The following is a 70492-nucleotide window of genomic DNA, read 5'->3' as shown; positions in this document are numbered from 1 at the left end:
GGACAAGAGTTTAATTTTGGCCCTTTTCAGTTCATCTTCTCAGTATCTCATTGTGTTGTGACACAAGGGTGAGGTTCACCTAGAGAGGTGGATCACTCTGCATGTTTCAATTCATGTCTACACAACAGGTCTAAAATGAACCGGCTGCATTGCATCCTGAAACTGCTCGTTTCGCCCAACAACTATTTGAGGAGCTGAGAGTAATCAGCTCAGACAGAGATGTGTCCCTAGATGTTTAAGCTGGGTGAGATAAATGCCACCCAAAGATCCTAGTTACCTGCAATAAATGTTCTGTTGGTAGGAAAATGAGCCACCTGTAACCCAACAGCTAAATGTAGTTCGTTACCCACGTGTAAGAATAATATTGGATACAAAAGTATACCATGGCTTAAAGGCCAGTAGGCAGAAGGGGAAGAAGTACTGATCATGGAAAGAAAATACTTGTTGGATAGGAGAGAAAATGCCTGCTTCAGCATGAAAGGACACTGGGTTTAATGTGTCGTTTGCCCATGTGCACCATCAGATGGTTTGCATCCAAGGCAGCGATGCTGGACATGCTCAGCCCTAGCACATGCAGCCTGCCTGGAAGTGATGGAACCGAGGAGGTAGCTGGAAATTTGCTGTTTCTCAAAGCAGCTATGTCTCAGCGATTACCAGCAGATGAGTGTTCAGATCTCCTTTTCGGGTTGGGAGCAGAGTGTAGGAAACTAGATCTTACATCATGCATCAACCACTACCTCAGTGCTCCAGAGCTGAGGTGCGTCGCTCTGTGAACCACCTGTTTTCCATTCAGGCTAAGGCTGTGTTCTTTTTGCTACCCAGAATCCTGAGCAGAGGTTTCTTCTGGTTTTAGATAGACTGGTAAGTCTGGATGGTCTTGATCTCACAGCAAAGCTGGGTGCCTGTAAGGGGGAAGGGATTGCTTTTTTGTGGATAGGACTGACTGGTGGCAGAACAAATCCATAAGGCAACGCAGTCCTCATTTTCTTTGGTGGAGCGTGCACTGGAGGTGGTTTGGAGATGCTGCAGATTTTGGAAGAACCTCACTGAGCAGGCTTACATCTTGCATCTTCATCCACTGTGGTGGGTAATGGCTGGTGGAAAAGTACCAGGTCCCTGAGTTAGCACTGCATTTGAGGAAGGTGGACTGATTTTGCTTTGAGGGCATCAGTACGGTGCTTTTGGTTTAAAAAGTCATTGCTGAATCCTAGTGACTATCCTCCGTAGCATTTTGTTTTGGGATCAGATTGTGGAACAAAGTGCCTCTGATCTGCTTCGCCTTCTTCAGCCTCACTGCAGCCCTGCCTAAAATGCAGAGCTGGCTTTAAAACCTCCTGTTGGAGACTTGCTATGGCCAGGGGCATACTGCTATCGGGCTGAATGCTGGCTGCAAACTTTCCAAAAGAGTTTTTTGTTTTTTCTTTCTTTTTTCTTCCCTGAAAATGCTGATCTGACACAAAGAAAACACTGGGAATGGGATGATTTTGACAATGCTCTGACAGAAAGCAGGCAGGTTGCCAGCGCAGCCCCCACTTGCCAGGTGGGTCTCCAAACCCTCCGTGTTTCTTGTCGGCTCACGCACACTACCCCTGGCAGTCTGCCCTGCCGAATCCCAGGCACGCGGCTCATCGCTACAGCAAATTCCCAGGGCTTCCAGATACTGCAGTGAAAGAGCCCAGCAAAGGTGAATGATCCCTGGGCTGCAATGCTAGGGTATCCATCCTCCCTGAGTCTCCCCTCTGGCTCTGGGAGAACTGGGGGTGCTTGGAAATGGTTGGCACAAAATCTTGCCTTAAAATTTTCACAGATGACTTTTAAAACTTTGCCATTTCTAAGTCGTGCTTTCTTTTGGAGTAAATATTTTTTTGATTTTATTATTATGAACAGTAACAACAATAATTATAATTATTGTTCCAGCTCTGGAGCTGAGCATGGAATTAAGCACAGATCCATCTGCTCAAACTACTGATTAACTTCTGCTAATGGGAAGGTGTCACTTGGACTGGGAATGGGTGTGACCTCTCTGATCTCTTCTCTCTGATGACCAGTGATAGGTAGGACATGGGGGAATGGCTTAAAGCTGCTTCAGGGGAAGTTCAGACTGGATATTAATAAAAAGTTCTCCATTGAGAGGGTGGTCAGGGACTGGCACAGGCTCCCCAGGGATGTGGTCACAGCACCAAGCCAGGTGGTGTTCAAGAAGCATTTGAGGAGCCACGAGCTGCACCTGATGATCCTCATGTGTCCCTTCCAGCTCCAGTTATTCTGTGTTTCCACAATCCTCTCCTCAGCAGCTCTGCTTTTTTTCTCTGGGAGGTCTCCCCAAATGGTCCCACTCCCCACACAGCCTCCTGAAGGGCTCTTGGTGGGGCACCACAAGCTGTTAATGCTGTCAAGCCCTCCCATTCCTCGTGGCCGTGAGGAAGGGCTACTCAGTAAAACAAAGTTCTCTTTTCTTTTATCAGACCTACAGCGGTCAAAGGCAGCTCCCTGCTTCCTCTGGGCTGGGGGGCACAGCTCAGCCTCAGCCAGCCCCTACGTGGGACCAGGGCACTGCTGAGGACAAGCCAAGGAGAACCCATGCAGGTGATCTGAGAGTGGTTATGGCAGCCTGGAGACACGGTGGAAGCAGCATCAACAATTTTGACTACAGGATTACACATTCCCATAGTTTAGGAAAAATCTGCAATTCAGAATTGAGCTTAGACTCCACCTTTGCAGCACCCAGGTCTGCCTAACAGGTTGTGTGAAGGAGCAGCCTGCCTTTCCCATGCTTTTTCTCAGCTGGTGATCAGGTGGCTGCAAAGCCCCAGTGTTTTCAATGGGATGCTGCTGTCAGAGCCATGCAAGAGCTGGCGCCACTGCACGTACTCACCGAGTATGGGAAACCTGCTGGTCGTCAAGGGGAACTTAGGAAACCCCAAAGACAAAAACAATGACAACAAAAGTCTGGTGTTTTTCAAGCCGGTCTGGGGTTTTTGTGTTGAGGGAGGGGTGGATCTCGGGGATTTCACAAGATGCAGCACCGAGCGTGGCCAGGGAGCATCCAGGAGCCCTTCACTGCTACAGGGCTGGGCTGACAGCTGCCTGAAAGCACTCGGTTCCCTCTTTAAAGAAAGACTTGAAAGGATCCACTATGGGAGAAGAAAAATGCAAAAGCAGTGGAGGAGCAGGCTGGAGACAGCCTGCAATTAAATGGGTAGCTCAATCAATAACCCTTTAAATGGGAGGGAAAGATCAATCTTTTATCTTTCCCTCCACGGCTTACTCCTACCCACGTATTTACTTCTTACAGCCAGGCAAATTTGGGTAAGCTGGAAGGCAAGAGGCAGGATTTGGCCCACAAAGCTTGCACTGGAGCAGGACCCTGCTGTGCTGTGCTGGTCGTGGTGGGGTCCCCACTCCATCCCAGTCTGGCCAGCACCTGGGGCTGAGCAATGGCCAGGTTGTGTGGGCAGGGAGCAGGGAGGACAGCAGGACAATAGCTGTGGTCATACCGGTATGACTCGGTAAAAACCCATACTGATAGACAACAGTCAGGCACAATGCCTGGTTTTGATCAGAATCAAGTGAAAGAGATGTCCTTCTGACTGACACCCGCGGCTGAGACGGTCGCTCTCCCATTCCCCACAGTGAGCAAGATGGGTCCAAAAGCTCCTCAGTAAGCAGATGTGGGCTCTCCTAATTAGAGATTAGCTTCAAGCCTGTCGTGTTTCCTCAGAAATGTTCCTAGCAGCATTTTGCAAAGATCCAGGACTTGCCCACAGGCAAGCAGAAAGCCTGTGAGTCTCCAGAGCCTGGCCTTCAGCAGGGACCCGTCCCCTGCCTGCTGCCATCAGAAAACTCCCAGGCACAGGGCAGCGTGCCTGCCTGTGTGCACAGCCCCCGCAGAAACGTGCAGTGCTCCAGACATGGTTTTTATTCAGAGCCATGAAAATAGTCCACCCAGGCAGACAGGCACAGCTTTGTATTGTTCGGAGCTGGTTCCACTGGGGAATTTTTGAATTCAGATTGCCCAACTCTAGCTCTGCAGGGCTGGGTGCCAAGGTATTTGGGCACAAAATGGCCAAGTGAGGTTTCATTCTTTTTCTTTCTTTTTTTTTTTTTTTTTCTTTTTTTTGTAGGCAGACAATATTTTTATGCCCCGTCATGGCTGGGCAATCAAAACAGCAATTAGGTTGCATCAGCAGATGTGCTTGCTTTTAGTGACTGTTGGTCTCAGCAGCGCACAAGCTATATTCTGTTTGGGACAAAGATCTTTTCATTTCCAAATATAACTTGGACCTTTAAAGTGCTTAGTCAACCATCTGAAAAGCTGAGCAGGGGTGGCGTTTGCTTTTAGCACTCTCAGCCCGGGAAACTGCAGATGTTTATCTTCAGCCCTCCTGTAAGGTGAGCAGAAAATGGAGGCCTTGCATCTGCTCCGTGAAGGCCGGCAGAGCGCAGCCCGTGCGATCCCTCGCAGTGAACAACAGAGCGGATTTTGTCTGCACGCCAGCACAAAGCCAGCTCAGTTTCCCAGGTCTGCAACCCCACTGAGGCCGGCACAGCCCCACAGTTTTGTTCCCCCTTCCCTGGCAAGGCCTGGCCGAAAAGCGAAGAAGCCTCTGTCCATCCACAGTGTGTCAAACAGATGAGGCAAACCATCTGCCAAGGGAGGGCCCCTGGCTCTGGGGGTGGCCGGAGAAGACGATAAGCCAAAACGTAGCACCTAGCTTTTAGATGATCAAAGCTAGGTGACACGACTCCTACTTCTTCTCTGCCTACAGTTCCCCAGACATGCAGCGCTCCCAAATGCACCGAGCAGCAGCTGAACTTGCTGGTACTCGTCACTTCGGAAAGCCAGGGCTCAGCCGTGCCTCAGACTTCAACAGGAATTTGTGCAGGTTGGAGCAAAACAAAGGGATAAAGTACAACAAAACACACAAATTTCACTCAAATTAGCCGAGATAGACGTGGTAAGTGCTGCTTTTCTGATTAGGCAGACAGCTAGGACAAGGCTTTGCCTTCAGCTGGGTCAGGTCACTGTTGGTGCAGCCACATGCCCACCCTGGCACCAAGGGAGAGCAGGAACCCAGTGCCATGGGCACCTTGGCTTACAGCATGCCACCCTCGAAAAACACGACAAGGACACAGCACAGAGAAAGCTCAGGGTCTGAAAACCACGTTGAAAAAAATGGGCCTCCATTTTGGGGCAAGCTGGACAAAGGGTGACGAGGGCAGGGGCTGCTCCTCATGAAGCTACGAGGGCCCTGAGTTACGGCTCGAGGGGTGGCTGTGGTGGCAGAGCCAGAGGTTCCCCGGGGCTTTCTCGCCAACGTGTCCCTTGTGGGCAGATTTCAGCAGATGCAATTTAAAAGATATCAAGCTCTTTCCTAACTTCATTTCTCTGTATAAATAATCACTCCGATCGACAAAGGGCTGTTCCGGGATCACAAAAGGGACGGGAATTAGTGCTCAGAGCTGGAAATGGGAGGACAGCCGGGAGGGTCTCCAGGCTGGGAGGGCTGTTTTCCACAGCAGCTGCCTCCTCTGGGACTGGGGCAGGCAGGCCGGCTGTGGGGGGCACACATCGTGCTGATGGAGGATTTCAGCTCCCTTCAGAGCTGAAAGGACAGAGGTCTGGGACTCATCGCTACTCTTCCTGTGCTGTTTCTGTATACTAAAGCCCAGCCCGGTTATCTCCATATTACCAACCTGCACAACCTCCTTTCTGAAGCAGGGCCAACAAGGCTCAGGGCATTTAAATGCCTACCAAAGTAGTCCCTGCTGCAGTGTGTCTTCTGATTTCTCCTGCTTACATCAAGTTTTCACCAGCACCAAGACATGGACACCAAACAGGACTTGGGTTATCTTCTTGCCCTAGGCAAGGGCTGGAGAGACGCTACCAATGGTGGCCTCAAGTGCCCGTATTTATTGAGCATGAGGGACTGAACCACCCCGAGCCCTGGGGAGACTCAGCGATTCCTCACATGCTGCGTGCTGCTGGGGATCAGGACTTGGCTGTGGAACAAGGGATGTCCCCAGGCCATGCTGACTGCACCACCAGGGATGGCACAGGACAACTCCGCAGTGTTAACATGGGCACTGATGCCTAGACTAGTGGGGGAGTGCACTGCTCAGGCCCGGTAAACTCTGAATACTGACATACCCGAGAGCTGAGACTCATCCTACATAACCCACGTACCTGAGCTCTGCCTCTTCCCTCTCAGGATTTCAAAGGATGAGTGCAGGAATTCCCAGCCCTGCCCCAGAGCTGCTGGTGACGCTGCACCAACACGCACTGCACTGCAGGGAACACGCCTCCTCCCTCACTGCTCACCCCCCGTGCTCCTAACACCAAAACAAGCCGAGAAATTGGGCTCAAGGAACAGCAAGGGGGCAAGGAAAGGCGGCTGACTTCGGTGCCAAACAGGGGGCAGAGGCATTTCGAAAGAGATGGCAAAAGGAGGGTGTGTGCTGCAGAGGAGGAGGCAGCTGGCTTTTGGAAAAAAAAAAAAAAAAAAAAAAAAAAAAAAAGCCTGAACTTTTAAAATTCAGTTTTAAAGTTGCTTTTTGCACATGATCATGAAAAGCAGCCACTCCATCACCCTCCTCCTTTCTGTAAAACATGCCGTCCAAGGACCTGCTTCATTCACAACAGCAGAAACTAGGACTTTTAATGCAGTGGCTGTGTTAACAGCCCAAATCTCCATAAATAACCCTCGTGAACGACCATTTTGCAGAGCTGCCATGATGTCCCGTGCAACACCCTTTGCCACAGAGCATCTCTGCTGCCAAGTGGCTTTTCGGTCCTCAGCCTGTTGCTGGGTAGAAAAGCAGGGACACGCGGGGTGCGGGATGGGGACATGGGGACAGGGGGTCTGCACCTTGCAGGGTGTCACCTACGTGGGACATGTCCTTGTGGCCCCACCAAGATGGGCAACAGCAGGAGACCTTGTCCGAAATTTCTGGTTTTATGGCTTGCCCGAACCCCTCTTCTTGAGGTGGGGATGGGGGCACAGCCCCTTCATCCCGCACAAAGAACCAAAATAATGCGTGTGGTTTCCACAAGGGCAGTGGTCATTGAAGGGGCATTTCTGGATGGGGCCAGAGGTGTGTGGGTGATGGCACAAGGCAGGGATGAGCTTGGTGGCATGTGTGGCACGTCCCCCACGTGTCCTCCCTGTGCATGTCATGGGGAGAAATTAAAGGCAAAGCTGGGGCAGGGAGCAGCCTTGGGGGCACGTTATGGGGTGCCACAGCAGGGCACGGTGTGGGGTGCCATGGGGACGCCTTTCACCGCCCGGCTCTGGCCCTGCTTGTCAGAGGAGGGAGGAGGGAATGGGCCCAGGCGCCGAAAGGTCTGTGACTCCGCTTAGGTCACGCTCATGGTGTTTTTCTGCAAAGGGATCTGCGTAAATAGAAAGAAACCATTCATCTGGGCTGGGAGGACTGGCAGCCTTCGGAGTCGCCCCGTCCGCTGATATCCAGCCACCTTCGTTTTTGATTTCTGCCCTCCTCCCCCCAGCAGCACAGCTCCCAGGGCATCGTCCCCATGAAACAGCCTTTTGTTCCCGGGTGCCCGACGTGCCTCCCCGACTCGCTGCTTCGTTTCAGGGCTGACGCCCTTGCTGCTGGTTTCACCTTCCTGGTAGCGCTTGTCTCAGACCCAGTTTCGGTATCGCTGTTGCTCATCTGCGGCTCGCTGGCCCCGTATTCACCAACCAGAAGCCCAAACCTTTGCACTTGCCCAACCTCTGCTCGCAGAGGAGTGATCAGAGCCAGGGCCACAGCGCTGAGCCACAGGAGACCTGGGCGCAGCTCTGGCATTGGGATGCACTGCTGTGATCTCACTCGCTGTGCAGCACGGTTTTGATTGCAGCCAGCCCGTCCATGCCTCTGCAGGGCTGTCTGGTTTTCCAGTTTTTCCTCCTTAATCTAAGGGAAGAGTCTCAGCACTCCAGACTCCAGGATCTCCATGGGCAAAAGGCATTAACAGAAAGGCAAAGAAAAATTAAAGATAACCATTTGGGGATTTTTCACCTCCCAGACATATTTATACAAGTGCACACAAGTCTCTCAGTGCTGCTCAGGACGCTGCTAGGTGCACGTTGCCTTTGGTTTTCATTGTGCCAAGAAGATTTCTCCTCTTCTGGTAGCAGCAACAGCTTTCAAGGATGGATGCAACCACTGAGGGAGAGGGAAAATCCAACACAGCTTTTCCCCTGCACTAACGAGAGTGGCAGCTAATTAGATGGCCAATGTCCCACCAGGCCTTTTACCTCTCCTAGGACATCTTGCCTTGGTTAATCGCTCCAGCTCGAACCGCAGGGAAGTGTTGATAGCAGAAGAAAAGGAGATCACACCAGAACCATTGCACTGCCTTTTGCGGTGAGAAGAATAAAATGTTTTTCCGTCGGTCGCTCAGATGACTTCAGATGCGCTGCCTGAGCCCTTCCCCGTGATGCCATTATCAGGAGCTCAGCAGTCACATCAGCTTTGTCCTCGATTTGAGCATTTTCCGGTTTTACTTTCTCTGCAGCTTATCGGGCGGTAGTCGCTGTTCTTGATAACTCCCGAGATAACTCCACTTTCTGACTTTTATTTTCACTCCTCGGCACCTTTCGTGAATGGATCTCACGTACTTCGGGAAGCACAAGTCTAAAAAGCCCTGAAAGGGGGGAGCAGGAGGCAGATGGGGTTTAATTCTTCAGTGTATCCTTGCCCATTGAAACCACATAGAGCTTGAAGACCTCCAAAACAAGTCCAGAGGTGGGACGGGAGGACCCAGAACCACAAACTGGGGCTGCAGCTCTGCTTTGGGGCACATAGCTGTGGCTCTGCCAGCCCCAAGACATGACTGTTCCCCTTCTCTCCCACCCGCAGCCCAGCAGGTTGGGGATGCTTTGCCAGCCCCTGCCCCTGGTGGCCCAGAACACAGCCGAGGAAATGACCTGGCAGGGTCGCCAGCCACGCACCGCACGGCCAAACAGCTCCCGTCACTTTCTTCTGCCTCCCCTCGCTTAGTAATACTGCAGGCGCCGCTCACAAACCACATCCTCCTGTTGCAGGATGACTTGCCCCCGCCGCCCGTGACACATTTGCCGATCAGATGGGTGCAGGGGAGATGTCGCTGCCCCTCGCCCGAGGTGCCAGAGCAACCTCTGCCTTTACACAGCGCTGCCCTTGCACCGCGGCAGGCTGCGGGTCCTTCTCCTGCACCATCTGACCCATCGCTTGCATGGTAGCACATCTTGGCTGCTTATCTTGAAGGGAATCTAAATCCCTTGCTTGGGAACTACGGGGGGAAATTTGCTTTTCATAAACTGGCTGGGAAGAGGCAAATTCCCTGCCCAGCAGCAGGAGCGTGCCTGTGAATAGCCCCTGTGTAAACAGGGCTGCGTATGGCTGAACGGCATCGAGCGTGCTCACCGCCAGCCATCTCCTCCAGAAATTCAATAGGCACTGATGTTTATATCCAGCCCCTATGGCTCAGCATGCGTCGGCACACCTATACATTTATTAATACCGCCATACGCTGGGTCTTACTGACCCCCACTGAGCCTTATTTCACCTAAAGGTACGCTCTTTTTCCTGAAACAAGCTAAGCCGAGGGTGAGAGATCTTTCAGCAGAACACGTAACATGCTTAAGGCTCCATTCAGCAATGTTTTCCTCATTTCACCTGATCGGAGTGATATTTAAACAGAGGGCTACGTTCTGCCCGGCGCTATGGTGGTGCTAATGATAGGAGACCGCAGTGATTGCAGTGGCGTGGCTCTCCGCGTTGTCCGACACAACAGAGAGCAGGGCTTCGGCCCAGCCTTCCCCCAGTAAGAGTCCTGGGGATGGAGCCGTGCCAGGGAAGAATCTGACCCATAGTGTTTCTGAATTGGTGGAGCCAAATAACACACAAATGTAAGTGGATCTGTAAGCCGTTTATAAGGAAATCCATGATTTCCAGCGATTTATGGAGCCCCACGAGAGGAAAGTTAAGTTTCAAGAGCAATGCAACATAACTAAAAGAAGTTATTTCCCCCTGTAAAAGGACATTTTAATAGAAAGGAGGACGAATAAAATTCTTAAAACATGACCTTGCTGTGGAAATACAACCCTTTAATGTTTTCCATCTCAGATCACTCTCCTGTGCGGCACGAAGGGCATCACCTGCTTACAAACCAGCTGCTGCTGTGATCCTGCTGTCCAGCATCTTCCTGAAGCTGTATCAATCAAAATGCTTCTGGAGCAAGAGGAGTTATCCAGGTCTGCGTGCCTGAGGTTCGGCGAGATCAGGCATAGCTGGCAGTGAGCAGAGCAAGATGCAAAGTTGTTATGTGTGTATGTGCCCAAACAGGAGCCAGGTTCCTCCGTTTCCTGATGCACGGCTGCTGAAGCTGCGGCTGCCAGGGCTCTGCCAGCAGAACAAGGGGAGCTGCTTGCACCCTCCCTTCCCCTTCCCACGGCATCACAAACGGAGCTTGTGCCCTCTGCAAAGCCGGGCTGGAATAGGGCAGAGCCTCTTCAAAGGCAAACCTGGAAGCAGGAGTTTCTACTGGAGGAGACAGGGGAGGAGAGGAGCTGGCTGGTGCTGGTGCAGGGCAGCAGCAGAAGCTGTGGCTCCTTTCCTCTCACTCTGCAGCACCAGATGGCTGAGTCCAGGCTGGTTTCTGCCTTTTTGTACACGACCGGAGGCACTGCCTGGCCTCGCAGGAGGTGGAGGTGACAAGGTGCACGGGTTTGGGGCTCGGCGCAGCCGCATCCCCCGGAGCGGTGTTTGTTTGTGGCTGGATTGCAGGATTTGGGACTTCTCCCGTCCAAGAATGCTCTCGGCATCCCGGCGGTGGTGTTCGATGAAAGGAGAAACATGCCATGGAAATGAGCCTTCAACGCGGAGCCAGCGTTGCTGGGGAAGATCCCACGTGCTAAGTGCCTTCGCTCACACGCCTAATTGCTTTTAAGCGTGGTACCTCCGGAGCAAACCCCGCTTCCACTGACACCCTGCTTCGTCAGGGTGCAACCCTCAGAAAAAATAATGCAACCGGGTAAAGACATTTCAAAATCAAAGCAAGCCAACTTTGTAACAGATGCGAGTCTTTCAGCACTTCGTCTCTTCTTTGTCCAGAAACAAAGAATAAAACTGTGTCATAACTCAGCCTGACCGTCCAACATGCTTATGTGCATATCTCGGGGGCTTCGATGGGAAATGGGCCTAAATTATGTGCCATATCCCCAAAGCTGCTGAGTTTTGTATTTGTTGTGAAAATAATGGAAGTCATAACATTGTCAGTGAATTCAGGAAGCTAATGGCACTGATCGGCTCTATCCTTAACGTGGCATCATGCCGTACCATGTGTTCCATTTGCAAAAGAGGAGCAGACAAGTTCTGTTCCTTGAGAAATTTTATTTTTTTCTCAGCAAGACAAAGACATTTGTGCAGTTTGCACTGGCCAGGCACTGAACTGAGCCAAAGCAGTGGAAGGAAACAGGCAGCAAGACCTCCATTTCCAGCTCACCACACAACCAGCAGGCATCCATCCGGGTCAGCTCCCTCTTGCGTGCCCTCTTTTTGGCTCCTTGCCTTTTGAACTCTTGGCTTCATGATAGCCTGGCTGCAAAAGGAGAGCTCGAGGTGGTTGCCACCAGCCTAAATTCTTCTTGGGGCTAAGCTGCATGCTCCAGTGCCAGGTGATGTAGTTGGGGACTGACAGAGCCCAGTCCCACAGCACCTCCGGCTCTGAGATGTCCCAGCTGTGGACCACATTCAGGGGTACAAAACAACGCACTCAAGATTAGAGATGTTTGAATCCAAAGTCAATAGTCAGCTGGCATCTTCAGGGAAGTAAAATCCTGGTGGATCTAACAGCTAGTGACACCAAATACTGGGTTTTCCAGTGTTTGCTCGAGGGATTCAGTGCCTGCTCTGACAGCCTGCACGGCATTGCCACGGCTGGGGAGGGGAAAGGCGCTTCTGTCACCAGAGCCAGTCCTGCTGCGGTCATTAAATCTGCTCAGCAGGACCACCCCAACGCTAACATGAATATTTTACACAGAATTATTTATAGTTCCCGTGAATCAGGGTGTAAGACCACTAACGAGGCTACCTTCGCCCTGCTTTTTGGATCTTTTTTCAATTAATACATTTCCGCGCTGCATCGCTCCCAAAAATTGTATGGGCCAAAATACCTCTAAGGTTAACTTGAATACTTCCAAAGCTGACTTGATGCAGAACCTATTTTTTCCAGATGATCCCTGTTTACAGTCGCACAATGTTGGCCAGTGTGGCCTCAGAAGGCTGAAGCGAAGTAAACAACGTGCTGAAATATATTTAGCGGATTATCATGCAAACCGCAGAAGAACATAAAGAGGGAGAGGAGAAGGGACTTCTTGCTTGGGTGGTGATTTAATGTTTTTTAGAGTTACGTAAGCATCAAAGACATTAGATATGAAAATGGCCTGTTAAGTCAGGGAGCTCAGCTCTCCTGGGCCAGGCCGTAATTGCTTCTTATGATAAACATGATTTGGAGTGCTTTATCTATACGGGCTTTAAAGGCTGCGAGTCAGAAGGTGTGCGCCCCCGCCCTCGAGGAAGAATTCCACAGACTATCGCATCTGACTGTCTCGGGTAATTACCCGAGCACTCATTTGGCAAATTAGCATGCGTAATTTTAAGGATGGGAAGTCATTTCGTAGTGCCGGGGCACAAACTTCATCTGCTTCCTCTAACAACGTAACACAAATCAAGCGCAAGCGATGCCAAGCGGGTGCAGTAAGCCTGATGGTAATGAACACAGGGCTGTCACTTGCTCGACGTGCTGGGAACGTGCTGCCTTTCCCGGCCTTTGAGAAACCACATCCATTTTCCTATCTGCCCGCGTTTCATATGGCTTTCCTGAATGATTCATGGACCCATCAAATGTGAGGCTTGTGACATGTGCCAATCACCCGTCTGACACTCGCACCGTGTTTTATAGCTGCAGTCAGATGGGGAGAGTGGGTTAGGCAGTTAGTGCCCTCATTTTCTGCTCCTTTTTTTTTTTTTTTTTTTTTTTTTTTCTGAACAAAATTTGAGGATCTTTTAATTTCATACGGGATTTCCAGTCCTGTAGCAATCCAGTCAGAGCTACTGCATGGCAGCTGCCCCCTCATCTCCTCTCCGTCCAAGCTGCTGGAGGTCTGCGAATTGCAAACACAGTCACTGCGAAAATAGTTCAGTTTCACAGCACTGATCTTGTCGATCCCACCAAGATGCATCAAGATTTTGCGTTAAGGTGTGGACACGATGAAAGCACTGCACATTTTTACAACAGGGTCATGTCTTAGGGGAGCACTGCGTGGATCTACTGAGCACTCCTGGAGCATCTGCATGCTCACTGTGGCCAGGCAGACGTTTCCAGGGCACAGCTGATCCCCACAGCATCTTCTGATTTACCAGCTTGGTTTTCAGCTGACGGCAGCTGGGTGTGATGCTTGCTGGAAGGCAGTGGAGATGCACCGTACAGCTCTCCGCTTTCTCCATAGGAAGGTCCGGGCAGAAATACGGCAACCGCAGCCGCAGCTGGTGTCACAACACAGTGTAGGTGCTCATTCAAAAACCCCCAAAATGCACCCAATTCCTTCAGAAGGTGGAGAAATCCCTGCTTCCTCTGGAAGCGTGTTCCTCCCCTGTGTTGTATCACTGCTTGTTTCCTAAACTTTGCAAAAGTTAGGGTCGTGGGTGTTCCATTTTAGCCTTGCATTCAGACTAGACAGCAGAAACACAACCCAGGTGCAGATTCCTTTAGAAGCTGGTGGCACGGGCAGAGGATGCTGCTGTGGGGTTGGCTTTGCTTCTGGTGGAGGAGTTTGCTCTGAGAAACTTTTCGGGAGCTCTCGAAGACAGCCCGAGCTGGGCTCAATCAATCTCCTTGAGCCGAGGGGATGTGAATCGCTAATTTCATCGCGCCCTCTTTAGCCCTCCAGTTCTGCACAACCAGGAGGTATTCCCATGGATGCAAGCAGACACCGCAGCTCGCAGCTCCCCAGCAGCTATTTTGCCAGGAGAAACCTTGAAAACAACACGCGCAATGTCATAAATCCTCTCAGAAATTTTGTCGGGCTGTAGTGTTGGGTTCCCACAACACGGTGAAATCCCCCTTCCCATAATCTTTCTGCGCAGTGCCATGTATTTAATGCATCGCCTTTCATTGAGCGGGACTGCTGGCGCGAACGCCTCAGTGCGCGTCCTGCAAACCCAAAGGGCCCACGAGAAGGGGAACTGCAGCAGTGCCACGATGTATGGGAGAGGTTAGCACCCCAAAAGGGGGTTGTGCCCTAAAAGAGGGGTTGTGCCTCAAAAGGGGTCTGTGCCACAAAAGGGATTTGTGCCTCAAAAGGGGGGTTGTGCCTCAGAAGAGTGTTTATGCCTCAAAAGGGGTCTGTGCCACAATAGGGATTTGTGCCCTAAAAGGGGTTTGTGTCCCAAAATGGGATTTGTGCCCCCAAATGGTTTTGTGTCCCAAAAGGGGGTTGTGCCCCATAAGGGGTTTGGCACCCCAGAAAGGGGCTTTGTGTCTCAAAAGGGGGTCTGCGCCACAAAAGGGGGTCTGTGTAAAGGTTTTTTTGCCCTAAAAGGGTTGTGTCCCAACAAGGGGTCGTGCCCCAAAAGGGGTTTGGCACCTCAAAAATGGGGTTGTGCCCCAAAAGGCAGGTTGTGCCCCAAAAGGGAGGTTGTGCCTCAAAAGGGATTTGTGCCTCAGAAGGGGGTTTATGCCTCAAAGAGGGGGTCTGTGCCACAATAGGGATTTGTGCCCTAAAAGGGGTTTGTGTCCCAAAAGGGGGTTGGTGCCTCAAAAAGGGGTTGGCACCCCAGAAAGGGGGTCTGTGCCACAAAAGGGGGTTGTGCCCATGAAGGGATTTGTGCTCCAAAAGGGGGTTTGTGCCTCAAAAGGGGTCTGTGCCATAAAAGGGGTGTCTGTGTAAAGGGATTTGTGCCCTAAGAGGTGTTTGTGCCCCAACAGGGGTTTGGCACCTCAAAAAGGGGTCTGTGCCCCAAAAGGGGGGTAGTGCCCTAAAAGGGGGTTTGTGTCTCAAAGTGGGTTTGTGCCTCAAAAGGAATTTGTGTCCCAAAAGGGGATTTGTGCCCCCAAATGGGTTTGTGCCCCAAAAGGGGGTTTGTGCCTGAAAAAGGGTCTTCACCCCAGCTACCCCAGCAGACGACGGCTTCTCCTGTCCCCTACTGACACCCTACAGCTCCGTGCAGCAGTGTGGAGCCGGGTAAAGCCGTCTGACCCCACAGACGGACACAGGGACAGGGACAGGGACACACGGACAGGGACAGGGACACACGGACAGGGTCCCCCCCCCCTTCACCCTCCCCCCCCCAGCCGCCCCCTCACAGCCCCAGGGAGGGGGCGGAGCCTCCCGCTCCTCATTTGCATCCCTCCCGCCCTCCCCTCCCTGATTGGCTCTCCCCGTTCCCGCCCCCACCCGGGGCCCCTCCCCTTTTCCCCAACGCTGCCCGGAGACGCGGCCTCGCCCCTCCCCTCTCCCCTTCAGGCTGCCCGGAGATGGCAACGGGCCGAATCCTCCTCCCATTGGTCGCCTCCCGGGCTGCTCTTCCCATTGGCTGACCGGCCGGGAGGAGGGCGGAGCGGCCGGCGCCGATTGGCGGAGAGCGCGGGGGGTGTGCGCGGGGGGCAGCGGCCCCGGCGGCGGGGCGCTGGGGGGCCGCGGCCGGGCGATGGGGGCGGCCGGCGGCTGCGGCTCCCGCTGCTGCTGCTGCCGCTCCTCCTGCTGCTGCTGCTGCTGCGCGCGCTGCTGCTGCTGCTCGCCCTGCGCGCGCTGCTCGCGCTGCTCCCGCTGCTGAGCGCCGCGCGTCCGCCCCCGCCCCGCCGCCCCCCGGCAGCATGAAGCGGGGCAGCGCCGCGGCCATGGCGGGCGGCGGAGCGGGGGGGGGAGCCGCCGCCGCCCCCGGGCAGTACCGGGTGTGCGGGAACTGCCGCAAGGTGCCCAGACAGGTAGGGGGATGGGGGGGGTGGGGGGTAAGGGGGGGTTGGGGGAGTTCATTAGGGTTTGGGGGAGCCCCCATAAGGATTTGGGCACTCCACTAGGGTTTGGGGGCACTCCGTTAGGGTTTGGGGGGGAGACCCCACTAGGATTTGGGGGTGGGACCCCGCTGATCTTGGGGGGTGGACCCCACTAAGGTATGGGGGGGAGCCCGTTAGGGTTTGGGGGAGATCCCTCTAGGATCTGGGGGTTGTGCCTCATTAGGATTTGGGGTTGTGCCCCATTAGGATCTGGGGGTTGTGCCTCATTAGGATGTAGGGGGAGACCCCCTTAGGTGTTGGGGAGGACCCCGCTAGGTCCTGGGGGGGAGACCCCGATAGTCCTTGTGGGACTATCCCAATAGGATTTGGGGGGAAGAGCCCATTAGGGTTTAAGGGGGGACTCCACAAAGCATGGGGGGGGCCCTGGTAGAGTTCGGGGGAGGACCCCAATAGGTTTTAAGGGAGTGACCCCACTGATCTGTATGGAATGACCCCATTATTCCTTAGGGGGGGACCCCGCTGTTCCTTATGGAATGACCCCACTAGGCTTTGAGGAGGACCCCGCTAAGCTTTGGGGCACAACCCCACCAGTCTCTAGAGTCAGACCCCACCAGGCGTTGGGGGGGGCACCCCACTAGGCATTTGGGGGCACCCCCCCTAGGTGAAGGCCTGGGGAACCCCCCCCAGGCAAGGTTTAGGGGCTCCCTGTGAATGAAGGGGCCCCCAGCTGTCTGTAGGGCTGTCAGGGCCCCCGGGGTGTAGCTGCAGGTGGGTTCTGCCCCACTCTTTACCCCACAGCCCATCCTATGGGGTCCCGGTGGCTGTAGGGGCTGGGGGGAGCTGGTTGGGGTCACCCCGCACCCAGCCCCGCTGGGAAAGTTGCTCCTCAGCACAGCCCTGAGCAGCAGATCCTGAAATCCCAGCTGAATAAAAAAAATAAATAAAAATAATAAAAAATAAAATAAAATAGGGGAAAAAAAGCCTGCCCGTGTGGCTATGAAGACCCCGCAGAGGGGACCCGCCGCATCGCCACCTCCGCTGCCCATCTGCGGGGCCGGCAGCTCGCTGCGGTGCTTTTTTGTTTGTCCAGCGCAAATGAATTAAAATTGCTGAGCTGTGCAAACGCCAGTCCCGCAGCCCGGGATGCAGGCGACGAGGCCGTCCTTTAATCCAGCCCCTGCCGATCCCATCCTGCTCCGGGATCCTTCTGCTCACCGCTCAGGGAGCCTCAAAGTCACCGAGCTCAAATATTTGCGCTCTTTGTCCAAAAACTGTTTTTCTTCCTCTGTGGGTCAGGCCAAGTGCCAATCAAAGTTGTTTTTCAAGCCTCTCTTCCCTGCAGTAGGACTGCTTTTTTTTTTTTTTTTTTAAGGGCTTGGTTTTTGGAAAGGAGGTGTGTGTCTAGAGGCAGGGGGGAGGAGAAACCTTCCGTCTCGGGCGGAGGGAGAAGAAGGAGATCTGAACAAAAAAAAAAAAAAAATCGTGTTTCTCGGATATTTTAATGGAAACAAAATCTTATTAAATGTGCATGCTTGGTATGCGCAGTTATTTTTTCCATAAACTCTTGGATCATGTTACAGCTGATACTTGGTGCTGGGCGCTGAGCTCAGCCTGCGAGGATCAGAGCAGCAGCAGCAGCGCCGGCCTCTTAACCATTTCCTTCCAGCACCCCGTCCTCGTCCTCGCTGCCTTCAGGGGAACGGGTGCCTCAAAAAAGAGAGAAGTTCTCCGGGGTTAAAGCCCCAAACAGCTTCAGACTTGACGGCCGTGCAAATTACCCGGTGCCAAACATGTCTGTGGAGAGAGCAGGGAGGGAGCGGGCTTTGTTCTGCCAAGTAATCAGGATGTTTTGTTGACAAATAAAGTGGTGCTTGGCAGCGCCTCCATATCTAAAATTAAATTTAAATTATTGAGTTGGTTTTTTTTTTTTTTTTTTTTTTGAAGCTGTTGTCTCCTCGTGCTGGGCAGGTCCTGTTGTACCGCTTTAATATCGGGGTGGGGGGGCAGGGTTAGGTTTTGCTTGCCTGCTAATAGGAAACTTTCTCAGATCAGACGTGGTTTTTAGCTATTTAAGGGGGATGGTGGTTGTATGGTAAAGCAGGGGAGCCCGGCTGGCTCTCTTGAAGGCAACTCAGTGCTGTCCTGGTTTGTCTAAGGTCGGTTTTGCTACTTCTGCTGCAAAATTGTGGAAAGAGAAGAGAAACCTTAGAGCAGCCCACGAAACCCAGCCGATCTCTCGTAGGTGTTGTGTGCGTGCGCTCGGGCATCGTCGCATCTGTTTTTCCGAGGCCGGGCAATAAACAGGAGTGTAAAGCTGCTGGCTCCATCTGCAGTCATTTAAAAGTCAGGCTAATGAAATCACTGTAAATTTTAACCTTCTGCACTTCACCGGCAAGCAAACAAGTAGAAAACGGGGCGGGGGTGGGCAGGCGGGGTGGAAGTGAGACGCGACCTGAGTCTCCGAGTAATAATCTGCAGATAAGTGCTGCCTCATCTGTTCTTTTGATGGCTTTTTTTTTTTTTTTTTAATGCTCATGTGATAATACGCCGGCAGAATGATTGGTCTCCAAACGTGCTGAATCTCTTCTGCCCTCCTCAGTCTTAAGGCTTGAGCTGAAGGCACTCGAACGCCTGCAGCGTCGGCAGCGCTGCTGGCAAATGTTGCAGGGGGCAAAGCAAGGCTGCTGCTCCCTGCCCTGTAACAAAACGGGAAATAGCCTAGCAGATTTGGGATGCTCACGGGCCAAGGTAAGTTTCTCTTTCAGCAGGGAAACAGGAAAAGCCAGGTGCAGTCGCTCAGGTTTCAGCTAACTTCAGGTTAGCCAAAGTTACTTTGTGCTGCAAAAAGCTCTGCTAGGGTAGTGCTAGCGCCTGGCTACGGATCCGATAGTTAGATATGCCTTTGAGGAGGATTTTTTGTAACAAAAAATAAATTTTCCAACTGGATTTACTGCTACAGGACGCCTCAGATAGCCAGATAGCAATCGCAGCTGACCAGGAGGGCTGAGATGGAGGTGGCCATGAGAGCTAAAGCAAGGACCGGCAGCCAGAAATAGGTGAAGCTCTTCTAGGTTCTGCAAGTCAGCCTGTGGAAAAGACAACCAAGGCAAATGCTTTGATAAATCTTGAAATAAATGGAAGAGTGAGCAAGGCTAGATCAGTAGTTCAAGTTTCTGGGCCTGATAGGTGTGCTTTTTAACTAAAATGTAGTGGTTTTTTGGCATAATGGGAGGCAAAAGCGCTTAAAATGCCATGCGAGTGCCGGAGCCAAGTATTGCACAGAGGTGGCTGAGCGTTGCTGCCATCACTCGGGCCTGTTCTCCAGATCTAGAGGTGGAAAATCCTCCACTGGGGATGGGGGAGGAAATCCCCTGGGCTGGTGAGCTCAGGGGCATGGACCTGACAGGGGCTGGAGCTTGTCTGAAGTCCCAGGTTCTCGTACCAAAAAGAAATCCCCATCCCGAGCCAGCCAGAAGAGCACACAGAGGAGGGGCTCCGTGTTGCTTTGGACAAATAACTGCCTCAGGCAGGCTGTCAGCAGAAAGCAAAGAGTCTTCAGGGGATGGAAAAATCCTGATACGCCAGGAAATGTAGGAGCAGGGAGAGAATTTGCCAACTGTTGCAGCTCAGTTGCAAATTGCAACACTTATGAAGTAAAAGGGTCTTTTTTTTCATCTGTAAGAACAGGTCAATGGGATAGAAAAGAAAATAAGTTTAGTTTCAGAAGTAAATACTTGTTTTGTGCTAGATTTCAGTGGGGGACGTAGGGGAGCAATGACAAAAGGGATGGTTTTGAGCATCCCTTTCTGTTGGCCAGGTGGGGTGAAGCCAGCTCAGCTGACTCAGGAGACCTGAGCCCATCTCTGTGCTGGTATCCTGGAAAAAACTGTGAAATCCCAGATCTGTAACTGTTTTTTCACAAACCTATCAAATCAGGGTGATCCTGTGACAGGGAAATAGTGCTGAATGTCATGAGCAGAATTTCCGTGCTCATCCCCCACGCCAAGATTCTTCTTTAATGTGAGTCTCGATACTAGACGAGGTACTAAAACAAATGTCGAAGGAAAAGCATACAGATAAATGAAAAATATGGATGATACAACCCAAAGTAGGTCACGGTAAGCTAAGTAGTGGCCTTCTGTGGGTAAGGTCTGTAGTGTCCTCTTCTGAGAGCTTCGTGTTGGCTAGAGCTGGGGTTTGTTCATTGAACGTCTGAAGTAACGCCACAGGCTGAACGTCTTGCTTCAGAAACAAGTCATCTGAAAGCAAACTTTGGGATTTACTGGCACTAAATGTCCTAATCAGGAGCTAGGTGACAGATGGCGGTGGGCCATGCTGAGAGGGGACTTGCAGTGGGTTTTCTGCTGTTTGATACGGACAGATTTTGGGAAGAGCAGCAGCAAGGAGAAGGGGCTCGGTGTGCTGGAGCACCCCCAGCTCCAGTCACCCTGCAGCTGGGAGCAGGCAGGCCGGGAAGGATGGCTCTGAGCTCAGCAGGCACAGAGGTGAGCTGGTTTCACAAAAAAAGAAGCTAAAAGAGTTTGTTTTTCTAATCCTGCAGAAAGAAAGGCCGAGAGGGGATGTGAGTGGTGTCTATAAATACATCAGATGGCAAGAGCCAGTGAGGAGAAATAAGCTGAAGAGCAGATGGATATAAAAGGGTCGTAAATACACATTTAGGCTGGAAAATGAAGTGTCCAGAGTGGTGAGGTGCTGGAAGAGTTTGTTCTAGGTCTAGAGCTGTCAAAAACACACTTGACAATACATTTCAAAAATACTTTTAAGCTAGAAGGAGTCGTGGATGTCATCAGAGGATGCAGCGCTTACAGTAGCGCTGGCCTAGGCTCAGTGAGCCACTTTCATTCACTTGATTGCTCTACGTGGGTGAGTAAGAAAGTAGCCTGAAAGTGAACCAAAAATAGTCTAATGTCAGGTCTTGCAGGGCTGCGTAAGCGAAAATGTGTGTCGCAGTGAGTCACGGAGCTGCGTGGAGATGCCGGCACCTGTTTTGTGGAAATCAAAAGGGCTCTCCAGGACGTCCCGACTGTTTCAAAGAGAGCCACCCCGGTCCCGTGTATGCTGAGTGTCTGCAACTGAAGCAGCTGTGGCCCTGCTGGAAGGGCCCCGCAGGTTTTCCATGGTGTGTTATCGCGTGGCGTGCCGCGCTGGGCCTCGGAGGTGTGATTTTGGCCGGGGCAGAGCAGCTCACTGCGTAAAACCAACCAGCATCCTCGGCAGCTCTAGCTGCTCTCTGTCCCGTCGCCCTGCAGCTGCCCCTGTTTGCAGTTGCCTGGAGAACTTCAGGTCTCCGGTGGGCCCCTCTCCGAAGGGGTTCTCAGCGGGATTTGCAAACCTCGGCACGGAGAGCTAACTCTGGTTTTATCGCGTCTAATTTTAGCTGCTTTCTGTTGTCCGAGGCACTCTGCGTGCTGCCGTGGTTGTGCTCCCGGCCCTTGGAAAGGAGTCGTGGTGAAACCAGCACAGGTCAATCCAGCGCTGCTCCCGTGTGCTTGGCTGGGGCAGGGGTGGGGAATGCGGCTTCTGAGGGGCCAAAATGTTACCAAACCCCTCACCCTCATCAGTTCTTCTTTATCTGGCTTAAAACCAAAGCAAACAACAACAAAACATACTCAAAAAAAAAACACCTTTGAGACCAGGATCCTTTCCTGTGGAATATATGCACCGAAAACCCGGTGATGACTCTGTTTTCTCTCCTTCTTCATCCTTGCAAGTCTTGCAAGTAATTCATATCTTTTTAGAGTCTGACCCTTTTAAGTAATTGTTTTCCTGGCTCCCTGTGTTAATTATTGGCTTTGGTGTCTGGAAGCAGAGAGCGCTATTGCTGTTTTAGCATTTCTGCTGGTATCGAGTGCTCCTGTGCTCCTCCACTTGTATCTTCAGTGGTAATGTAAAACATTTTCCTCATACCTTTCTAGTCTCATGTGCTGAAAATGAGAAGAGAGATTTTCGTTAGACCTGTAATGAGAGTGACATGAGTGAAGCAAACCTCCGGTGGAGGACGATGTTTTGCAATGACAAGCCTGGCAGCAGCCCTGCTCATTTGAAATAGTCACTTTTATTTGAGAAAGAAAAAAAAAAAAAAGAATATGTCTTCTCTGAATTACAGGGAACTAGTGGAGGCAGGAGGGGAAAGAAAGTGGGGAGGAGGACTTTTTCTTCAAAAGAAACCTTGAGGTTTAATGTTCAGAGGGAGCTAGCCAAGCGTGGAGGTTGTCCTCTATTAAGACGTACTGTTGCTGGTAGGAGTGGTGCATTGCATTAGCCAAATCGCAGGCTGTGGTTTGGAGATGTGGATTCTGCGCGCATTTGCTTTAAATTTATGCATATTACTTAATTAGTGCTTCAAATTTCACGTCTCTTTAAATGACGATGTTTTGAAATCTGGAAAAAAAAAAGAGATGGTTCGTTAGGCATCCTTGGTTTTTCGCCTCTCCCACGCTGGCAAGGGAGATGTTGATACTCGCTCGGTTCTGTATTTGAACTATTTTTTTTTTTTTCCTGGCTAGGAAGATTTGAGAGAGCAGATATCGGTGTAATTCCCCCCTGGTTTTGCTTAGCTAGGGGAGTTTGTCTGGAGATCTTATTATCAGATTTCCATTTCCAAGGCTGGAGAGTAAGAAGGGATCACAGGCGCGGTTTGCTTGGCCAGACTGAGCATTGGCTCGAGTCTAAGTGGGTCAGGGGAGGCTGGGGGGAGAGGGGTGCTTGCAGCAAAAAGAGATTCAGGTTGTCAGGAGGGAGACCTTGGTTAATGAGAAATTGCACGTTGTCAGCTTCGGAAGAGCCTGGATGGAAATAATTGACGCTGTTTAATTTCTCTGTTCTTTGCAGGTGTTCCTGTTTGTGTGCAGAGGGTCTTTCCATTGCTTTCTGTGCAAGCCAGCCTGGTGGTCTGCGTTAGGTAGAAGCTATAGGGAGCATATAATGCAGATCAGCCAAATATTTTGTGAACTGCCCTTACAGGGAGGTAGGGATATGCTCCACAAACAAAATACCCTGTTTATCAGTCAGTTCATTGAAGGCAGTGCAGATACTTCAAGAAACCATGTGGGGTTCTCTGTACGCCACCCTGGCAAAGCAGTGTTGCTGATAACATGGGGGAGGCCCCGATCAAGGACTATTAATTTCAAATGTCTCCTAACCACTGGCTTTGCACTTTTATTATAGGATACTTGCTGCATATCAGTCATGGGATGACTATCAGCTGGGGCAAAGCACCTCTGTAGATGAGAATTCTTATTGCATGTTTAGGATGCTGAGACACTAATGGCTTTGTTCTTGGTATGGACTATATCAACCATCAAAATATTCAGCTATCTTTGCTCTCACATCTCATTTAAATTGAGAGTTAGGTGTTTTGGAGCATAGGCTTTTTTCTTCTAGGGCATAGTGCTTGTGACAACTGCGGGCTTGACCAGATGCAAGGTAGGGAGGGGCTGAGCAGGGAGTAAATGATGGTACTCAGGGCCAGAGACAGAAATCGGTGTTCTTAATCTAGAAAGGTGCCATAAATCTTCCCTGAACGTCCCTGGCTATCTGAATTAGAGTAAGATAAATAGATAAGTCCAGTCTCCTGATTAAACGTCTATTTTCTTTCTCGTTAATGGCGCTCTCGTATTTCTCTCAAGGTAAGCATCTTGTTTTCACAGAGCAGCAATGGATTTCTAATGGATTCTGGGCTTAGCATCCAACCTAGTGAACTTGGTAACACAGTTTGAGGCTACCTGCGATCCCTTTACCCAGGGCACTGGGTGGAAAATAATAATTTTAGAAAAATATGAAGTATTCCCAGCCTTGTTTCCTAGGAGTAGGCTGGAACTGAAGGGGATAAATAACCCTGTGTCATACAACAAGTTCCTTGTGGACTTGCTCCATATTGTGTGGTCAGCGCGTGGACCACCCTTAGAGTTGTGGTTTAAGTTTTCAAACGTACACAAGTGTTAGGTTCACATATAGGAAAGCCAGGAAATCCACATTCCTGACAATTATGTGGAACCATAGCTCTCTATTATCTCTTAAGGTGCAGAAGGCGATTGGAGGAAAAGCAAAAGGTGACTTTCAACCCAGGCTTTCATCTATTGAGAGTGAACAATAAGCTCGTAGATACAGTCAGTATATCTCAGTTACTGCACTTCACAATCAAAATACATAATCGTGTATCTGCTTTAGAGACTATTAAATTTGAACTTAGTTTTGACAGGAAAGCGGAGAGGACTGTAAATTATTTTAAAAGTATCAGTTAACTCTAAAAGATCAATTGAATTCTTCCTGAGAGGAGGGGAATGACTGCAAAGACGTCTTCTCACTTACACATTTAATGTTCATTTGCATGTAAAAATGTTGACTTAGAGGTAACTTGGGGATTAAGGACTTGTGTTGCTGAGCAATTCCACAAATCCAAAGTCAGAGTTTTATCGATGGTATGAAGAAGTGCGAGCTGTCCTGCTGTAAACCATTCTTAGAGCAGTACAGGGTTTCTTCCTCAAAATTGTTTTTTATCTGTCTCTGGGCCGTTACTGTGTTGGATTTGCTCTTGCTGATACTGACAAAAAGATTGAAAGCCAGCATGTGTTCTCCCTCCTATATGAATTGTGCAGTTAAAATTATTTAATAAGGCACTATCTTAACAGCAGTGAACTTAATTTAATAGCCTGTGCTTGTAAATATGTTTAATATCTCCTGCTTTAGCATGTGGTGAAGGGAATATAGTTATATTATTGGCTAAATATATCTGGAGGTGTTTTGGCCATATGGTTCTAAATCTGTTTTAATGTAATTATCCCTATTAACTTACAAAAAATAAAAAATAATCCCTCCAAGTTGACTGGCATTCTTCTCAGTAAAGCACCCTCATTGCTGATTAGAGGTGTGGAAATAGTAATTTGTTCTAGCGTTGAGAAATTTGATTAGCCCTCTAATGCAATGGAGCGCCTACACGCTGTCTAAATACTCTACCTGACACCAGTTGGATCCCATCCAGGGTGGAAGAGCACTTGAAATGTTGCTTTACTACAATATGTTTTGTGTCTCGAAATCAACTGTGCTGCCTGCGTGCAAATACCCCCTGGCTGTTCAGCAGGCGGAGTGAACCCTGACCCTCCCTGGAAATCAGCATCAGGATTTGATTATCTGCTGAGCCTTCGTTGCCTCGCTGCAACAACTAGGTTAGAACTAGAAAATTAAGGAAACTGTGTATGTGGAAACACCCATGTTACCGACTGCAGGCTAGAGCTGAGCATGGCTGTGCGCGTACACAGTGCCCGTAGTGTAACGTGCAGATGCTGTAGAAGCGTGCTCTAGGACTCTACAGCTGCTGCTGTTCCTGTGAAGTAATGAAGTAAAAGCACACTGTAAATGAAGATTAAATTTATGGAACTATCCCCATGCTCTCTCCATTACAATCCAGCTTGTTCTGTTTCCTCCAAAGGCTGGTGGAAACAACTGCTGGGTGCCATGGCAGCTCGGTGTTGTAGCACCCATGTTTTAGACCCTCTTTAACTCAGCCGGATATGGTTCTCGTTCAAGAGCACCACTGCTGGAGAAGTCCGAATCAGGACTCTTCATTAACACCCTGCAGTGGAAACTTGCAGACTTTTATGGTAGGAAACACGTGAAAACAACACTCCAGGTGCATGGTCTCCATTAGTCAACAGCAGTTCATTTTGACTGATCAGCTTACAGAAGACAAGCTCTAATGCATTTGAACTAGAATCGTATATACCCTTTTTTACTCGTCCTTGTAGTTTTTATTATCTGTTTTCCTCACCATTGTAGACTTCAGTATTTTCAGTTTTTGCAATCTCCACTTTTCAGCAAATCGATTGGAAAGGTGTTGAACCAAAAAAGCTGCAGCTGGTTTATGCTGTTATGCTTCAGGAGACTCCAGAATATAATTTTTTCATCTTACATTATTCCAGAAAACCCAAACAAACTGTTCAATTACATTAGTAGTTCAGATTTTGCCCGCAGGACATTACTGGGGGAAAATTAGACAAGGCAGTAATGTCGGGGATCGTGTAAGTAGAACCTGCTTTGAGATAAGTGACTTTTATTCCAGCAATTTAAAACTCGTTGTCTTACTTCAACACGGGTGCTTCAGAAGTAGTTGGAAGAAAGGGTGTGTTGGTTGAAAAGGTCATCTGTAGCGTAATTAAAGGATGAAGGAACCTGCAGCCCACGTTGTGGTTCTTCAGGGGAGACGGAGTTTGTAGCTGTTACACAGGAGCAGAGGACAAGTGGGACGAGAGCGGTCGTTGGCCAAGCTGGAGCTGTCTTTGCTCTGAAAAGCAGAGCGGGAGTGGAGGTGGAAGGAAGGTGTCCCTCTGTGCCCCTGTTCTTTAGGTCACTTATGCAGCAGATAGTAGATAGAGCTGTAGTTACTCGACCTATTTATCCAACAGAAACTTGCAGTACAAGCAGGAGCAGTTTGACTATCCAGTGCTGTTGCTGCTTTATATGGGACACTCCTTTGGGTTAAGCTGTGCCTCATGAATACTTAGAGGCAGCATCCAGCCATCCATGTGAGTAATTCTTGTTTTAGAAGCTAGGTCAATGGCTTCAGTTCATATTTCACAGAAAACTTGGAATACCCATTCCACAGTCTTCATTTCTGTCCATACAGAGCTAAGCTGGGTGCAGCTAAAGACTGAATCTGTCTCTTAGGAGCTGGGCCTATTCCAATAAAAGGGTTTTAGTTTGGATTTGGTTCCTTTGTACGGAAAAAGGACGAGTAGGCTGGAACGTAACGGAGGGTGGAAGTAGGCCGTGCGTGTTAACCACTCCTGCGTTGCTGCGGGAGAGGTTATCCAGGCAGGGTATAAAATAAGTGCTTTTATTATTTCTGTAGCACTTGCTGGTGATTTTTTGTAGTCGGTTAGTCACTAAAATACAGCCAAAAGTCCTCTTAGTAAAAGTGTGGGCAGTAATCTGAGGAGATGGTGGAGCCCGGCAGCGCTGAGGTTGGCGGTAAATCTGAAGCCCTGCCAAGCTGCTGGGCCGCACGGGACATGTGCCTGTATTTACACACAGTACATTTTCTACACAAGTTATGAATCTTCATTTTTGAAAACCAGCTTCTCTTTGGCAGGAAAATACCAGCTGTGTACCATAGGTCTTTGCTGCCAGCCCCTCAGCCACGTTAAGGCAGCATACTTTGGAGATGGTATCTTGGCAGTGCCTCACTTGGGTAAGACTTAGATTAAGACGCAAAATGTTCTTTTTTTTTTTTAAAAAAAAAAAAAATAAAGGAAAAAGAGGAATAAACTGGTTGACTGCAAATATTGTGGTCATTCCGGCAAGTCAGTGGCTTTCATTTACGCTACCAAGATGAAGCCTTTCCTCTATCGGTCTCCTGTCCAAACCTCTCCCAGCCTTATCAAGCACGAAGTGGTTGGTGTTTCAGCTCCTTGCTTATTGTAAAACAATCTCCAGTCTTTCTCCTTGGAGAAATAATTTGTTCTAATTGACAGCTACATTAGGATTTCCTATCAGGTGAAGAACCACAAGGGCTCAGCCATGGTTTTACATCTGTGGCCCTGGCACCCTTCGGTTTTCTCTGGACTTCTTTTAAGGAGTTTCTGGAAACTTGTGTAAGAAAACTTATTCTAGTAAACTCATATGCATGGTGTAGATAACACCTCCTTCTGAAAAATGCTTAGGAGTCAATTAATGAAAAAAGGCTTAAGCCCCTGGCTTAGGCAGCAAGGTGCTTGCTCTTGGAAACTCTACCTTTAGGCTAGAGGTAAAGCTGTTAGTCAGGGAGATTTAATTTTTCATCTGGCACGTTGTTTCTGTTTGAGTCATCGACCAAATAAAAATGGCAAAAAAACATGCTTCTCTTAAAGCAGGAGGACATTGTTCATGTTGGACATCCAGAGGGACTATCCTTTTCCAGACAGAGCAGGGAGAACAGCATCAGTGTTCCTTACGTTATTGGAATTGTAACAAAGATGCTCGACAGTCATCAATTGTACATGAGCATTCAGCTGAGAAACTTGTGCTGAGGGGGTTTCTCATTGTTACAAAAGCTTTGCAATGGATTAACTTCTGAAATTCTGTGGGTCATGTTAACATTTCACTGAGTGGAGTTTTAGGGAACCATGGCCACAAGTTCTCTTTCCTGTAAACTAGAAGCCTTGTGTCAGCCTCGTATTTTAATATTTTTCTGTTGCCTTTAATTTTGATGTGAACAGCTCAGCTGAAGATCTTCATGGTGAGGTAGCATAGCCAATGCCTGCTTATATTCTTCCAGGTACATATTGATCTAAACAAACATCCTTTTCCCATCAGTGAGTAGGGAGGGTACGTACTTAGCTTGTCTTCACATTTTAACTCTTCAGGGCTTTTTTATTTTTTCGGCTCTAAATGGATATGACTTCTGATAAGGCACATTCAGAAAAGGGAATAAATATTTCCTTCCTAAAACCAGTATTATTAAAGTGTAAGGTACTCAAAATTACGAAGTAAATGATGCAATACCATCTGTGTTGCATAGATAGCCCAGTAATGTCTTCACCCAAGCAGCTGAGGAGCTGCCTGACGTGGGCTGCATCCTTTAGACTGGAGTAGCAGGACCTTTTTGTTCCCTGCAACAGGCCAGTATAGCTAAAATGCTTCTCTTTGTTTGGGTGATGTCAATTCATACCTATATTAGAAAAATATATCTGAGCAAATTCATGGTGACGTCCCCTTGGAGCTGCGTCCCAGTCTCCCAAGTATTTGCAACTTGAAAACTTCCTGAGCTGGGGCTGGCTTTTCCATATTTAATAACTGTTCGTGCATTTCTCTTCCGTGAGCTCCAACATTTCATTCTGAACACACATAAACTCCAGGTGTCCCCACCATCTTATGACAAGGATTTCCACAGCTTAGTTGCACATTTTGGAAGAGGTTTAGTAGCTTTGTCTGGCCTTGTCACTCGCTACTCAGTTCCTAATCCTTTTATTGGAAGCGTTCCATGCTATGTGTGGACTGTGACAGCCAGGAGGCCGTAAATTAAAATATCTTGACGTGCTTCTGACAGCAAGCTCAACAGTTCAGAGTTGCTTTCCAAGACCCAAGCTACTGTAATCCTGTGTGAAAAAGATGGCAGAGAGCTAGCTGTGGAGGCACTAGCACTGAGCTGAGCACGTCTTCCTCTTTTTTAATGATCTGGATCAGAAGGTTTGTTTTTCTGAATTTTGGCGAGTTACTTCCATAAGTCTTAAGATAGTTCCTGCACAAAGATTTAAAATAACTTGTGTGATCATTTCGTACATGAAATGGGTGGAAAAAAGCAGTTAGAAAAACCATGGTTCTGCCATCTGTGTGACTTTCCTATGTCTCAGAATAGAATTTGGTTTTATATAGTACCTGGTAAGTGAAAGGTGCTTGAAAGCATTTTTCTGCAGCGGCGTATTCTGGGACACCATTTATTTGCTCGGTAGTAGTTTTCATCCAGCTGAAAGTACTGCAAGAACACAGGCTTACAGGGAGAAAGCATTAGCAGGGATACATGATGGGCTTATTTTTGGAGAATGGGGCTTCTGCAATTTTCCCATCTCCTTGAGATGCCACAAGGAAGCATTAGTGATATCCCGCAGGTAATGAACGCTGCTCAACAAACACAGCAGCCATCACACTACTGGTGTGGCCAGTGCAGCCTTGTTTCTGCAGATAGTTTATCATATGAGTGGTTGAAGGTGGGAAGGAAATCATCTCAGTGAGGTGGTACAGGGGTCAGAGACCAGCTTCCTCCCCTGCAACTGTGGGGGGACTGAGATTCTAATCAGAGGAGGAAATTGTTGTTATTTTTTCCATTAAAGTGCAAAGATAGGACCTGTTATACTTTCCGTGGGCAGATCTCTAAATGATGTTCTTCTGTCCAAACTGTCTAGCTTCATCAGTTAAACCGAAAGCTGGGCAGCAACTGAATTAACATTTGTCTGGTTTCTCGAGCAGGTTGCACAGCCGAGCTCCACGTGCCCACCTGCCCGAGGAGCTGCCAGCCAGAGACTTCTTTATAGCTGCTAGCTTTAACTATTTCTGGAAGAGCTGCAGTTGCTCTAGCGACTGCAGCGCAGACATAACCTTCAGAGTCTTATCCTTGGTAAAAATCTAAATCTTTATATTTCAAGGCATGCAGTGCCTGATTTTTTTGTCTCTGTGCTTTGTCATAATGAATGTGGCGGCATTCCCACAGAGGAGAGGTGAGAGAATGCAGCCTCGGTGCCAGCCTCTGTTTAAACACTTCTCCCAGTCTGCTTTTATAGTAGCTTGCAGTTAAGTGCACCTTCCTGCACATCCTTGGTGGGGATGATCTCTGCTGGAATACTGTAGCACTTGAAGACGTTCCAGCACGGATTGCAATGGAAACTGTTAGAGGTTTTCTTTAAAATACATTGTTGGAGCGTTTTGATGTTTACTACCCTTAGATTAATCTTATATTTCAAACAGCATACTTGAAATAGAATTTAAAAAATACCAGCCACTTCCTTCACAGTAGAAGGACGCTGTTATACATTTACAGTATGGATGAATACCATTCAATTTTGCTTGCTTACAAGGCATGTATTTTCAGACAATACTTCTATTAAAAATTCAGTGGAGCATTCTTAGGAAGCAGTTCTGCCAGGGATACATGATGGATTTACATAACCCTAGGGGTCTCTCTTTTTTTTTTTAATATCCCCCAGTTATGCCTCTCCGATTGGCAGTGTGCCCAATAACTGTGTGTGCATTTACGAACTGAAGTATTTAACCGTTCGGTTACTGCACAGTAAAGAGGCCGTGCTATCAGTGTAATTAATGATTCGGTGTTAATCAGGCCTGCCAAAGCAGCCACTGTTTATCTGTGCCATCTACCAGAGGTCAGTTCTACCCCTGGCCATGGTCGCTGCCCGCCCTCCACAAGAAGATGGCGGCCATGTGAGGGACCGGCCCGGCTGTGTAGGCCTCACACAGGCGAGCCATGGCAGCGGGTGACGGGCTGTGCCATGCTGCTTGAGACTCCTCATTAGTGGCATCACCAGCCTGCCTGCTAATGAGGCAGGTTGACCTGAGGCAGGCTGCTTTGCCGATTCAGAGTCTAAAGACCATGTTCTCCAAGCTCCATAATGGTGCTGTGTCTCGGGATGTCAGACGCGGGCTAATTCTGAAGGTGGCAGTGGGCCAAGGCACAGATAAAACAAGTCCCAGCTTAAAAGGCTGGAGTTTTTCACTGTAACTTTTGCCCTTGATATCTGATGCTGTAGAAACAGCAAATGCTCTTCTGCCGTGCTTGTAGGATTTTGAGTCATCCCAACAATCACAAGAACATCTTCAGTCCTGAGGGCATTTCCTGGGGACCATACAAACCTCCAGTGTTAGCTTTGGGTGTGCAGGGAGGGCAGGAGGCGAGGTCGCCTTGTCTGCTCCAGGGACTGATAAACAAGAAGCTGTGTTTGTTCCTCGTTGCATTTACTCATTTATTCTGGAGGCTGAAGTAGACTATTTGTTGTCTCGCAGCACTACAGGTCTTGCCTGGCGTCAGATCATGTCATCTGACCTCGTATCCCACGGATTCCTGTTCATCTGCACGGGGAAAACAAGCCTTGCTATGGCACAATTCATTTCATCTTGAGCTAGACACCAGCTTTCTGATTTGGTTGTTATCTGGCTAATTCTGATTCGGGTGTCAGTGTTTGGTCAGTTGAATTTCACCCATGATTTCTGATAGGGATTGGGGCATGGATAAGAACTTAGGTTTTGAGTTTTGACTTAAATTAGAGGGAAGTGATTCTCTAGCAACAAGTAAACAGAAGAAATGGCTGTTTGTCTCTCATCCTTTTCATGTATTGATAATCAATGTGTAGGCTTGGTTGTTGGCACCTTTAGTTGAGCAAATCTTCTCATGAAGAGTTTTTATTTTTCTGGTCAGGACCCTTACTTTCTCAGGTAGCTGTACTCTGTACTTCAGTTATATCACAGTTAAGTTACAGGTGTGACTTCTACACAATACATGCATATCTGTTCTTGGTTTGGCTTCTTAAATAAATCAGGGTTTTGCAGCAAACACATCAATCAGACTTGCAGTCTTTGCTTGTCTTCTTCCAATTTTAGCTGAATGTTTCGGTTAGTAGCAACAAATAACTTGGAAACTATAGGTAGAGAGGGTGATACAACACAAGTGGGATTAGAAGAGGATGTAGATGTAGATAGGTTTTCTTCATGAAAAAGGAGAGAGGCTTTTCTGCCAGTAACTGTGTTCACTTCTGAGTTTTTCTCCTGTAGGTTGAGGGTGCCGGATATCTTTCAAAGACTGAGGATCTGCTCTTGGACTTCTGCTGCTTGGCCATCTATCTTGGGTTGGGTAGAAATTGCTGCCCTTTGGTTTCTAATTAGTGTGGATTGTGTTCTTAATAGCTGGTTGAGGGATGGGAACTTGGGATAGGCTTCCTTTTATTGTGTGAAATCCAAAAGGGCTGTAACCTGTTACCAAAGCAAAAGCTCCACATCAATTGTACTGCACTGGCTCTCTTCCCAGCTCCTTGCACCACTTCATCAGCTGTTAGGCACAAATATGCTGAATTCTTAACATTAAAAGTGACTTTTAAATATTTTGAAATGCTGTTCCCTAAGAAAAAAAAAAAAAAAAAAAAGATTTCCTACAGTTTGACTTCCTCTGCTAATTTTCATCTCTATCGCTTAGTTTGCTTTTTTGGAGTTGTACAGTCTGTTAAGAGGAAGAAAGCATTGCAAAACCACTTGAAGTACTGTTAACAAATGACTGTAGGCCAGGACTTTTACTTTGTGAACCTTAACATTTTGACATTGTTTGCTGTGAACATCTCTTGTGTTACTTCTGGACATATGTCCTTGGTTTAACCCATTTTAGGAAGGCTCAGTCCTAAAAGTGAGTTCTGCACTGTCAGCAGATAGTGTTGTGTATTATTTAAATTACTCCTCTTCATGTTTTTGCTTTTGGCTTGGTTTCTTTTTTTTTTTTCTTTACAGAAATAGTTTTGAGAAAGAGAACAGCAAGTTTATGCTTTTAACGTGGATCCACATTTTTGAAATTGCAACAAAATTTAATTTGAAATGACTTGCAGATACCTTCTGAAGCTGCAAAGCTTCTGATTTATCACTTTAAAGACTGTAAACAGATTTTATTTCATTAAAAATGATGCATCTATGAATCTTTGCCAATAAATTCCAAAATTTCACAGCTTTGGTATGTAAGCTTTTTTGTCCTTCTCAGTCAGAATCTCTCAGGAGCCTTGAAATGTGAAGACAAGTAAACTCTGTCCATCTTTCCTTCAAGTCAGCAAGATTGCGTGTAGTTTTCAATATTATATTAAGCCTCTATAAATTTATGAGAAGTATTAAAGTTTCCACTTGAAATGAATTGGACGTGTCATAAACTGCTGCCACATTTCTGAACTGTTCTTCTGACAGTTAGGTGGATAAATTAAAATGAAACTTGGCATATGTAGAAATAAACAAGGATGGCTTTGAATGATAGTAGAAGCTAGGACACAGTCAGTGTTCAGATAACTTTTTTTTTTCATTTTTTTTTCTTTTCTTTCTTTCTTTCTTTCTTTCTTTCTTTCTTTCTTTCTTTCTTTCTTTCTTTCTTTCTTTCTTTCTTTCTTTCTTTCTTTCTTTCTTTCTTTCTTTTCTTTCTTTCTTTCTTTCTTTCTTTCTTCCATGAGGACAGAATAAGCAGGCAGTCCAGTATAGCCCTGTAATTATGTTAGGTATTGCTAAAACCCAGAGCGTTTGGCTGTGGTCAGAGCACATGGAGATGGATCCTTCTCCCAGCACCCAAGAACCAAAAGTGGAAATGTGTTCAGTAAGCAGTAATAAGGGCAGTAGGATCCAGTTTGGAGGTATGGTCTTAACCAGGAGCAGTAAATAATGCTGCCTGTGCCATGTGACCTAAAATGTGTTTGTGTGTGCCAGGCTGAATAGTAGGGTTCTGCAGCATCAAGTCTGAGATTTAACCAGCATATTTCCATTTTGAAGAATTGTAAGATAAATCTGAGCTTGGGCTGAAGTTGATGCCTTTGGGGTGATTCTGCCACAGATAGGGAGCCCTGAACCCAGTTCCACTTGCACTCTTGGTGTCCAAATGCCTGGTGCAGCTGACAAAGCCCATCAGATAACCTGGTTCACAGGTTTAACCTGAACTGCACTCCATGAACTGGGCCTTAATGTTCAACGTAGGCATTAAGTACCATTTAGGATGCTTGAGGGTATCTAAGACATCTATAGGGACTAGTTGATACTGTAGAGACATATGGGGAGCTTATGCCCTTCTGGGAAGGCGGTTGGGTGCCAAGTGGGAGGCCGCAGGGAGTCTTTAGTGGCCCTCAACTCTGCTTTTTAATGCTACTGCACCTTGTTCTCACTCTGCTGGAAAAGGAGTTGAGGCTCCTTGCTGAAATGGAGACACCTCGGCGTAGGTGTTCTAATGAAGGACTTGACTCCAGGTTGTTTCTGCAGATGCAGAATAATGTGTATCTATGAAGAGAGATCACTGAATTTAAATAGCAAAGCTCCTTAGAAATGCTAGATGGTAGCAAAATTGCTTGTAGATTATAATACAAGAGAAGGTTAAAGATCCTTCTATCAAGAAGGAAGGAAATAAGTTTGTGGCTAGGTAAACTACTTGCAGTACGTCTTGGACTCTGAGTGACAAGTAAAAAATTTGAGCATGAGAAGCGATCAGAAAACTTGTCTTTGTCAAAAATTGAGTTGGTGAACTTCTTCAAGAGCTGGCCAAGAGCTGAAGCATGTTGTTAATACTGTAAATGATTACTTTTTAGAGCAGCACATCTTGGTGCTTGGAAGATGGAGCTATAGTATTACTGGAAGATTAGCAACTAAATTGTTTTTCTTTCAGAGAGCAACCTTCTGAATAGTATCTATTGAGATTGAGTAATGAGAATATGTATTCCTTCTTCCTTCAAGACCTCAGAGAGAAAACAAGGTAGACTCTTGATTGGACAATGTCAGATTGTCAAAGAAAATATGGACTAAATCTTTATTCTTCAGTTTAAAAAGTCAAGCATGTTGCTTCCCTGATTATCACATTATATGCATATATATTTTTTTAGCATATTGTTCCTTTTGGGTTGCAAGCAGAGACAAGTGCAGAACATGGTTACAGGAGTACAACAGAGCAACAGTGACAGTACAGGTTTTTGTTGTAACTGAACATAACATTCACAGGATAGAGTAGCTGCAAGAAATTTTTAAAGGGCGGATGTTGGATATCTAATGAAAAGGTTTCTCAGCATGCTAAATTGCAAAGATTTATGTGTGTGTACATAAGTAAGTTTTTATGGAGTGGAGTGGAGCTTAAGAGGCAATTTAGTAAATTGAATTAAAAATACATATGCTTTTGATGATTTTCTGATAGGGACACAATAAAACATGAATAGGCAAATAATCCTAAGCTAGGAGCATTTGTAATATCCTATGCCGGGAACTTGCAGGTATACAGAAATGATTTACACAAAGTACCAGTAAAATACAAACAAGGGGGGCAAAAAAATCAAAAACAGGAGGAAAAACCGTAAATAGAATCAAATGCTTAAAGGGAGTAGATGAAGTCTGCTGAACTTGCAGAGATTTAATTAACCCTTTGCCCTTCTGTGCAGTAGGAAAACTGTAGGGACTTTCCGATTCCAAACGCACGTTCTGTGCAAGGTCAGGGAATGGCCTTGGCAGAGAAACATCTGAGGAAGAAGTGTCATAAAGCAGCAGAAAAGCAAAGTAATAAAGTGGAGGGTGAATGGTATTTACCCTTTGGAAACCTCGGAGAGAAGGCGTGAAGCAGAACAGCAGACAACCTGGGTATTAAGCAGCAGGACAGTGTTTGGAGATGGGAGGGCTTGTAATGACTTTTTTTTAAATAGATGATAATGAGGGCCTAAGAAATAGTTAGAGAAATGTAACCTCAGCATGAGCATGGCTCAAAGTCAGAAATAAAACCCATTTTCCATGTCTGGAGAGGGGAGTATTAGGGAAAATCAGTAAAAATAATAAATAGGAAGTACTTATTCATAACCGTTCCCCCAAAGAAATTCCTGCTTATTTAGGGGAGAAAAGTTTACTCCTCAGCAGAAACTGATTTTGGGATACCCTTAGGATTTATATTTGATCTAGTGCTATTTATGATCGTGGTGTCTTTCTTGTGGTTGGGATTTTTGTGGAAGTAGTGACTCTGAGCCCTTCACCAGCCTTCCTGTGCTGCTTGCACTGTTCTGGGACCCAGGAGGACCCAAGTGGCAGCATCGCCACAGCTCACAAAATTTCCTTTTGAGGTACAAAATGTTTCTTTCCAGTGATTTTTTTCCCCCCACTCACATCATGATGAGAAGTGCAGGATGAATTATAGCTCATATGCACTACTTCTGCCTGAAGCCTCCATACACCCGAATCGCTCCAGCAGCTTTCTGCTTGCCTGCACTTTCTGTGTTCATGGATATTAAAAATGTGCTTTCTAAACCAGCTGCTTGATCAGCCCTTCCAGATTACGGCTCCGTTTTCATCTGCTTCAAATAAAATTAGCCTCTTTTTACAGCTTACTAAAAATAGTCATTTCTTTACAGCCTCAGGACATGGTGACTCATGTGATAGCAAAGAGGAAGAAACTTTTATTTCTCTAAACTTCAGCCTCCAGCAGGAAAGCTGCTGCGGGCCGGCCGTGCTCCCAGCTCCCACATGTGGCTCAGGGCCTTGCTCTCAGCCAAGGGGCTCCGGCTGCCCTGTCCTCACCGCTGTGTCCCGGTGTCTCCTTGGTTCTTGAGGGAAGGTGTGAGGTCACCACAGTAACTAAAGTCAACCTTTGAGATGACAGAATCACTGAAGGAATGAGGTTGGAAGGGACCTCAGGGTCCGTCTGGTTCAACCCCGGCTCAAGCAGAGACACCCAGAGCAGGCTGCTCAGGACCATGTCCATGAGATTTTGAAGGTCTCCAAGGAGGAGACTCCACAGCCTCTCTGAACAACCTGTGCCAGTGCTCCATCACAGCACAGAAGTGCTGCCTGGTGGTCAGAGGGAGCCTCCCATGTGCCAGTTTGCACCCATTGCCTCTTGTCCCATCACAAGATTCAGCTTCTGGCTCAGGGGTGCTTTGGACACATCCAAGGAGGAAGGTGTTTCTCACTGCTGAGTACAAATTGGACATTCATGTGGAAAATAGTTCCACTTCACAATCCTTAGATTCCCAATATTTAGCTCATGACACTGTTCCAAGTACAGTTTAAGGATAGAAAGCAAGCCATGGATCAAAGCTCCTCAGGGCTGACACGTAGGTTTGTCTGTCTGTCACACCGCAGCGTGACGCTGTGGAGGTTGCACTGTGGCATGAAGTGGGCCCCCTCTGCCAGTAAACCTTCCCTGGCCTACTTCTCTGCTCATCTTTAAAGCACTTTGTTATTCTCTTTCCTAATCAGCACCCCCAGAAATGACTCTTAATGTAAATGGAGTTGGTTACAAACCTTCTGAGATCACTTATTTCTCACTTATTCATACTCCAGCAATGCGTTGATGGAGGAACACGAAGCAGAAATGGCTTGTGGACGTGCGTATGGTGTTGCAGTTGCTGAGCAACCTGTTCCTTGGTTCAGTCATTTAGCATAAGAATCCAATTTCAAATAAGATATTTGGGACCCTGCTTGACTTAGTATGCAACAGCCAGCGTAACCTGCAAGGACGAGTTGAGCAGGAAATCGAAGCAGCTTTCTTGGGAAACAAAAAAAAAGCTTTGTGGGAACTTCCCATCATGAAGGACCGTATATCTAAACCGTTGCTTTCTAATTCCCATGTGTAGCTTTTCATGTTTGAGTCCTTGGGTAGGTCTTAGATCCCTGCTCCATATACAGCATGCCCAGGAGCAGTGGTTTTTATCTACAGTTCCACAAAGACGTTATCTTACTGAGTGCTTGCAAACTTCCCGTCTTTTTATTAATAGCATCCTAAGAACAAGCTCGTTTTAACTCGTTTCAGTAAGCCAGAAGCTTTGGCGTGAAGGCAAAATAAACTTCCCTGTTGATGGAAGCGACTGGTATAGACCTCCAGTACCTTACCTGAAGCATTGAGGCAGCCATGTTGAATGGGGAACACAGGGGGCGGAGGCCATAGCCTGCCAAAAGTGGGATAATAACACTGCTTTTTGCCCCATTCTGGCCTAGATGGGCAGCTGGGCAGAGTGGGGCATAGCTCAGCCAGCACACTGGTGGAAGCAGTGGTTCAGCACTGCTTTTGATGTGCCCTTATGCCAAAGGCTAAAGGTTTGCAGCTGTCCAAGTCGTCTCCCTCACACAAGCTGTTTCCTCCAGATACTTGGTACGAAATGAAGGCTTTCAAAGTCTAATATCCAAGTAACCTTCATAAAACAAGAAGTATACAACATCCAAAGTAATTTGGAAAATATTTATTTTTTTGAATGGTGATAAAGGTAGCTAGCTAGGACTGCTAGCAAAATGGTGCATATAGAACTACAAGATACCTTCTGAGCCCTGAACAGCTATGTGGAGAAGGGGTCTCATGGGCAGGTATCCAGTCCCTGTACTTTTTTCAGGACTTCAGACCGCATATACGTGACTGATAAGGAGTATGTTGCAGTGCTGTAGGGCTGTGACAGCAGGCAGTGGTCACAGTGAGTTGTCTCCTTGTTTTTATGCAGTGGATTCAGCTCATTTCAGAAAATAAGTGAAAGCACGCATGAGTACATTCTTCATCATTTAACAGCTAATTATTCCAAAGTAACAAATGTAATTGTCAAGAGAGTTTGTTTTGGAACATCTTTCCTGAATAATCACTGCTGTTTTTTGCATGTTTTTTCATAATCTAATTTAAAAAAGGACAGGATGTTTCTAAGACACAGAGCAGTTGTTACGCATTTCTAGCATCTTCATGTTCCTGTGTGGAAATCGGTGGCACGCTTGCTCTCAGACCCACGCTGGTCTTTGTGTACGTGGCCATTACACGTAAGGCTGCCTGGTAGAGTCATTGAGGTATTTAAGGGTCATTTGTTATGGAAAACCTCAGACTTTTATGTTAGGGGCATGAAATATTTGGCATGCAAATCTGATACTGCTGTTGATGGGTAACTTATTAAGAGTCACTTGCGCTGCGTTGTCATTAGTGACCTTAAAAAAATGTGCAGCGATAGTTTCCAGATACGTGGAATATCGCTGGAAAGAGGAAAAGAAGGAAGGCAAGAAGTAGCTGTTTTAAATTACTGCAAGGGGAATTCAGATGAGACGTTAGGAAAACTTCGTAGTGATCAGAGGTGTTAGTCACTGAGCTGAGAAACCTGGGGAGACAGAGGAACTGCTGTCTCAGGGTCTTCAGGAGCAGGTTAGATGGATGTTGGTCAGGAGTGATGCTGGAAGGGCTCCTCTTCCCTCCAGGTGGGTTAGAGAGCCAGGAAACCTCTCCAGGTCCCTTCTCACCTTCTCTCTGTCAGTGGCAACAGTGTGAAATCCTCTGTCACTTTTCCCAGTTCAATTTCGTATCTCTGATAAACCAAAAGTACTCTGGTTCTTGTTACACTACCTGCCTAACATATACTTAAAATAACATCATCAAAGGACATTTAATAATTTGTAGGCTCTGGCCATTGTTCTAGCTGTGGTTGGCACATCAAGATGTGTACTGCATGTTTTATTCTTCCCTGGGCTTGGCAGCTGAGACTACGTTTAGTCTTTTTGTCTTTTTCTTCAGTAGTCTGTAACTGGGTCTTGCTGGTGCATATGTGGGGGGGAATGGGCTTTTCAAGACTGGGTTTGGCACACAAAGTGCTTATGCTCTTCTAAACACTTAGAATCTAATTAGATTCTCATAATGAAAAAACAACTTTTTGATTATAATTTCCCAAGTGCGAGCTTTGTGCACATAATGGTAGTGATAGTTTTTTTTTTCTCCCCTCTGCTTTCAGAACTTCAATCTAGTAAACTGCCAGTTTTAGCATTGTGCCACATTTTTGATTGCTGTTGTCCATGTATCTTTAACCCAACCTATAAAATAATCAGGATCAATTTTTTATTTTTTTTGGTCTTGTCCCTTGCCAAAATTCATACAGCTCTTTCGAGCAAAACGCGGGAGACACAGCGGCATGGTGGTGTGATGACTTCACCTGTGCACTGGGCTGTAAAACATGCAGGTGGCCTTGGGAAGAGAACCAAGTCAAGGCCTTTAGGATCTAATCTTGCAAGATAAGGCGAGTTAATGTGTTATTCCTCATGCTGATACAATTATGTGTCTGTTTTGCAGGAAAAAAGAGTCCAAGTCTCTCCACCGTTAACAAGAGGACCAAGTGCCTTTATACCAGAGAACGAAGTAAGTTTTAGCTGAGCTGGTTGTGTGGAAGCTTTTTATTTATTTATTTTTTTAAATGTAAACACTGAAGGACACTTTTACATCTTGCTTGCCCAGTGGTAAGTACTTGGATGAGTCCCGTTGTCAGCACAAGCAGTGGTTTATCCAGAGCAAGCTCCAGTGGATAAGAACCGTGCTGTCCTTTCATATGAGTGCTGCCAGTGGTCTTGCTCTCAGTTGTCCACACTCCCTGAGACAGCTTTGAGTGCTGGCTCTGCTCTTTCTGTGGGGGATGATCAGTTCTTACCCGTAATGTCAGGCCTGAGGGGAGACCTACCCGGTACTGCAGCAGTACGGTTATACAGCTCTCAGGGCAGTCTCTGACCTTCAGTCTGAGTGAACCTAAAAATATAACTAACTTCTTAGACTCTAACTGCGGCTCTTTAAGAGAATTTATGGTCGAAAGGAACGGTTTGACTTCAGACTCGAGATTTCTGTGCATGATTTAATGTTCAACTTAAGCCTTGGTTTGCACCTTGCTACAGTAAATAGAAACTTCCCTTTGCTGTAGCTCTTTTACCCTGATATTAATCTTCCCAGAGTATTATTTATTGATTGATGAATTGTTTAGGATGGCAGACTATAAAACCAGGGCCTTTTTTGTTTTGCTTTTAAGTAGTTACTACTACAGGCAGATAAGTCACATGCTAGAAGGGCCAAAAAGAAATTTCTGAAAGATAAGATATCTGTTCTTTGAGTCTCTCTCTGTTTATACACTGAAGAGTTGAAACTAAAACCAAACAGAGTCAGTTTAAAGCCTGGCATCAAAAACCATAATGAAGCAAAAAAAGATGTCAAAATGAGCCTTGTAGACTTGAGAAAGCGGGAGCAGAATGAGTTGCAGCCAGCCCAACTTGCGAGAAGGACTTCACTTGTGTATAAAACATGAACTTGAGATGCTGAACCTCGTAACGACTTGATTTTTCTCATTAAGACAATAATTGCACAAACAGGAGAAAAATGAATGTAATTAAAGTGTTAACATATAACATTTTGAGAGGATTCTTAATGAACTCATTTCACAACCAAAGCACTTAGAAAAAATGCTAGCTAACAGTGCACAAGGAAAGCACTGGGCCTTCAGCAGGAGTAACCTCAGCGGTTACCAGTGATGGAACCTCCACCTGTAGGAATAAAACAGGCAGTGTCACAAACAAATGTTAAATATTGTTTGTTAAGCAAACAGCTACTTCTGTCCCCCTATTCCATGGCATTAAGTAATGTAGTGCATAGGAAGGATGTAGCCAGAGATTGGTCACACATTAAGTGTCTCACAAATCTTGCTAAGAACACTGCTGTTATCAAAGCCTGCTTTATTTTCATAATGAAAAGAATATGGACAGAGTAACAACAAATTAATTGTAAAGCGTCCTGTTAAAAGTGCCATAAGGCTTTACAAGAAGAATAAAAAAGTGTTTTTGTAAATCCATGGATGGTAATAAATCAGGAGGAAGTACATACACAGTATGAAAAGGATAGTATAGGTGGAGATAAATCTCAGAAGCAATAATGCTGCATATTGCTGTGCCTCGCGTAGCAACAGTGCAGCCCTACAGGATTATATTTCAATTCTGCCAGCAGAATTTCTTCTCAGTGGGACTGAAAAGTGGAATGTTCCCAAGAAACTACTAAATGAGACAGACGTATCTTGAATACCTGGAAAATAAGCTTGCTTAAAAATACAGGGGACTCCGTAGAGTGGAATGATGGATGTGTAATAGTGAGTGAGATGGAATGATCTATAATGTATGAATAATGTTTTGATGGTAAAAACGTTCCTAAAGAAAACTGAAGAGGCATCATTTTTGGTACAAAACAAAGAAAAGCTGTAAGAGTGAAGAGCAACACATGTAAAATTTATGAGGCTGCCTGACTGTGTCTTCTCTTTCTCTCTGGGCCCACAAATTAAAACAGGGAACCGCGGTGGTGAGAAATGAAAAGGTAGTTCATGTTGTTCATGTTTCTTTGCATATAGACGAGATTTGATGGAAAAAGATATGAAACACAGTACATTCATCAGCCCGTCAGAAAGAAGGAAAACATACTTTAAATAAAATAGCTTAGCAAGAGTTGTGTCTTCCTGGTTTTAGGCACTTTCTATCTTCACATGCAGTGAACTAGCTGAAATGGTTTCCCATTCCACAGTGTTTGCTGGTCTGATACTGTGCAGTTTCAGAATAGCTGTTTTAGCCTTTTGCTTGTAGCTTCAATGGCGAGCATGTTTAGAATGGCTGCTCTTGGTGATAAACACTGAGTAATAGCACTAATTCTGTGTTGGGGCTTGCAATTCAAGAGCTACTTACTTGTACTGCTTCATTTCATCTTGTGCCCAAGATTTGGATTGGCTGGAATAATTAATGAACAGCTTTTGTTTAAAGAAAGCGTTAAATTCCTATTCTAAATAATACTTGAATGTTATGGACAAATTAGCATTTGATCTCCTCTTCAATTATACAAACACAGAAGGAGTAGATTGCCAGACTGTTTCTATAATTTGGTTACATAACTCCGTTCCTCTCCATTAACTCTGAAATTGTTTTTAGGGCTGAATGCTCGGGTGATGTGTGTCTGTACAGGCTGACAGCCGTAAAGACTCTACTTTCCATTTAGATTTTGCTTCCTTACAGATCTCACACAAATCTGACTTTAAGTGTCTGAGGGTTCTTATCCTTTTCAGAAAGCTTTACAGAAAAAAAATGTTTTGTTTTGTTTTATTTTGTTTTGTTTTTTTGTAGAAACATATTAAAACAACAGAGGTACAGTGTAAAGTGTTCTTCAGTTCCCCATATACAAATAGCATCTGTATGTGCATATTCACATGCAAACAGGCACGTATATTTACATACATACATCCGGATCTCCAGAATTAGCTGCAAGTTTTTTTACACAAGCAAACCTTTCATAGTGCAATATGTTTCTCTTCAGGGCTAAAGTTGGCCAAAATCTCTTTTTCTGCTCAATTTGTCCACCTTATTTTTAAGGTTATGCAAGCAAATGGTTTGGATGAACGTACTAATCTTCTTGTGGAAGAATACTCCACATCTGGTCGCCTGGACAACATCACACAAGTCATGAGCATCCACACGCAGTACCTGGAGTCTTTCCTCCGCAGCCAGTTCTATATGTTGCGTATGGACGGGCCCCTTCCTTTGCCCTATAGGCACTACATCGCTATAATGGTATGTACCAACAGGCTGTGCATTTTCCCCTTTGAACTTGACTTTCTTATTAGGGGAAAAAAAAAAAAAAGGAAGAAGGAAGAATTCAGAAAGAAGAGACCAGTGTGATATTTTGTCAGGGTGTGAATTTTTCTGGTTGGTTTTTATCAGAATGAAGCATGCCTTGCTACAAGGTGTTCAGTGAGAAGGGTGATGCACTTCTCACATGCCCATGAGAATGAGGTTTTACAGAGAGCTGTTAAAACTCTGTCGCCTTACTGCTGGGCATTTAACCATCAGCGCACAGCAGCAGGGTGAGATGCAACAGTCTGAAGTCACACCAAATTCCAGGTGGGCACATGGAAAACGGATTTTACCATGAGGATGCTCAGACATTGCAACGAGGGCCAAGAGGGTTTGTGTGTTCTCCAAGGATGGACATTTTGTCTGGACAAGGCTCTGAGCAACCTGATCTAAGTGCGAGATGAGGTTGGACCAGACGTCCTCTAGAGATGCCTTCCAACCTCAATTAGATTCTGTGCTTCAGAGTAATCCACTTACACTTACTAGAGAACGCTCCCTCCAGCGTAGAGCTTTACAATATAAAACATGGCCTTTTGCAACTAAATTTATTTTTTTTGTGTGTTAATATCCTGCTTCCACCTGCAACAAAACCAGATTACATGCTAATGTGCTGACCTTTTCCTTCTGTGTTCAATTATTTTAGGCAGCTGCCAGACACCAGTGTTCCTACCTAATAAATATGCACGTTGATGAGTTTCTGAAGACTGGCGGGATTGCAGAGTGGTTGAACGGTTTAGAATACATTCCCCAAAGACTGAAAAATCTGAACGAAATAAACAAGCTCCTTGCACACCGGCCCTGGCTGATCACAAAAGAGCACATTCAGGTACCTGTTAAATCGTGCCTTGTAATAGCAGTAAATGTCCAGTAATGAGAACTACTCTAGTGTCCAGTTAGGCTTCGTTACCTTGAGTTAAATAATTCAGGGAAGTACTAGAGCATTGAATAAGCCAATAAATTCTTCTTTGTGACAAAGGCAACAAGATTTATTTTTTAGGAATGGCATTGGCTATGATAACCCCAAGAGAAAAGAGATAATACATCAGGTTTCTCTTTTTTTATCTAGTGAGAGTGTGTGCAAGAGGAATACGGTGTTATTGGAGGAAAGGAATTGATCCCTTTTTAAAGTATATAGCAGTCTTATACAAAAGCTGGGGCCAAAATAAATTTTATATTTACACTTTTTTTATTCTCATTTCAGAAACTTGTCAAGACTGGGGAAAATAATTGGTCTCTTCCTGAACTGGTGCATGCTGTTGTCCTGTTGGCACATTATCATGCCTTGGCAAGTTTTGTATTTGGTAGTGGCATTAATCCAGAGAGAGATCCGGATACATCTAATGGAGTCAGACTTATAGCAGTCAACAACTTCTGTGTCTGTGATCTTGCCAATGACAACAACATAGAAAATGCATCCCTCACAAGTAGCAACTTTGGGGTTAGTGTTGCAAGAAGATTCTTTTGCTTGCCTCTGTTTTGCATTAGAAAGCTTTCTTCCATTCTTTCCTGTTTAAATTTCAGGGTAGCTTGAAAGTTTTTGTCTACTTTACTGGAATGCTTGGGTCTGGTAACTCTTACGTTAGCTCTAACAGCTTGCCGTGTAATCCATTTCAAAACCACAGCGAAATGGAGGATGATAGTCAGAGTAATGTGATTTTAATAGCTAATCTCACAACCCATTGAGCAAGACTAAAACTTTGCTTCCAATTGAAAGCTTAAAGTCCCAGTGTCTACAGACACTATCACTGACTGGAGCATTGTGTCATCCGTGTCCTTATCGTGTGGAATGAAAGAAGAAATGGAGAAAAAAACAGAGTTCACAATATTCATTTTGACTTCTAGGCCTCCAATCACAAAACAGGTCAATTTTGAAGCGTTTCCATGTAGATGAGAGGAAATGTCTGAAATAAGATGGCTTTGTTCCTCATGCGGGTGTTCTGGTCTTGAATCAACCAACAGAGGACTTTGATTACTGGCTAATTAACTTAAATGTGGACTTTTTTCTGAAAGCGCCTTTGAAGGAAAGTCCTTGAATTATTCCCGATTGCTGAATTAGCCTCATCTCCTTTGATGGAAGATAGGGATTATGAGCAGAGTCACTGATACATTTGTAAAAATTAGCAGGCAGCTTACAGGCTGAGCATGTGATCCATCGCCCAGTTCCTGCATCCAAGGTTTCTGGGCTGCAGGACACGCTAGCTAAAATCACTGGGATGTCTCATTCGGCATCAGCAGTGGGCAAAGGGCTGCTGCGGACTGTGTGCTGCTTGTTAAGCAGTGAGTGGTACACAATTAAACGTTTATATCTGTGAGCAGAAGATCAGAATCAAAAGGAAAAGATGGAAAAGGAAGACCAAACAATTTTCCTTATGAAAAATCTGAATGACAAATAGAGATCACATAGCCCAAACTTTGATGTATTTGTAGTAAAGAGGCCTGTTTTCGCACAAAAGCAAGAAAAAAAGTCTACATAATGGCTGTTTTGAGTACAGAACATGAAAATAAGCAAAAAGAAAAAGAAAATCCTGATTTTCTGTCTCAGGTTGTGTTCCTGTATTGCAGTGTTGTGCTCTATCTCCTCAGTAAGGTCCTTAGCATTACCAGTATACTGAATAAAGGCACCTTCAAGTTAAAAATTGTTTTCTGATACACACGGGGCACGTAGACGAATTTTCCCAAGCAGTCTTTATGGTGGAACATACGTTTTTAGTGGTTTACACCTTCAAACACCACCTCTTTTTGCTGTTTATCTTGCTGCAGTAGCGTAGCGTGATAGATGAGAGTAACACCACCTCCCTTCTTCTGACTTTCTGACAGCTGTTTGTCTGTGCTCTCTGTGACAAAACGCATTCTGGCTTCAATTCTTATGTTTGCTGCTATCTTTTTTTCTTTTTGAGAACACTCATTGTTGAGCATGAAATCTGAAGATGACACATGTTGTCTATCTTCTAATTTTGCAGAATGTCATGGTGTTTTTGCAGATTGCAGATTCTTTAAGCGAGCTGGAGGCCTTAATGGAGAGGATGAAGAGGCTGCAAGAAGATAAAGAGGATGAAGAAGCCTCTCAGGAAGAAATGGACACTCGCTTTGAGAAGGAAAAGAAGGAGAGCCTGCTAGTAATTAGTGGAGGTATTTGTGCTTTGCCAGCTCTGTTTTGTTTGTACTTTGCAAGAACTAAACACTGAGACCAATTCAATGACTACAACTCCTGTCCATTTTTTTATTCTCTCTCTTGGCTTAAAAAGGGTGACCAGCTTCACCTCCTTAACATTTCTTGATTGCAAATACCAACATCCATTTCGTTACTTGAAATTTAGCTTTTCTGTGTTAAAAAAAAAAAAAACCTTTAGGCTTCTTTAAAGAGTTGTGTGTAAATTCCTCTCTTTGTGTGCTCTATATATTCAAATTAATTCATCCATGCCTGGAAAGGATATCAACGAATTGACGACTTGCTGTTTTGAGCGATCCTACCGCTGTGCTTTTCCATTACCTGTACTATGTCAGAGATTTCTTAGCATTCAATTTATCTGTAAGTAGTATTCAAAATTCTGAGCTGAAAGATTATTTTCCAGTGTTTTTCATACACCCTGAAGGCCTTCATCTCTAAAAAACGTGCAACTAAATGTTTCGTACAGCCAGCAGGTTGTTCTTTTTTCCAAAGAAAGTGTTTCAACCAATATTGTTAATCCAATCAGCATCTCAGATCATCTCCTCACATTAGAGGTTACCTGAAGCTTACAGTTTTTATCTTTGTAAGAAATGACCCATAAAATGCCACGCATCGCATGAACACTGTTCTTTGTGAATTTAGGGCATCAGTATGTGTTACTAGTAGCTTCAGAGAAAATCTGGTAAGAAAGTTGAAGCTACACACTACTGGCTAATCGATTCTTGTTATTCAGACTATGAGCCAGATCAAACATGTTTAAAGGCATTTAAGTTTTTGTGTACCAAGCCCAAAAGGGAGGAAGAATGTACTGTGAATCAGCAAAGGTTGTTTTGTGGCTTTCCACATCTATGCAAAATCTCTGAAAGGAAACACATCCAGCAACATCACTGTTGGATTTTTTTAAAATGGGCATTGTCCATTTTCAGTCTGTTTTAATTTGGTCGGACAGTCTCAGTGGTGTAGATAAACTAAAGCTCATTGCAGTTCCATTATCAAATCAGGGCTTCCGCAAGTCTGCAACGTCAAGCTTACAGGCACGAGGTGTTGTTTGGGCCAGGAGGGTTTCATTGATGTGGTTGCTGATTGCCTTGTTGACTTTCCTCCTTTTTTTTTTCTCCTTTTGCTGAGTTTGAGCCGAGGAGTCCGTGTGTGTTGTGCCTTTACCCTGCCATGAAATCCAGGGGAGAGGAGCGTGTGCGTGCAGGTTGTTCATTCTGCACTGAGGACTCACTGTAGCAGATGCTGTGCAAGCTTCTTCCTACGCCGTTATGTTTTGATTGTTTAATGAGGCAAAGAGGAGATAAAGCACTTCTGCAATTCTTAGATGAACTGACTTTTTAAGGTGCTAACAGTGGACATCTGGCCGCTGCTCTGTCAATGCATGTGGAAGCAAGCCAGGATTTTAACATCAGGGTCAAATGCAGTCAGCTATGCAGTGGTCAACTTCTGCAAAGGTGGTTACACAATCGAGCCACCTGTTTATTCAGGAGGGAAAGATTGATTCCTGATAGAAAACCTGCACTTGCTTAGTGACACGTTTTGGAGCTCTTTGAAGATGCTTGGTTACTAGAGCTCCTAGCGAAATTTCAGCCTGATGTTCTGTAGACCTCTTTGCTTTCCTGTAATGTGTAGTTGATATTTACAAGCGGAGCAGAGCGTTGCTTTCTTGTTCCTCATATTCTGGGTTACAGAACAGAGCTGGTGTAATTCTGGACACCGTACCTGTTCAGCATGACAATCGTGTTGTCAAGGGTACGGTTTTTCTATTTCTTATCCTAGCATAATACCTTTACTAACAAGATTCATCTTGCCTGATTTAGGAGATGACTCTCCTTCTTCAGGAGTCAACAGAGAGAGGAGCACACCTCCAGAAATGCAGCCCATTTTGCAGAAATATCTTAGCTGTCTGGTGTAGGCTGACATTTAATTGGCTTGATGAAAAGGATGGATCCCATACAAGTAGATTGGGATTGATTTTTTTCCTTCCTTCATACCTTTCTTTTCCTTTGCACATTTTTTTCAGTTGCTCCCTAGTCCATCAGTAACAGCAGCAGTTGGAAGTCAGTACTAATTCCTGCCTAAACCAAAGCATTTTGCTGTGTTTTTTTTTCTTTTCTACAGCATTTGACGATGAAATAGTTTCCACAGATGTCTCCCGCTATATTGAAGATCCTGGGTTTGGGTACAAAGACTTTGCAAGGCGAGGAGAAGACCATCTGCCAACATTCAGAGCTCAGGTAGCATCTCTTTAAAGTGCATCACTCTAAGAGTGTATGCATATGTCATTACAGGACAGAGTGTAAAGTAGTTGTAGTGGGACATGTTGCATGTGCTTTTCCTTGCTATGGTCCATTAAATAGCTTGCAAGCTTCTATAAATTTACCAGAGATGAGTCTTTTACTATTCATAAATCTCAAACGAGGGGATATTAAGCTTTCAGTCTCATTCTTAGTATTACCAGGAGTAATATTTGAAAACTGCAAAGCTTATCAATCAATATGGAATGAAAGTGAAAGAAAAAAAAAGATTTCTTTTCCTATCCCTCCAAATGTGAAAAAAAAAACTATTGGAAGAACACCTTATTCCTGCCATTTTTATCAAGTGTTCTCTGTCCTGTGGTTATCAATAAATAGATGCTTACATGTCTGTGAGAGCAGCTGAGTGAGTCATTCCTGTGGACACACCGTATCACTGGACTTTGAATGTCTGGAAAGAAAAGGAGTTCTTAAATATGATTACTGCAACACTGAAGTTTTTGGTTCTTCATGAGTGTATATACATATTTTAGTGCTGTTGAAAGAATTGTCCTTTTGTTTATACACTGTCATACATCCTGGCATCTTCATCTATGACCAGACTCATAAATCTCTTCATAATATGTAACAGCAGGGAAGCTCTAGGTAATTTTGTTCCAGGTTATAAAGTAGATTAGTCAGCAGTTACAGATAAATTGTAAGTAATGGAAGAAATCTTAAACCAAAACCGAGAACTTCAAGTAAAACACACTAGGTTCAGGAGAACTCGATGGTCAAAGGGCATATCTAAGGCTGAAAAATACAGAATCTGTGATCACTTTCAGGAAATGTATTTATCTATATAGCAGCCGTTGCTGATCTGGATAATTTACTCTGTGGTCTTTATATGAGCCTGAGGTAGGTAGCTATTGCCAAAAAGAGAAAGGCAGAGACAGAGCCTGTAAATCAATGCTGCTTAACTACTTTAGGAGCAGCAGGCTCCCATGGAAAAAAGCTCAACAGAAGTTGAAATTGGAACTAAAATGTCTCTGCTCTTAAATAAACAGAACAGCTTCTGGCCTCCATTCAAAGGAGTCACCTTAGTAATTTAACTTTATTAGCATGTCCTACTCTCGAGCAGTGAGATGTATATACCCCCAGCCCCCAGATGCTCTGCTATTAATGCTACTTCAATTGAAGTAGCATCCCAAAACTCTGCCATAAATTCAATCCTTAGTCTCTTAAAGCAAGATTATTGTTTGTCTCTGTGGATTTAAATTCAGCAATAGGAAAAGGCATTTCATCCACAGCAGAATGTCTTTCACCCTTTCTGGTTTTCCTTTTTCATGGTTGGTACGAATCAACTATGTTGTTAGTAAACACTGCTTTCCCCATCCTGGGGCTTCCATTTTCAGAGGCTTTTATAATGCCCCCTGGGTGTCCTGGACATTTTTGCAGGGCTGGTAGATCTGGCATATCTCACAGGCTTTTTAAGGTAGTTTGGACCAGCTGCTGAGAGCCAAATGTGATGTTGTGAGGCATTTCAGATGTCACCAAATTCCTCTTTTATGCAGCTGTCCTTGATAATATTCCCCGCAATCCTAAGCAATTGGGTTCAGTCCAATAGATGAGCTCTACAACATGTGGGTAGGAGCCCCTTGCACACTGGTACTTCTTGAAAACAGCCTTACACAGAAAAGGATGTGGAGATCATAGAATCACAGAATGGTTTGGGTTGGAAGAGACCATAAAGGTCATGCAGTTCCACCCCCCTGCCATGGGCAGGGACACCTCCCACCAGGCCAGGTTGCCGAAAGCCCCATGCAGCCTGGCCTTGAGCACCTCCAGGGGTGGGGCATCCACAAAAAAACAAACAGACGAGCATGAGATGATGCCCTCAGTTGTAGTAAGAGTATGTGGCTGAGAGATTGCCAAGGATCTGGGCAACTAATGTGTTCTGTTATAACCACAGCACGGGGAGTGGTTGTGTGCTGCTCTGGAGCAGGGTCATTCTCCCCCAGTGTTGATGCCATGCCACCGCTTTGCAAAGATTTCCCATTCCTGATGTGAGCTGGCATCTTTTCACCTTTGCAGTCCAGGTGCTTATTTAAGACCAAAGCATCCTGGATTTTATTACTTTGTTCGAGGACTTTTCAGCACTTTACCCCATGTATGTCCTGGGTGAAAGCACATACTCCACCTCTGCTTTAAGTGAAGCATCGAAGCCTCCAAGAGGAATACATCTGGAAACTTACAAGTCCATCCCACTCAGAATGACTCTGGTCAAATCAGCAGAGCAAAAAGTGGAAAATTGCCTCAGCACTTCAGAACAAGCTTGGTTTTTTTTCTCATGTAGGCTCATGATGTAATGTTGTGATGTGACATTCATTGCCAGGAAACCTGGGGAAATGGAGAGAGTGATATAAGTGAAGGATTCAAAATAAAAATTCTTTGAGGAGAACAAAGTTACAACTAGTAGACAACAAGAACTATTGAGCTATAGAGAGGGTCGAGTGGAAACTTCACTTCACTTGTGTATTTCTGTATTTCTTTCCTCTCCTGCAGGACTATACTTGGGAAAACCATGGCTTTTCCCTTGTAAACAGGCTTTATTCTGATATTGGGCATCTCCTCGATGAGAAGTTTCGGATGGTGTATAACCTCACGTATAACACTATGGCCACACATGAGGATGTTGATACAACTACTCTTAGAAGAGCTTTATTTAACTATGTCCACTGTATGTACGGAATCAGGTACGGGAGAAAACCCCCTGGCTAAGGAGTGCATTTAAAATGGTGGAAACACCAGATGAAAAATTAACTATGTGAGAAGTTAGACTTAGACTTAGACCCCGGTAGCTCAGCTTGAGAGTCAGAGTGGTGTTTTTTTGCTGTTACATCAGCACAGCTTTCACTTCCAGGGAAGAAAATGAGTATGAATCAGAACAGAAGTTGTTAGAGAAATGTCTTCTCTGAAGCAAACCTGTATTCTCTGTTCAGAAAAAAAAAAACATCCCAATACCAAGCCTTTCTTCTGTCAGTAGGTTTTATTCCAGCTTGTATAACAAATGCTTAAGAAATTAATGCTACAAAAGACCTTGCTTTTAAAAACTTACATCCAACTGAGTGACTGCCTGTGTTCTTAGGTATGATGACTATGATTATGGAGAAGTTAATCAGCTACTTGAACGCAGCCTGAAGGTTTACATAAAGACAGTGACCTGCTACCCGGAGAGAACTACCAAGCGCATGTACGATAGCTACTGGCGTCAGTTCAAGCACTCGGAGAAGGTGCGTGTTTCATAGCCAGGCTGGCTTCACAGAGAGCCACGTGTGGTTTAAAAATGAAAATATTGTGACTCCTAAAAATGGCTGTATCTGTCAAACTGTTTTTAACAAGAGAAGAACAAGCCAGGTTAATTTAATTCATTAAATATCAATCTTATAAAAATACGTCTTAGTGTACTGGAAATACCGATTCTTCTCTTTTTTATTTTGAGTGACTTCTCCATAAAAGTGAACTGACAGCTGTAATAGAACAGTGGATAAACTTGGGAGTACAGAAGCAGTTAACCATGCCAATACTTCGGATCTGTGGATCAAAAAAGAGCTTATTCCATTCTTCATGGTGTTTTTCATCAATAAAAATGTCAGCGTATCTTCAGATATCTGAGTTAAATGCTTCCTGACAAGGGTTCAGTGCCTGCTAGCCTGTCTGGCATATGAACTGTTCCTTATTCTGTGCTCCTGTGTAGTGTTCACAGGTGGTAGTAAACAAAACAAAATGTAACTCATGAAGAATTAGTACCATTAGGATACAGAAGTGGTTTTGTTGGGACTTCTGGGATGGAGGATTGCTTAAAGCAGGTGAGGCTAGCTCCTTATGTCCTAGGACATTGTCTGGTGTTGGCGTACTAGACAGGTTTCCTAAAAGGAACAGGAGTCTTGCAGCAGGGTACAGGGAGAAAGTACATGATTTCATGCCACATTACTAAAGGTTACAGGCGTTAGCATAAATGAATAAATGATGTTGCGTTACGAGGTAAATTAAATGTCTGATTTCATTTTTAACAGGTTCACGTAAATCTACTTCTAATGGAAGCTCGTATGCAAGCAGAACTTCTGTATGCCCTTCGTGCCATAACTCGTCACTTAACCTGAAGCAGTCACTGGGAGGGAGTAAAGGAATTTTTACCAAGTATGTAAAGACCTTTTGAAATAGATACACACCAGAAGCTGTTTGTGATGTAGCATCAGGTTATTCAAATTCTCTAGTGTCAAAGTTTAGCCGTGTTTCTCGACGGCTGTAATGTGCAATGACGTGTTTTATTTTCTTGATGCTTAACATTACTAATGATAACAAAAGTAACACTGAGGAGCACTACTCTGCATTGTTTCCGGTTGGATTTCTGCACAGTGGTCAGAATCCTAAAACTCTTTTTATGATATTCGATTCTAGCGCTTTGTTCTTTAAGCACCGGAGTGAAGTGCTTAGAGACTTCTTTTCCAAGCAATCATTTTTCAGATTAGTGGAGTCCACCAGAAGATCAGCTCTGCCTGTTCCGAGAACGTACCACCACGTCCTGGCTCTGACAGAGACGCACACGCTGTGTTGCATTGAATTGCCCACTGGATTCTTCTGTGTCTCCTGGAGACTGCTTGCCAGTCACTGTCTTACTACAGCAATTGAAGGTGATGTGAAACGTGGATGCAAACATTGACCACACTTTAATGTGAAATTAATCGCGACAAATTCTACAGCATGCTACTGAAGTGCAAAATTCATCTGCTTTATTGTGCCTCTTCCCAAGAGAAGAGCCCTCACAAATTGCCATTTCCGCTACACTTACCGTGTCTCAAACATGCATAATCCTGCTTTACTGACAGTCACCCTCAGTTGTCGTTACAATATCCATGCTCATCACATGTTGCAATTCGTTTAGTTGGCACCTATAAAGCTGATACACAGGCTGACCAAAAATAGGGTTGTGGGTTTTTTTGCACTCTCTTCTTTCTCGATGTTTTAAGTAAGGAAAGTAAAGGCAGGCTAGCATATTTGTTCTTTCATATTGGATGTGTAGAAATTTATTTCCCATAACTTCTTCATAGCATGAAGTCTTAATATTCAAAGTTTAAACGTTTCTATGCATTAGTGTGGGTGAACAAAAGAAAAGTGCAATATTTAAAAAGAAAGCAAGCTTTTTTCCCTGTCATGTCACTGCTAAAGTGTCCTTTCTATATAGCCATAAAGAAATTTTAAAACCAAATTTCTTTATTGTCTAAGGCCTAGCAGTTTTGTTTTAGTTTTTATGGCTTAAGACAACCTGATACTGAGATGCCAAAGCATCCCCAAAACAAAGCATTCTTGGACAACTGGTAATATTGGGGAAGGGAAGAAATAAGCTGCCAAAAATGTCACACTTTTGTGCTGTTTTCTGTTGCTTTTGACTAATTTTAAGAGCACAAAATGTTGATATTTATAGCTTTATTTTGTATTGCATTTAATGAACCAGTGAAGTGCCTAAAGAGATGCTTAAACTTACCCAGTAGGATGCAAGTTGTCACTGCTTAAACTGTTGTCTGTTGGTTTGGACCTTTCGTAGTGCTTTGAGGAGGGTGACCTTTGTTTCTGTCACATACGTGCAGAAGTAACTGGATAGGTTTCTTTTTAATATTCCATTGGATTGTAGAAGATAATACAGGATTTTTTTCCACTGATGATTTCAGAATAGTTTTTGGAAAATGGTAATATTACCAGTCATACTTTTAACACTTTCCATTGACAAAACCATGGACCACTATGCTTTCAAGTTAGTTTTCTTCCCTTTTCCTGATACTTTGCTGTGACTCTGCGTGTTGGATTTTTCGCTTAATCTGTCTGTTCCAGATTGGAAAGCTAAATGATTGTACACTTCTCTGCACTTTCAGACTGCAGATTCTGCATGTGAAAAACCTTTGAGGAAAAATCAGTAAATTTTTTTATTTTAATTTAATGTAATGTTGGCTACTTGGAAAAGTACCCTCTGGACAGCATCAGACTGTCTTCTAGAGAGAGCACTGGGTAAAACATCAGATTTATTTATCTTCAATAGCTAACTGCAAAGATTTCTCAGAAGTGTTGAGACACTGATATGTATGAACTTAGATTGACTTTCTAAGTTGTTATAGTTCTTTTTCCTCCCTGTTGTAAATGTAGTGGCCGTACTGACTGGCTTTTGTGCATAAAACAGTTCTGCTGAGAGGACTTCTCATGCAATACCTTTGCTTTTTTTTTCGAGTGGTGGGAACCGTACAGTACTACTTTAAATTCCTTTGCTTTGAGAAGCCAAGTGGTTCTCAAGAAGCACAGTTGAGCTCTGGAAAGGAGGTGAAACTAGATTTGGGTAACTAATAGGACCGCTTAGTTTCCCTTCAGAAATGCAAAGACTCTTAGAGTAGCTTGAGTTTTATGTTTGGAAACATGAGTGCCTTTACTTCTTTCCTTATGAAATATACTTGCCAGCTCAAATGCCTTCAGAGCAAAGTACATGAGCAGATTTGAAATATAGAAACCATAAATGGATTGCTTCATAAAATTTGTAGTAAATCAGTAATTTTTTTTTAAGTGCCATATCAAGTCACATATGGCCTGCAGGACATTCCACCGTAGGAAATGTCATTGTGCAAGTAGTTTGCTATTACTTTTTTTTTCCTTTAATATTAAAATGCAAACTTGAAACTTTTGGAGATATTTTCCATGTGGCATTTTTTTTTCAGAGTATTGCATTTACAGTGTAACGATTTATAGCCTAGTTTTTATACTCAAATTTATGATTTTTACTAGATGTTTGTTCAGAATAGGTCTTTCAAGTCATACAGCTATACCATATGCTTTATGCACGCTTTAGGCTCACTGTGCCAAATTGTAACGTGCAAGTGTTCTTGGAATTTTTACATTTTTAAAGCACTCATGAATGTGAATCTTCACCCTTGGATCATTAATATTATCCTGAAGAGTACCAGAATCATTGGAAGTGTAGATACGCTCCCTGTTTTCCTTTATTGGAATTGATATTTACCAGCATCAATGTTAGCCCACAAAATCCCAGCTGTGACCAACACACAAAGTATGCAGTCTCCTGTCTACTGAGGAGAATGCTCATTAGGTACAAATTAACGAGCTAGCACAGGAAATGCTGTAAGTAGGGAACAGCTTTGAGCAGGGACAGCTTCTCATCACTGCAGAATCACTGTAAGACGTGTGTTCTGGTAGCGTATCTTCTTGCTGCATGGAAATCACTCTGGTTTTTTTGGTGATGAAGAGAAGTGGAAAAGATACCAGTTGGAGAAAGCATTTGCATTTCCCAGAATATGAGCCTGCAGCTGATCATCACAGGAGTGTCATCACGTTGGAACAGAAACCAGTTTAAACTAAGGTAGAATCTGTACCCATAGCTAACAAAACTAGCGTTGAGGTGTCCTATGAGAATTTTGGTAAGCTGTAGATGACTGAACTGAAACATATACACTTTGTCCCAAAAACTTGATTAAAATGAGAAGGATGTACTTTCAGCTTTAAGAACTAGTAAATTGCCACATCAGCTCTTCCTATGCATTAAAGAAATCTTAAAGCACAGGAAAATCCGTGATTATAAACAATTATAAACCTGGTAGGTCTCTGTATAAATTTAGAGCAGATTAGAACAGAACAAAAAGGAAAACGTTTTGCTTCTCTCTTACTCGAGTGCAGAAGGTCAAAGCACCAGATTCTTCAATAGTATTTTTGTTCATAGCAATGCTGATAGATGCTTTCATGGGATTTGGGAAAAGCAGTTAGTTGCCTGAATTTCAATGAGAATTTAAGCAGCTAGGCATTCAGCAAAACCCTGCAAGGTGCCCACTTGCATTTTTGAGTCAGATTTTTAAAGATACTTAATCACCTAAATTCAATAGCATAAAAGCAGTTTCCATAGAGATTAAAGGAATAATATGTAGCAGATCTGCAGCGATTGTTAGTGAAATGGGTTGGTGGGGGGACTTAATATAGACTCAGAGAAATCTTTTCAAAAGAGGTTAAACTGTAAGCTGCTGCTCCTGCAGAACAGGTTCTCGGTGTTTCTCATGCATGTGTGTTTTCCATGCACATTGACATGCATTTCAGGCGCCTATTCCAGAGTTTGGGCTCCCTTTTAGAAGAGCTGGATTATTTAACCTCTGCTTGCAGAAAAGATTTATTGGGATTAGCAAGTGGATGGCTTGTGCCAGGACGCAAGTTTTGGCCAGACGGATATATTCCAAGTCTTCTTGATTAAAACTGATTTTTTTTTCAGATTTTTTCCTTAAGCATTCAGATCCTTCTCCCATAAATAAGAGGTGATGTTGCACAAAAAAAAAAAAAAAGGAGGGGGGAGAATTCATACTAAATGAACTTTCCCAGAGCTGCTCTGAATATAAAGCTGCTAGAATTGGCGTGCCATTAACTATCATTCCAAGAGCTGGACAAAAATGTCAGTTTTCCCCATCTGAACTTCAGATTTATTCTCCGTAATGTCCCCGGCACGTATGATTGTCTAAAGAGATGCACCCACCAGCTTTTTCACATTAAATTGTAAATGAAGAAATTATAAATGAAGCTTTTTATCTCCAGTTGAGAACGAATTTGACATCTCATACCTACTTCATGGATCATGGGTGTGGGAGATGAAAGCAGCACGAGGAAACTTGAGGGGCATCTTGAACAGTGTTAATTTATCTCTTAGAGCAAGTTTTCTTGCCACGCAGTCACACAGCTGCTCTCTAAACACACATCAGGCCTCTCTTGCAGGCATTTAGCCCTTCTGCTGCTCACTAGGGGCCAAAACTGTCATTTTCCAGCCCGCCACCCCACATCACACACTGCCTGTTGGTCCAGGACAGCCCCAGCAGTCTTGCAGAGGCAGCCCCTTCACCGTAACCTCCTAAAACAGTGCTAAGTTCCTAGACCACCATTCCTTCCTGAGCTCAGAGAACCTTTCTCCTGCTCAGAAACGCTTAATTCCAGCATTGGGTTCTTTCTGGGCAGGAAAATGCTAAATCTGGTGTAAAGTTTGACACTTAGTACTTACTTAAAACATTTAGGTAGCATTTGCGAGTAGCGTGTCATGTTCCATCGCTGGAATTACAGTCCTAATCCAGTGGATCCACTAACAAAATGCTTTCGTTGGCAACACTCCCCTTGCTTGAGCCTTTTAGCTGTGCAGGCTTCTTACAGGGAATTGTAGCAGGGAATTTCGAGAGCCTCAAGTGCAGAGTGGGTGGGAGAAGGGCAGGAGCCCACAGGGTCATTTTTTTGGGGCTGCTCCTCGGCTTCCCCGTAGTCAGACAGCCTTCCGAACAAATGGGTTTGGTTTTTCATGTATTCGAGGGATAACTCCAAAGGCAAACTTCGTGGTTGCTCGAGACATAGACACCTTGGGGTGTTCAGTAGAGCTCGTGGAAAGCAGGGATCTGAATTCTGCCCTTGCTCTCGGCCGCAGTTAGAGCCAGTATTTAAGACGCCGATGAATATACGGCAAGGGGGCAGCAGCTTGTGCTGTAAGCAGCAGCAGCAGAAGACAAGGGGCTGTCTCGAGGCTGGCTGGAGAAGCTGCACTGCTGTGTCCCAAAGGCCCTCGTGCACGTCTGCGCGTAGGGGAGGCGGTAGGGAACACCTGCACCCAACATCTCCTCAAAGACAAAACCCCAAGCCGCTCTGGAAAGCTCCCCTTCTCCTTCTCCGGGGATGGAGGAGGGGAAGGGAGCCTTCCCCTTGCGGCTGTGTGCAGCGTGCTGCCATTGAGGCACGTTGTCTCCTCCACCAGCTCTTTGAAGGGGATTTTTGGGTTCCTCATTCACCACTCCATGCTCATGCGGTGCCGCCAGACACAACCCAGCCTTCCTTCTCCCTTCCCTCCCCGTCCACCCGCCAGCACCCGAGGCAAAGAAATGTTCCTGTAGGGAAACAAAAAATAATCAGGCTGCAGCCCTCGGACTCTGCGGCCACCGATGGTTCACGACTATTGACCGGAACTGGATATAAACGGTAGCTTAAAAAATCAATAAAAATATAGGAATTTTGTAAACTTGAAATCTCTCGGTTTTACCCTTTTGCTGGAAAGCTACGTAATGAATGTATACGCTTTATCTCTCTGACATAACTGAAAATCAGACTGCCAACTTCTTGTTTTGTATTAGCCTTTTTTTTTTTTTTAAGGAAAAAAAAAGAAAAAAAAAGTTTGTGAGCAATATATGTAGCATGCTGTGAAACGTCTGTTTTGATCTTTATAGTTACTCTTTGATTCATCAGTATTAACACCAGTTCTTTTTTGTGTTCCCCTTGGTACTTTGTATGCAGTGTAATCAGAAGCTGTGATGGGCTCTGCAGTCCCGTGCTTTGTTACTGTAACTCCTTGATTTCTATGAAGCACCTGACTGGGGGCCACCGTGGGCAGGCAGTGCGGCCGTACACGACTGCCACTTTTCAATCTCTTGTACTATGTATAGTTTTAAGTAGAATAAGCTTTTTAACAGAATATTGATGCAGTTTATGATTCACACAGGCTGCAAGCGTCTGGTGAGTGAGAGTCTTTGTATTTATAGTTGTTGGTTTTTTTTTTGTTTTATTTTTTCCTTTTTTTTTTTTTTGGTTTTGTTTTTAATTCGTAAGGTAGCAAACTTGATAAACCTAGCCACTTTAAACCGCTCTTGCTGAACAGCCCCTGCTGTAGATGAAATACCACTGTAGGTACGGGGAGGAGGGCTGGCGGCACGGGCGGCCCTGACACGTCCACCTCCGGCCCGGGCCCTGGTGTGAAATGTTGTGACCTCCTCGGCTCCGTGTGGGCGTGCTGCCCTCCCACACACACACACACACACGGGTGCACACGCAGAGACACCAGCTTCACCCGAGCCTTGCCGTGAGGAGGGACAGGCTGTGGATGGTGGATGCGGTGTGTCAGCAGCCCGTGGCTTCCAGGCCTCCCTCCCGTACCCAAATCAGCCTGATTTGACGTCCACGAAGCCTGGCTCGTTTTTAGGCTTCTCCAAAGACGGTCGTGGGTCTGAGCCTCCTGTCGGGACGTGCCCACCGCCCCAGGCTTGCAGCTCTCACCCTCTGGAGAGGGAATAAATGGGACCACGGCCCGGTGCGGCCCGGCCACCGCCACCTTTGTCCCCTTTGCTGCAGGGGCATTTTGGGACGGAGGAGGAGGCACAGCTCCGATCCTGCTGCTCCCTCACACTGTCCCCTGCAGCTCTACTCGCTGCCAGGTGAGGGTGGCACAGGGACAGCTCGCCCGTGGTGTCCCTTGGGCCACTGCCTTGGGACAGCTCGCAGGGTCCGTGCTTTCGCAGGAGGTTTGCCTGCAGCAAGGCAGCTGCTAGGAGTTACCTGTGGGTGTCCACAGCAGCTTTCACCATTTTTTTTTTTTCTGTTGATGGTTGATTGTTTTTTTTTTTTATTTTTTTAATTTTTTTTTTGCAGAGAACAGACTGACCTAGTGGGATGGATCTTTTCATTTTGTGTGTGACTTTTTTTTCCTTTCCTAGTTTTTAAGTTACCCGACTTGAATTTATCTGAACAGATGCAGAAGGAACTTTTTTTTTTTTTTTGTGAGTTAAGAGACAAAAAAAACGCATTTTTAAACAAAGGAATTGTGTATTAACATTTTAACAGCAATTCATAAATCTGCACTTTTTATGAGGTTTTGAAAAATCTATTTATAGGTACGGAACAATGGGGTTTGTTTAAAACTGTATCGCATTTATACTTGCTGAAATTACTTTCATTGTTATCAGTAGGAATTTCATTGGTTAAATAAAACTGATAAAACATGGCTTGTGTTGGGTCCATTATTTACCACGTGCAACTGTGTTTTGGGAAGAGCTCTGGTCCTGAAGCGTCCTTCTCATCCGTGCACTTGTGCTGGTCTTTAGTCCAGGTCTGTATTGCAAGCACAGGTCCTGAAAAATCTTTGGCATTTGCTGAAGATGATGTCCTTTTAATATGTTGTTGTCAGTGATCAAGGCTGGGGCAATTGACAGTATTGTGTGTGCTGAGGGTGACAGCAATGCAGAGCTCACGCTGCAGCCGAATTACAGCACTATTTCACCCTCCCACCAGCCAAGTCCTGCCACGAACATGGGTACAGGCAGCTGAAGGGCCACCAAGGGGTTTTCCTGGGTGAGATGCTGATCGCCCTTTCAGAAAGACAAAACTGCTTAATGCAAGCTGTGGAGCTTTTTGGGTATCTCTGGTTTATCGCTGTGGGGTCTCCCTGCAGGTGTTCGAAACCTCCTGGACACGGTGCTGGGCATGGATCCACAGAGGGAGCCTCCTGTGCTCCAGTTTGTGCCCATGGCCTCCTGTCCTGGCACTGGGCACCACTGACAAGAGCCCGGCCCCATCCCCTGTGCTCCCTCCCTTCAGGTGTTCACAGACACTGCTGAGATCCCCCTGAGCCTCCTCTTCTCCAGCCTGAGCAGCCCCAGCTCTCTCAGCCTCTCCTCACAGCAGAGGTGCTCCAGGCCCTTTGTCACCTCGGTGGCCCTCTGCTGGGCGCTCACCAGTACGTCCAGGCCTCCCTCGTACTGGGAAGGCCAGAACCAACACGGGACCTGAGGTGAGGCCTCACTGGTACCGAGCAGAGGGGAAGCATCACATCGCCTGCCCTGCTGGCAGTTTGCAGCCGGGTCACATCTGTAAGATTGGATGGGCTCAATTTCAGCTTTTACTGGGGTTTCCTAGGCCTCCTCCCAGCACAGCCTTGGGTTCTTCGCTCTGAGGCACTGGGAGGAACTGGTGACCAGCCCCGGCCCCTTTGTAGGGCAGCTAATGGGCTGAGGTGCAGCCACCAGCCCGTGACTTCAAAATGCAACCCAAAGCAGCCCAACTGGAAGGCCAGGTGTAAGCACACTCGTTTATTTATTCCCCCCGACAACTTTTAATTTGATCGTGGCTGAGCAACCTGGTGAGGTGCTTGGAGAGCAGAGCGGGGGCCCTACAGACACAAGGCAGGATTGGGGGTGTTATAAATGGCCTCATCCATCACCATAACTAGCTCGTGTAAATACGCCTGGTTTTGTGCTTTTCAATGTATAAAATAAGAAAATCACAGGATATATGTATTTCCTGCATAGCTAAAAGCTGCCCGTGTGTGCTTTTTGTGCTCTGGCTTTCATCAGGCCTCCCGAGCAAAGCTTGGACATCCCTGACCTGCAGGAAGCTGCTGCTCCAAAAGGGAAAAAGCCTTCTGTCCCTTCCCGGCTGGGGTGGCGAGTAGAAAATTAAAATAAAATAAAGTAAAGTAAAATAAAATAAAATAAAATATAAAATAAAATAATATAAAATATAAAATAAAATAAAATAAAATAAAAAATAAAATAAAATAAAATAAAATAAAATAAAATAAAATAAAATAAAATAAAATAAAATAAAATAAAATAATTTTAGCTGAAACTGAAGTGTTTTAGTAGTCATCGGGTTTTGATTTGACCATTTGTTCCCCAGTTTCTGTCGCAAGGAGTGACCCCGTAGAAGAGGGCCAGCTCCAGCCCTGGCCACCTGTGCCACGCTGTCCTCAGGGCCTGGTGCTTCTCATGACGCACCAAAACCTCCAGCAGAAGAGCTGGGCTGGGGACATTACACTGTCTGAGCGCAGACGTGTAATTTGCCTTGCTACATGACCTGACTAATCTCTCGTGGCTCCTCGGCGACCTGGGAGCCTCCAGCAGAGGGTGAGCTCTGCGCTGAATCACCTGGGGGAGCCCGATCCTCCTGCACCCCGCACATCACGGGAAATGTGGTTGGGCTGCATCGCTCACCTCACAGAAGATTAAACTGCTCACACCTGCAATACAGAACCACAGAACTGAAGGGGTCGGAAGGGGCCTCCGGAGCTCATCGGGTCCACCCCCCCTGCCAAAGCAGGTACCTCAGAGCAGGCTGCCCAGGGAGGCGTCCAGACAGGCCTTGAATCTCTCCAGAGAAGGAGACCCCACAACCTCCCTGGGCAGCCTGTCCCGGTGCTCCGTCACCCTCACTGTGAAGAAATTCTTTGCATGTTGGTGCAGAACTGCCTGGGCTCCATCTTGTGGCCACTGCCCCTTGTCCTGTCCCCAGAAAACGATGAAAAGAGGTTGGCCAAACCCCTCTGTCCCCCACACCTCAGGTATTTATACACGTTGATGAGATCCCCTCTCAGCCTTATCTTCTCCAGGCTGACCAGCCCCAGGTCTCTCAGCCTCTCCTCACAGGGAAGCTGCTCCAGGCCCCGTATCATCTTTGTGGCCCTCTGCTGGACTCTTTCCGTCTTTTTTGTACCGGGGAGCCCAGAACTGGACACAGCACTCCAGGGGAGGCCTGACCAGGGCAGAGTAGAGGGGGAGGATCAATACAGCACAGTGATGTTGAAAAAATCCATTGAAAACATTTTTATTAGATTTAAACTAAACCCCGTTGTTTTATGTATATATACTGAAAAAGAAAAACAAAGCAAGAAAAGCGTAATTTTTGCAGAAAGGGGCTTTTCTGTAAGAACAGAAGAATCTCAGGTGGAGAAACCCCTGCCAGCTCTAATTAATAGACCTGGGTGCAAATTACCACTGCCATGGAGGAGCAGAACCCCACTGCCATGTCCCGGGGTGCCAAGCTCAGTGCCCAGCGTCTGCAGCTGCCCACAGCTGATGGGGAAAGAGAAAAACTTCGAATACTGAGGGAAATAAAGGACAGACACCAGGTTCTCAAACACATCCCGGCTCACACAAGCCAGGCCAACGTGACCTTCCCTCCTGTACCCTGTGGGGTCTGCAGCAAGGGGCACCTCAAAGGTCTCCATGGTTCGGCCAAGTCCCCTCAGCCACCAGCCCCAAACTGAGCTTCACAGCCCGCAGCAAATGGTCACAATTTCAGTACTTTTGGAAGGAAAACATTCTTTTTTTCACACTTAAAAGTGGAAGAAAATGAGACAGAAGGTAGGGTGGGCACCGCTCTGGGATGGAAACAGCCCTGTTCACGTGCCGGGCTTGCCTTTAGGCAGGAGAAAGTGCTGAACATCCACGTCTACACCTCAAACCCACACCGTGCACTGCTCTTGGATGTTTCTGGTCCTTCTTCCAAGCTGGACCTGAAACGCCTTTTCCACTAGAAAAGACAAATTGCTGTGAAAATTTAAAAAAAATAATAATCCTGTTTGATAAATCATCCCTCTCTGACAATCTATTTCCTTGGAGATTTTCCAGCCGGCTGCAATGCTAACACCGCTGGGGAACCCGCAGGCCTTTCTGCTTGGCTGGAAAACGCCGCTTCTGCTGAAATCAACAGCAGATGTCACCCAGTGCGAGGCACGTTCCCGAATCGAAGCGGGTTCGAGGCTGTGCGGAGGGGAGAAATGAGGCCGTGCCCCCGCGGGGTATCGCGGTCACGCACACCGCAGGCACACCTTGAGTTTTGTGCTGCCAGGCAATCCTTCCTGGCCAAGCAAGTTGCTCGTGTAGGTATTTCCCAATACCTTCCTCACCTGCTGGTGCTGCCTAAGCTGGAGGGAGGACTCGGGAACGAGCAGGGCTCAGCTCCCTGCTCAGCTGCAGCAGTCCCTGTCTGCAGAGAGGAGCAGCTCCAAAACGTAAAATGGCACCAAAAAGGGATTGGGAGGACCTGAGCCCGGCGCTGGGGGCTGTGAGTGGTGCTGCCGGGGCTGCTGTGCTTGTAGGGCACGGCTGGTTTCTCTGGGCCCAACCCCAGAGGGAAGATAACTGCGATAAAGGATGCCTCGATGTGTGCAGAAGCTCCTGTGCTGAAGGGCTGGGTGGGCTGGTTGAGGGGAGATCACTACATATCACCTTCCCCATCCTGTGGGTGACTCCCAGCCCGTAATCATCCCATAAAGATAAGGAGGGGCAGCCCTTCCCCTGCTGGGCCACCCGTGGCTGAGGGCTCCCCTCCCATGTGCTGAGAGGTGCCCGCACCTTACTCACCCCTGGTGGTTTGTAGTTGGTGGAGGAGAGCAGCTGCTCCTAGGGGTAACAGGTCTTCTAAACATCTGCTTGTATCCAGCAGCATCCCACAAGAGTGAATTTCTCCCTGCCAGCCGCAAAGCAGCCAAGGTGACCTGCCCGGGTGCAGCCACTGAGGACCGGTCTCCCCCTTTTCCTCTTCTGCCTCAAGCCCCAGCCCACGTGGGCTCAGGGAGCCGCTCTCCACGCAGATCCTGCCCCCGTTCCTGCACACAGAAACCTCCTTCGCTGCTCCCGTCCTGCCCCACCTCACCCAGGCTGTCTGAGCACACACCTCCTTTGGCACATAGGGAGCGAAACGTGTCTGCTGCAACCCCCAGCTCCTACCTACGTACTCTAATAAATGCGCTTTTGAAAATGCAAAGGTGTTTTCAAAGCAGAAAAGGGCCATTAATATCAGGTGTCAGGCCTTAACAAAGAGCGACTATGCTGCTCTTACTTCCCTGATTAGCCGGAGGGTGAGGAGGTCAACTCCACGCACCCTCATTTAGGGTGAGGAGGTCAACTCCACGCATCAGGACTGCCTCCACCAAGAACGAAAGAAGGGTGATTGTTGTGGGTGACTCTGTCCTTAGGGGAACAGAGGGCCCTATTTGTCGGCCTGACCCTACCCGTAGGGAGGTCTGCTGCCTCCCTGGGGCCAGGGTCAGGGACATTGCCAGGAAGGTCAAGCGCCTGGTACGGCCCACTGACTATTACCCGCTATTGGTCTTTCAGGCTGGTAGCGATGAAGTAGCAAAGAGAAGCCCAAAGGCAATCAAAAGAGACTTTAGGGATTTGGGGCGACAACTTAGAGGTTCAGGCGCACAGGTTGTGTTTGCCTCTGTCCTTCCGATAGGGGGGATGGAAGCTGAAAGGTGCGCTGTTCGCATAAACTCGTGGCTTCGTGACTGGTGTGACCGGCACAACTTTGGGTTTTTTGATCATGGGAAGGTCTATGCTACACCGGGCCTGATGGCACCGGATGGGATGGGCCTCTCTCGGAGAGGGGTGAGGATCTTGGGTCAGGAGTTGGCAGGGCTGATAGATAGGGCTTTAAACTAGGTAAGAAGGGGGATGGGGCTGAAACAAGGACTGTTGGGGCTGTGCCAGGGGGAACAATGGCAAGGCCGGAGGATAAGGTAAAGGCCCAGCTGAAGTGCATCTACACCAATGCACGCAGCATGGGTAATAAACAGGAGGAGCTGGAAGCCATCGTGCAGCGGGCAGGCTACGACTTGGTTGCCATCACGGAAACGTGGTGGGACCAGTCTCATGACTGGAGTGCTGCGATGCCTGGCTATAGGCTCTTCAGAAGGGACAGGCAGCACAGAAGGGGTGGTGGTGTGGCTCTCTATATTAGAGAGTCTTTCGATGTTGTAGAACTCGAGGCTAGGAATGACAAGATCGAGTCCCTTTGGGTTAGGATCGGCAGGGACAACAAGGCTAGTGTCCTGGTCGGGGTCTGCTATAGACCGCCGAACCAGGATGAGGAGACGGATGAGGAGTTCTACAGGCAGCTGACAGAAGTTGCGAAATCGTCAGCGCTTGTACTCGTGGGGGACTTCAACTTCCCTGACATATCCTGGAAGCACAACACAGCCCAGAGGAAGCAGTCTAGGAGGTTTCTGGAGAAAGTGGAAGATAGCTTCCTGACGCAGCTGATTAGTGAACCTACCAGGGGTGGTGCCCTGCTAGACCTTCTCTTCACAAACAGAGAAGGACTGGTGGAGGATGTGATTGTCGGGAACAGTCTTGGGCAGAGTGACCACGAAATGGTGGAGTTCACTATTCTTGGAGGGGCCAGGAAGGGAACCAGTAAAACCACTGTATTGGACTTTCGGAGGGCTGACTTTGGGCTGCTCAGGACACTAGTTGGTGGAGTCCCATGGGAGGCGGTTCTGAAGGGCAGAGGGGTCCAGGAAGGCTGGGCGCTCTTTAAGAGGCAAATCCTAATGGCGCAGGAGCGGTCTATTCCCATGCGCCCAAAGATGAGCCAGCGGGGAAGAAGACCAGCCTGGCTCAACAGAGAATTGTGGCTTGAGCTTAGGAGAAAAAAGAGGGTTTATAATCTTTGGAAAATTGGGCAGGCCACTAAGGAGGACTATAAGGATGTAGCGAGGCTGTGCAGGGACAAGATTAGGAAGGCCAAAGCTCGTCTGGAGCACAATCTGGCTACTGCCGTTAAAGATAATAAAAAACGCTTTTATAAATACATCAACACAAAAAGGAGGACTAGGGAGAATCTCCATCCTTTACTGGATGCAGGGGGAAACTTAGTTACAAGAGATGAGGAAAAGGCGGAGGTGCTCAATGCCTTCTTTGCCTCAGTCTTTAGCGGCAAAACCGGTTGCTCTCTGGATACCCAGTACCCAGAACTGGTGGAAGGGGACGGGGAGCAGGATGTGGCCCTCACCATCCACGAAGAACTGGTTGGTGACCTGCTACGGCACTTGGATGTCCACAAATCGATGGGGCCGGATGGGATCCACCCAAGGGTACTGAGAGAACTGGCAGATGAGCTGGCCAAGCCCCTATCCATCATTTATCAGCAGTCCTGGCTATCGGGGGAGGTCCCAGCTGACTGGCGGCTAGCAAATGTGACGCCCATCTACAAGAAGGGCCGGAGGGCAGACCCGGGGAACTACAGGCCGGTCAGTTTGACCTCAGTACCAGGGAAGCTCATGGAGCAGATCCTCTTGGGAGTCACCATGCGGCACTTGAAGGGCAAGCAGGCGATCAGGCCCAGCCAGCATGGGTTTATGGAAGGCAGGTCCTGCTTGACGAACCTGATCTCCTTCTACGACAAAGTGACGCGCTGGGTGGACGAGGGAAAGGCTGTGGATGTGGTCTACCTTGACTTCAGCAAGGCTTTTGACACCGTCTCCCACAGCATTCTCCTCAAGAAACTGGCTGCTCTTGGCTTGGACTGGCGCACGCTTCGTTGGGTTAGAAACTGGCTGGATAGCCGGGCCCAAAGAGTTGTGGTGAATGGAGCCAAGTCCAGTTGGAGGCCAGTCACTAGTGGCGTCCCCCAGGGCTCGGTGCTGGGGCCGGTCCTCTTTAACATCTTCATCAATGATCTGGATGACGGCATTGAGTGCACCCTCAGTAAGTTTGCAGATGACACCAAACTAGGTGCGTGTGTCGATCTGCTCGAGGGTAGGAAGGCTCTGCAGGAGGATCTGGATAGGCTGCACCGATGGGCTGAGGTCAACTGTATGAAGTTCAACAAGGCCAAGTGCCGGGTCCTGCACCTGGGGCGCAATAACCCCAAGCAGAACTACAGGCTGGGAGAGGAATGGTTGGAGAGCTGCCAGGCAGAGAAGGACCTGGGAGTGATGGTGGACAGTCGGCTGAATATGAGCCAGCAGTGTGCTCTGGTGGCCAAGAAGGCCAACGGCATCCTGGCTTGTATCAGAAACACTGTGACCAGCAGGGCTAGGGAGGTGATCGTCCCCCTGTACTCGGCTCTGGTGAGGCCGCACCTCGAGTACTGTGTTCAGTTTTGGGCCCCTCGCTACAAGAAGGACATCGAGGTGCTTGAGCGGGTCCAAAGAAGGGCGACGAAGATGGTGAGGGGCCTGGAGAGCAAGTCCTACGAGGAGCGGCTGAAGGAGCTGGGCTTGTTCAGCCTAGAGAAGAGGAGGCTCAGGGGTGACCTTATTGCTCTGTATAAGTACATTAAAGGAGGCTGTAGCGAGGTGGGGGTTGGCCTGTTCTCCCATGTGCCTGGTGACAGGACGAGGGGGAATGGGCTAAAGTTACGCCAGGGGAGTTTTAGGTTAGATGTTAGGAAGAATTTCTTTACTGAAAGGGTTGTGAGGCATTGGAACGGGCTGCCCAGGGAGGTGGTGGAGTCACCATCCCTGGAAGTCTTCAAAAGACGTTTAGATGTAGAGCTTAGGGATATGGTTTAGTGGGGACTGTTAGTTTTAGGTCAGAGGTTGGACTCGATGATCTTGAGGTCTCTTCCAACCTAGAAAATTCTGTGAAATTCTGTGGAGCTCGCTGGGCTGCATTATCTTGTTTGCAGCTGGGACAGAAACGTGATACCAGTCCTCCTTTGGAAAAGTAACTTTTATTTTGTTAAAGCCATACATTTCCTAGGACAGAGTAAAGCTCACAAGCCATAAATCATGCCCAGATAAGAATAATCTGAAGCCATGGTCTGCAGCAGGATGTTGCTTGTTCTGTAACAATTACTGGGTGTTTCAGGCAGATTTCCCATGGCCTGCTCAGACATGCAGCAGAGAAGAAAAACGACCTGTGCTGGTTAGGGTTTGTCACGGCTGCAATCCGAGCGTGTTCAGACCCTTTTAACAGCCCCACGTCTGCCCAGCTTGGGTTGTGTTTGCCTGCTAGATGCAGAGGTAGGTCTGGATGCAAGGCAGGCGGCTGCCTCTCTGCTGGGAGCAGCGACCGTGCCCCTTGGATCCAAACCCCTCTGCTGACAGCTTGAGGACGAAGGAGGGGTTTGTCAAATGTTGCTGACTTTACCTGATCAGGCCCTGATGAGCACAAAAAGTTGCCTTTCCCCGTGAAGGAAGCCAGCCGGGAGGCCACCCTTCCCCCACCACGAAGCACCTCTCACACGGGGTGCTTGGTGGGGGCAATGACGAGTTGCCCTCTGTCCCCAGCCACCTTAGGGGGGAGAAATCCTTCACTCAGAGGGTGGCCCAGAGAAGCTGTGGATGCCCCATCCCTGGAAGTGTTCAGGGCCAGGCTGGATGGGGCTTTGGGCAACAAGCAGCAAAACTCCCCCCGTGCTCCCTGCTCATCTCCTGTCCCCTGCTCCCCAGGTGCCTTTTGGTAAGGACACCACCGAGCCAGACCAGTAAGGAAGGCACAGCCACTTTCCTTCTGTCCTGCAGAAAAGCACGGGAGGGTCACTTTCTGCAGTGAGCTGGGCTTTCCCAACTCGCCTGAGGAGGATGCCACAACATTTCCAATTCCCCGCCTGGGCACAATCCTGCAGCACAGAGGTGTTGGGTGTTGGAGGAACAGGGGCAGGACAGGCTGGTCACTGGCAGATGGGGGTGTCTCAAAGCCCAAATCATGACCCACGAGGTTCTACCAGGCTTTGGAGCCCACCAGCCAGGGCGAGGAATTGGGGCTGAGGTCCTCAGTGCTCACCAGGGAGCAGGGAACAGCCCAGGGAAAGTGAGCTTGGCATGGCGAAGGGGAAATGCTTTCCCCCTGCAGGAAAGAACTAGAAGCTGGTGCTTCCTCACAGCCAGATCCGCTTGGTTTCAGCTGCCTTGAAGGAGCTACGAGGCACACCCGGCCAAATTCCTCCTCGGGCTCCAGCAGCAGGTCCCAGAGAAGCGAGCAGTGCGGCCAGCAGCAGGACCCGGCCCCATTCCCTCCCCGCTGCCCAGCCCCTAAGCCTTGCACCCTGCCCTCCTTTTCCCTTCTCCAGCTTTCAGAAACCAAATCCCTCCCCAGAGGAGCACCTCCACCCCACAGGACGTGCTGC

The 70492-nt window shown here is 46.6% G+C and overlaps 2 protein-coding genes across 6 annotated transcripts in view; one reads left to right on the top strand and one right to left on the bottom strand.

Annotated features, from left to right (window-relative positions):
* The first annotated feature begins 15640 nt into the window (after positions 1-15640).
* On the top strand, positions 15641-60857 carry SESN3 (sestrin 3). Of its 5 annotated transcripts, none has more exons than XM_068669569.1 (11): positions 15641-15976; positions 40275-40340; positions 43361-43558; positions 44265-44447; positions 44823-45059; positions 46582-46750; positions 48912-49027; positions 51590-51780; positions 52173-52317; positions 53101-53224; positions 53552-60857. In XM_068669569.1, exons 1-10 carry the CDS (start codon positions 15866-15868, stop codon positions 53185-53187), a joined length of 1503 nt encoding a protein of 500 aa, XP_068525670.1. In that variant the 5' UTR covers positions 15641-15865; the 3' UTR covers positions 53188-53224; positions 53552-60857. The 5 variants fall into 5 exon arrangements, with proteins under 5 accessions (XP_068525670.1, XP_068525658.1, XP_068525649.1 ...); XM_068669557.1 differs by having other exon boundaries at positions 53486-60857; XM_068669548.1 differs by having other exon boundaries at positions 53101-60857.
* Positions 60858-69075: 8218 nt separating this feature from the next.
* ENDOD1 (endonuclease domain containing 1) overlaps positions 69076-70492 on the bottom strand; it is an 8862-nt gene continuing 7445 nt past the window's right edge. The window contains exon 2 of the mRNA XM_068669534.1: positions 69076-70492. This exon is cut by the window's right edge and continues 1456 nt beyond it. The gene's annotated coding sequence lies outside the window, so the exon portion shown is untranslated.

The sequence above is a fragment of the Anas acuta genome, chromosome 1, assembly GCF_963932015.1.
Source record: "Anas acuta chromosome 1, bAnaAcu1.1, whole genome shotgun sequence".
NCBI classification, from domain to species: Eukaryota; Metazoa; Chordata; class Aves; order Anseriformes; family Anatidae; genus Anas; species Anas acuta.
Note: the sequence above shows the minus strand (reverse complement) of the source record. Positions and strands in the feature narration are given on the sequence as shown.

What these genes read in the sequence shown, in the direction of transcription:
- SESN3 (XM_068669569.1), top strand. Translation starts at nt 15,866, where the DNA reads ATGAAGCGGGGCAGCGCCGCGGCCATGGCGGGCGGCGGAGCGGGGGGG. An exon ending in TCACAAAAGAGCACATTCAG is followed by an intron (nt 44,448 to 44,822) that starts GTACCTGTTAAA and finishes TTCTCATTTCAG; the next exon opens with AAACTTGTCAAGACTGGGGA. An exon ending in CCTGCTAGTAATTAGTGGAG is followed by an intron (nt 46,751 to 48,911) that starts GTATTTGTGCTT and finishes TCTTTTCTACAG; the next exon opens with CATTTGACGATGAAATAGTT.